The sequence below is a fragment of the Aquarana catesbeiana genome, linkage group LG11 (assembly GCF_042186555.1).
Source record: "Aquarana catesbeiana isolate 2022-GZ linkage group LG11, ASM4218655v1, whole genome shotgun sequence".
NCBI classification, from domain to species: Eukaryota; Metazoa; Chordata; class Amphibia; order Anura; family Ranidae; genus Aquarana; species Aquarana catesbeiana.
Window position 1 is genome coordinate 259797674 of NC_133334.1, and position 72089 is coordinate 259869762.

The 72089-nt window shown below is 43.4% G+C and overlaps 1 protein-coding gene across 1 annotated transcript; it reads left to right on the forward strand.

The window, feature by feature from the left end:
* The first annotated feature begins 924 nt into the window (after nt 1-924).
* On the forward strand, nt 925-32786 carry IRF8 (interferon regulatory factor 8). The gene is made up of 9 exons (XM_073605740.1): nt 925-1010; nt 8158-8331; nt 13568-13751; nt 15068-15132; nt 15895-16003; nt 17082-17135; nt 24461-24844; nt 31629-31744; nt 32544-32786. The coding sequence occupies exons 2-9, from the start codon at nt 8158-8160 to the stop codon at nt 32715-32717; spliced, it is 1260 nt and encodes a 419-aa protein (XP_073461841.1). The 5' UTR covers nt 925-1010; the 3' UTR covers nt 32718-32786.
* Nucleotides 32787-72089: the final 39303 nt, after the last annotated feature.

Consider the following 72089-nt stretch of genomic DNA (forward strand, 5'->3'; position numbering starts at 1 on the left):
GAGTTGGGGGACAGGGTTGGGGCACAGGGTTGGGGCACAGGATTGGGGGACAGGGTTTGGGGCACAGGGTTGGGGGCACAGAGTTGGGGTACAGGGTTGGGGCACAGGATTGGGGGACAGGGTTGGGGGACAGGATTGGGGGACAGGGTTGGGGCACAGGATTGGGGGACAGGGTTGGGGCAGAGGGTTGGGGGACAGGGTTGGGGGACAGGGTTGGGGCACAGGATTGGGGGACAGGGTTGGGGCACAGGATTGGGGGACAGGGTTGGGGGACAGGATTGGGGGACAGGGTTGGGGCACAGGATTGGGGGACAGGGTTGGGGCAGAGAGTTGGGGGACAGGGTTGGGGGACAGGGTTGGGGCACAGGATTGGGGGACAGGGTTGGGGGACAGGGTTGGGGCACAAGATTGGGGGACAGGGTTGGGGCACAGGATTGGGGGACAGGGTTGGGGCAGAGAGTTGGGGGACAGGGTTGGGGCACAGGATTGGGGGACAGGGTTGGGGCACAGGATTGGGGGACAGGGTTGGGGCAGAGGGTTGGGGGACAGGGTTGGGGCACAGGATTGGGGGACAGGGTTGGGGGACAGGGTTGGGGCACAGGGTTGGGGCACAGGATTGGGGGACAGGACTGGGGGACAGGGTTAGGGGACAGGGTTGGGGCACAGGATTGTGGCACAGGGTTGGGGCACGGGGTTGGGCTTGTTGGTGTCAGTGTGGCAGTGCTGGGTTGTCTGTTGCCAGTCAGTGCTGGTCTAATGGTGTCAGTGGGGTTTTCTGCGCTATCTGTCCCGGCAGGTGGGTGGACAGGAATCTCTCCCCCGGTTCATACATTTTTCATTTCTCGGAAAAGCCTTCGCTTATTAGAATCTACTACAGCCCGGCCCCTCCTCCGGAGCTGATTGGAAGGAGGAGTCAATCATGCAGGGGGCGGGACACGGAGTTTATTACATTGTAAAGTGACAGCAGGGTGACAGTGTGTACCGGAGACCGAGCACTGACATACAGAGAGGTAACTATCCTACCGAGAGAGAGAGAGAAATATATATAGATTGAGAGAAAACAGAGAGGAGAGATATAATTAGGAGAGAGAGAGAGAAAGAGAAGAGAGAGAAAGGAGAGGGAGATTTAAATATATATAGAGAGAAGGGGAAAAATAATAGAGAGCTAGAGAGAGATAAAGATAAGAGAGAGATAAAGATAAGAGAGAGGTAAAGATAAGAGAGAAATAAAGAGGAAGAGAGAGAGAGAAGAGAAGAGAGAAAGATAGAATAGAGAGGCTGCTTGGTGTAAATATTAAATAATAGAGTATTATAGTCATTTATACGAATATATGGTGGAGTGGCAGCACAGAGGTAGATCTGACATGTGACATTATAGTTCATTCTAGGACTGTATATTATTATATGGGACAGTCTGCACCCAGCACAGCACACAGGTGGATGTATTACTCTACCATAAAGTAGATCTCCTTATATTACACTGCAAAGTGCCATACATTCTATCCTATTATATGGGCTGCATTGAGAACCATTATATTGCATTGTATGATGTTGTATATCATATTGTTACATAATAATAGTAATAATAATAATAATAATATTGTTATTTCACCATCTTCTCTTATAGATTTGTAAACAATACAAACAAGGCTAATACAAATACTATATACATTGTTTCCAAATAAATGACACATAGCTGTAAACACATAAGGCAATAAGATACAGTTGTAGAGATTTCTGGCAATATAAGCTTACAGTCTACAGAATATTTTATTAGATTGCATGAAAAGATATCCCATTGTAATATATCTCATGGGTTAACCTTACATTGTACTACATTATATTTGGGATATTACCTTGTCTAACATTGAATTCCATTGCATTATATCAAAGGATAATACACTGTGTTATATTACAAAGCATCCCTATATATGACATTGCACTTCATGATATTGTATTGTATTAAATCACATTATATTACATAGCTGTAGAATATATGACTTTGTGTCACCATATATTACTTTTCCCTGCATTATATCACGATATGGTACATTATATTCCATATTTCACCTTGTGTTGTGTTGCTTTATAATATAAAACATTGTCATGTCACACTGTCATATTATATTATATTATATTACTGCATTATGTCACATCCTATCCAAAGATATCAAATTGAATTACATTGCATCACATTGTAATATATTCTACTATCACATAACAAACTCTACTACATTATATCATATTACATTATATCACAATCTGTCATATTATATTCCATTGTTGTTTTTAAATATTAGAAAACATTGTCTTACTGCCTTGTCTGACATTGTATTATATATTGTTTCATTACATTGTGTCACATTAAATGATATGACCTTACACCTCACAATGTGCGATGTATATCGCACACAAGTTTGTAGCAGAGTACAATGCTATGATATAATGCTGTACATGGTCTTAGGGGTAGGTGAACACAATTATTTCTGCCCTGGTATTATTGAAGGAAGTCACTTTATTAGGGTTCTCCGCAATAAGCAGACTCATTCTGGCCCCAGCACACTGGCTCTGGATCTGCACCTCCTGTCCTGCACTTGCCTACATACAGCCTATAGGGTTGATTTACTAAAAATGGAGAGTGCAAAATCAGGTGCAGCTGTGCACGGTAGCCAATCAGCTTCTAACTTCAGCTTGTTCAATTAAGCTTTGAGAATAAAACCTGGAAGCTGATTGGTTTCTACGCAGAGGTGCACCAGATTTTGCACTCTCCAGTTTTAGTAAATCAACCCCAATGCTACATTGTATGGCAAAGTACCACTTATTAATACAGTAGAACCTTTGTGGCAGCACAATCATAAATAAGGAGACTTTGCACAAATGCTATCGCTGCTCAGATAAAGTTAATCAAGGTTAATTTGGGTCATGTCAACCTGGGTCACTGTGTTGTAAATACAGAAATGAATTGAACTTAATAAACTTGCGCAGCCATTGTCAAGTAAGCAGCAGTGAAAAGTCAATGGAGGTTATTTACTAAAACTTGAGAGTGCAAAATCTGGTGCAGCTCTGCATAGAAACCAATCAGCTTCCAGGTTTTATTGTCAAAGCGCAATTGAACAAGCTGAAGTTAGAAGCTGATTGGCTACCATGCACAGGTGCACCAGATTCTGAGTGCACCAGTTTTAGTAAATAAACCCACCATGTATTGAACTATCTTTCCCTATTTAACTCTTTAACCTAAAGCTGCTCAGTAGCTGCATCACAATACTGCTTTACTGCAGCTGCAAACATTATTCAACCAGATGCATGTGCAGCGAACTTGTTGTTAAATTGGGGTTGATTTACTAAAACTGGAGAGTACAAAATCTGGTGCAGCTGTGCATGGTGGCCAATCAGCTTCTAACTTCAGCTTTTTCAATTAAAGCGGAGTTCCACCCAAAAATTGAACTTCCGCTTTAAGAGAAGGTGACCCCCTGACATGCCACATTTGGCTTGTCATTTTTTTTTGGGGGGGGGGCGGATACCCTCTTTTCAGAGGGTCCCAGCTCCCACTTCCTTCTGGCGCACCCTCGGCGCAGGAAGGAAGATCACCTCTCCCCCCTCCCTCTCAGCAATCATCTCGGACATGTCACAGATGATTGCGCGGCCAGTCACGGTGCGCACGCGCAGTGGGTGCCCGCCTGTGAAGCCACAGCCGGGTGCCCACAGTTGCAATCCCGGCGCCACAGAGCGAAGGGGGAGACGAGCGGGGCTTTGTTCCCCCGCATCGCTGGACCCTGGGACAGGTAAGTGTCCGATTATTAAAAGTCAGTAGCGGCAGTATTTGTAGCTGCTGACTTTTAATTTTTTTTTTTTTTTAAGCGGAACTCCGCTTTAAGCTCCAACAAAAAAAACCTGGAAGCTGATTGGTTTCTATGCAGAGCTGCACCAGATTTTGCACTCTCAAGTTTTAGTAAATCAACCTCATTGTGACTTAGTGGTGGCTGGACACTTTGGTTTAAAGGCATCAGAAGATAACAGCCAATCGGATTTAGCCTTTCATGAGTTTAGGCCAGCCAGGTTTATCCTACAGGGATGCTGATTGGTTGCTCTCAGTTGTTGCAGTCTAGGTGGTACTGTGCTCCATATATATATATATATATATATATATATATATACACACACACACACTGTCATAGCTGAAGTTGTATATTTTCCTTTTCTGCAAATGTATTCTAAATTTTACCGCAGAAGGAGCTTTTTTTATTTTTTTTTTTTTAGTTGAAAGAGTTTTGTGGCCGCTTGTATAATAAAGAACTTAAAAATCACAAAAGACATGTAGAGTTTGCAGCGCTGGTACTTCAGCTCTGCGGTGGTAGAGGCTGTGAAGGGGTTCTATATTTAGACGTTCAGGAAATGGTGTGTCTTTGTCACAAGTACTGTATCAGGTAAAGAGAAGCCGCTGTTTTTTGTGTTGAGGATCGCTGCACTGATAGAATGCTGAACTTTGAAGGCCCAATATTGCTAAAAAAAGTTATAGCATTTAAAAAAATATAGCAAAAATAAAAATAGAATTTTTTTATTAATGCATTTTTTTAATTCATTAAAACTAAATTAAAACAGAACTTCAGCCAAAAACCAAGGTAAAAATGAATAAACCTATAAAAGATAAAATAACAAAAAGATAAAATAACAAGAGATTTCCCCTGCAATATTTTTTTCTGCCTCTAGATGTCCTCAGTCTGATGCCTAGCATCATTCAACCCACATTCTTTGAGTTCTCGTATGGTAGACACCCCCCCCCCCCCCCCCCGGCCTGTGACTGGACAGTGAAAGGTGAAGCAGGGCAGTGATGAGTTCATCTCTCTGTCCCTCTGCTCTTTCCTCCTGTCAGCAAGATTATTGACAGCACATGAACTGATCGGCTGTTTGTGCTGCTTCTTCCTTTCACACTCCAGCTCTGCTTTACAGGGACTGCATTAGTCCTTCTTCACATTAAGGCCGGGTTCACACATGTGTGGCCACAGGTCCGTGCCTCAGGGGTCTGGTGTGTTCCTGTACAGCGGTTCAGGTGTCATTCAGGTCTGAGTTTTAGCCTGAATTCGCACCTGAACCGGACCCAAAGATGCACCAGAGCCTTTTTCAATGCAGACCGTGTCCGCCCCGGACAATTGTGAACCGGCTCCATTGAGAGACGGTCATATTTGCCTGTCATGCGAATTGGATGTGGGGAAACTCACATCCAATTCACATATATGTGAACCCAGCCTGAATGCGGCTTTGAAATCGTGCGACTTCATGCGCGACTTGGAAAACATCTGTGCAGCTTCATGCACAGATATCTTTGCAAGTGGCACCTGAAATTCCCCAAAAGTTGTGCAGTCGCTGCGATTTGAACAGTGCCATTGATGACAAAAGGGTGCGGCTTGTCATGCGATCAAATCGCATGACAAGTCGCTCCAGTGTGAACGGGGGGGGGCTAAGGCTGATACCAGGTCACTAATGATGTAAAAATGGTTACAGAGTATCAAAATGCAGCATGCAGGACATTTAAATGCCATAGAGTTCCATAGAATTTAAAGGGATACATTGTTCATGCATTTTTCTTCTGCTTGTTTCTACCCATAAAACGCATCAGAAACAGATCAGTGTGAAAGAGACCTTATTTGTATCAAGCTGATTGCATTCGGGTTAGAAAACAGGCTGGAGCATCACCGTAAAGAGAACCTGTCAAATTGGAAGCCTATTTAGAATTTGTAGGGTTCCCAAAGTCACAAAAAAGAGCACTCCGACATGCAGCAGTTCACAGGTTCCATAAGGGAACACGATTCCAAGATGTGTGGATCGATACGATGTTACACTGAATTCCCCCTAGAAAATGATATTTTGGATACATTTTTTTCAGTTTCCAGGCGCAGAGCTCCCAACTGCAGGCGTTGGTATAGATTTGTGAATTTTAATAGGAATTGCCAAAACAGATGATTTTCCACTGCTGAACGCTCAGCTGGTAGTCAGCACTGGCCCCGACTGCAGTGACAGTAAAAAGGAAACTTATTGTAGACTTTCATTTCAAAGGTCGTTTTTACTCTGACACATCTACAGCTGCCTTTCACCTGGAGGAAATCAGGGTAAATTCTGCAGGAAAGTTTTAATTTTTTTATTTATAATGAGTGTTGAGATGGCAGGCTGCTCCGTGTTTCAGGCTTATTCATAGGCGTGCGCAGGAGGTGTGCCAGGTGTGCCTGGGCACACCCTAATTGCTACGTGGTGCCGATTCCCTCTACTGCCCGGGCCCCCCCCCTCCTTATTGGCCCCCGCGCCCTGCTGGCTTCCCTCCTCTCCTCTCCCCCCGGCCGCTGCAGGGATGTTCCAGGATCGAGAGTGGGGGAAGGGGCTAGTAAATATGTAGTTTACCAGCCCCTTCCTTTTCTAAATGAACATACTTGCTCACTGTGTCCATTCATAACTGAAGCATAGTAACTACTAAGTTACTATGTTTACTATGCTTCAGTTTGTGAATGAACAGGAAGCCACTAAGCACAGAGCACTTCCTAATCATTCACTGTCTTGTGCAGCTGAGGCTTCAGAGAAAGGGATGTGTGTTTGAGCTTTGGGGTGCACAACCTAATGTAATGGGCAGCGCACACCTAAATCTGATTGTTTGTTACATTTCCCTTATACTTCTAATTACTTAACAGAAATCTTCTTGAATCTCCTAACATTTGTGGCACCCAAAGTCAGCTTAGTATTAATTTGCAACCTGACCCCTGCACTCTGCTTCACTTACTCCTGACCCCTGCACAATGCATTACATACTACCGACTGCACTCTGTGCTACTTACTACTGACCTCCACACTCCAGGTAATCTTCTCTTGGCCTTTGCACTCTGCGCTACACACTAGTGATCTGTGTTACTTACTACTGATCCCTGCTTTCTGCATTACATACTAATGACCTCTGAACTTTGCCATACCTACTACTGACCATTGAACTCTGCATTACATACTGCTGACCTCTGCATTCTGCTTTACTAACTCCTGACCTATGCACTCTGCATTACACATTACTGACCCATGGACTCTGTGCTACTTACTCCTGACCTATGCACTTTGCGTTACTTATTTTTAACCTCTGCACTGTGAATTGCATACTGCTAACCCTGAACTATGAATTACTTACTCCTGACCCCACATTCTGCAGTATATACTACTGACCTCTGCACTCCTCATTACTTACCCCTGACTCTTGCAACCTGCATTACATGCTACTGGCCTTTGAACTCTGTGTTACTTATTACTGACCACTGCATTCTGCGCTATATACTACTGATCTCTGAACTATACCTTACTTACTGATGACCCCTAAACGCTGCATTACATACTACTGACCTCTGCATTGTGCTTTACTTAATGCTGACCTATGCACTCTGCATTACACACAACTGAGCCCTAAACTCTGTGTTATTACCTTTTAAACTATGCACTCTGTGTTACTTACTCCTGACCTATGCACTGTGATTTACCTACTACTGACCCCTGAACTATGCATTACTTACTCCTGACCCTACATTCTGCATTACATACTACTGAAATCTGTACTCTGTGTTACTTACTGCTGCATTGACCCCTGCATTCTGCGTTACATATACTACTGACCTCTAAACTTTACTTTACTTACTATTGACTTCTGCACTCTACTTTTCTTAATCCTGACCAATGCACTCTTCTTTACACAGTACTGAGCCCTGAACTCTGTGTTACTTACTCCTGAGCTATGCACTATGAATTACATACTACTGACCCCTGAACTATGCGTTACTTACTCCCGACCCTACATTCTGCATTACATACTACTGACCTCTGCACACTGCATTACTTACTCCTGACTCCCACATTCCACGTTACATACTACTGACCCTTGTGCGCTTCAATCCTTACTTTTAATTGGGGCTTTGCTAGGTTATCTCCTTAAAAAAAACAAATTCCACCCTGGTGATCTTGATTTTAATCTTGATTTCTTCCATGTTGTTCAGGTAGATCTTCACCTACTCCTACTACCTACCCCTACTCCAAACCTTCCCTGCTCCATCCAAAACAATAGAGTCCAGTTCTAAAACATTGAGATATGAGGAAGATATCATGTGAAACTTTCTTACCTCCTTCTGTGTTCTCTTTCATCAGATGTGTGACCGTAACAATGGTCGGAGGCTGCGGCAGTGGCTCATCGAGCAGATCGACAGTGGTCACTACCCTGGGCTTATCTGGGAAAATGACGGGAAAAGTCTCTTCCGTATCCCCTGGAAACACGCCGGGAAGCAGGATTACAATCAGGAAGTGGACGCCTCCATCTTCAAAGTAAATACCACCCCTCTCAGAAACCAGAAATGAGTTTTGAATCCATTTTCCAATAGATGGGAACTGAACTTGGAAATACCAGGAGTATGCTATGTGATGATTAAAATAAAGGGGGTCAGTCAAATGAGAAGATGCCTGGGTGAAATGCGTCAGTGGAAGCTGCCATTTTATGGCTCCTGACTTCGCTCACAATGGAGCAGGTTCACCTTCTCAGGCTTCCACCTGAAGCTTCTCACACAGGATCTCGTGACAAAGTCCCTTGAAAGGGTTTCAATTGTAAAACCGGCCCATTTTGTTTCAGGTGGACTGTGGTGGCAGAAGTTTATATTTATCATTTCAGCCCAGATGTGAAGCATCCAGTAATCTCCTCTCCTTGCTGCCCATGAATATCTGCATCCTGGTCAAGTGGGATAGCAACAGCTGCAAGGCATGCCCTTTGGCAGGACTCCGCCCACCTCCTGGCAGGTTAGGGTGTCAGGTAGGGAGATGATTGGAGGAAATTCTGGAACTAGATCTACACATTGGGGCTGGAGTGGTCAATTATAATCTTACACACAGGTCACATTTATCAACCACCAATCAAAGCAACATTTTAGGGAGGCCCACTTTAAAAGGATCAGGCATCAATGAATTGACAAAGGTTATAGGTGGAGCTCTGATGGGTTGCTTCATCCCTAACTCCTTGGATCTCCCTGGTGCTCCATTGGTTAGAGTCAAGGTCAACCAAACATCTCCTATCCCCCAAAAGATATGACATTGACGCATTTCGGCCACAATGCTCCTATGAATAAGCCCATATTGTGGGTGAAATGTGTATCCTGGAATGCCCGGTATCAATTAATTGATAGCGGTTATAGGTGAAGCTCTGTTGGGTTGCTTCATCCCTAACTCCTTGGATCTCTCGAGAACTCTGTTGGTTAGAGTCAAGGTCAACCGGACATCTCCTTCCCCACAAAATATGGCACAGACACATTTTGGCCACAATATGGGCTCCTTTAAACAAGCCCATATTTTGGGGGCAAAATGTGTATCCTGGAAAGCCCGATATCAATGAATTGACAGGTGGAGCTCTAATGTGTTGCATCAACTCCTTGAATCTCTGAATCTACATTGGTTAGTGTTCTCTCCTGGAAATCCCACCTCTACATTTCATTATATCTAAACAATTTTTTTTTTTTTTGACTCGCAACAAGCTTAGTTGACACCAAAAAGGGTCAACCAGACATCTCCTTCCCCACAAGACATGACACTGATGTGTTTTGGTAACAAGAAGGGTTCCTATAAATAAGCCAATATTGTGGCGAAATGTGTATCCTGGAATGCCCGGTATAAATGAATTGACAGCGGTTAAAGGTAGAGCCCTGATGGGTTGCTTCATCCCAAACTCCTTGGATCTCTCTGGACCTCCATTGGTTATAGTTTTTTTCTGGAGATCCCACCTCTACATTTCATTATATCTAAAAAAAAAAAAAATCGCTGAATCGCAACAAGCTTAAATGACACCAGACAAGGTCAATCAGATATCTCCTTCCCCACAAGATATGATACCAACGCATTTCGGCCACAATATGGGCTCCTATGAATAAGCCAATATTTTGGGTGAAATGTTTATTCTGGAAAGCCCGGTATCAATAAATTGACAGCGGTTATAGGTAGAACTCTGATGGGTTGCATCATCCCTAACTCATTGGATCTCTCTGAGCCTCTAATGGTTAGAGTCCTTTTCTGGAGATCCCACCTCTACATTTCATTATATCTAAACATTTTTTTTTTGCTGACTTGCAACAAGCTTACTTGACACCAGACAAGGTCAACCTTGTTGACCAATATTCAGGAAGAAGAATACACATGATAAAAGGATTTAGACAATATTTTAAAGCGTAGGGGTTCTGGACAGGTTGGGCTCAGGTTAGGGTTCTAGGGATCTTGATGCCATGTCTTGTAGCTCTTTTTCAATGCAGAAACTTTGATCCAAGTAGGTTTTTTTGGTGGTAAAAATGTACTGGAGAGGGTGAATCCCTTAAAATAGACCCAGCAGGCTGGAGGCGGAGCTAGGATCTCAGAGGACAGAGATCTAACCAATAAAGTCTTTGAAAAGTATTTAAAGTCAATAGGTCATCCATTCTCACCAAAACTGATGTGTCAATTCTGGGGTCACACAGGGACATAAATGTGATGGGGGAGATCTCCTATCACAGATCCAGAGAACAGGAGAAGGAATATCGGCTTAGGATTGCATGCCGAGCGCTCAGTCTGGAAGGGGTTAATGAGGAAGAAGCTCACTTACTTCCCTTTTGCAGAACAAATAAAACTTTCTATTCAAATCTCACTGTCCGGGGTCAGAGTAGTCATGATGCACATTGCTGAACACGCACTGTAAATAACACGATGCCATGGAAACTTCTGTTATCAAACACGCTAACTGATAATAACATTTAATAAATGGAGGATGTCATACATGCACCAAGAGGACCGTGTTGTAAGATGGATTGCAACAATGTAGAAACAGCTTCCACTTATAGGCCCCTGCTGGAAAATTAGCAGCTTCTCCATGCAAAAAGCAATACATTAATCATTCCTTTAAACACAGACAGACATTGTAAAAACTCTGATTTCAGTTCAGGGCTGCAAAATAATAATAATAATAATTAAAATATTATTTTAAATAATAAATTATGACGAGTATCATTAAAAATTATACTATATTCATGTTATTATTATTAATTATAATAACAATAATCATTTTAAATAATACATTAGAATAAGTATCATTAAAAACAATATTATGTTCATATTATTATTATTATTATTATTATTATTTTAATAATAATATTACTACTATTACCACTACTACTACTAATAAAAAATAATTGCAAATAATGATCTTCTCCTATTACTACCATTACTACTACTACTAATAAAAAATAATTGCAAATAATGATATTCTCCTTTTTAAATAATACATTATAATGATGATTATTAAAAAAAAATATATATTATTAATATTATTAATTTTAACAATGATAATGTTACTACTAATAATAGAAATATTCTCTTTTCAATCATAAATGCCAGTTATCATCATTGATAATTATACTATTTTCATATTATTTTTCTATTGTTATATTACTACTATTACCGCTGCTACTACTATCACTAATAATAATAAAAATAATATTTCCTTTTTTAAATAATAAACTATGATGAAAACATACTTTTTCTATATGATGATAATGATGGCAATGTTGATGATGATTCTTAATAATAATATTTACCATAATAATAATAATCTCTTTTAAATAATAACTCATGATTATTATTACATTAAAATTATATGATGATAATGATTATTAATATTAATAATAAGAAGAAGAATATTGACTTTTAAGTAACTTATGATTATTATTTTAAAAAAATTATATTTTTATTTTATTATTAATCGTTTAAAAATGTTATTAACATTTAAATAGTAAGAATAATTATCTCTATTATTAAAATATAGCTAAAGGCAAAACCTTTTTGTTTTATTTTGGATAGAGTGGAGAAGGATTAGAACATCTGACATTTTTTATTGCTGTCTGTGCCCCTGTTAGGCAGATTCATCCTCTCTATTTGTCCTGTTTACCATTATCTTTGAAAGTGAAAGTAAAAGAAAATCCCAGATTTTTGGGTTGTCCCCAGAAAAGTAATAGAGGGGAAATCTTTCAACAGAGACACCAGTTCTGGTGATCCCCAAGAATTTCCCTTAATTTGGAGGATTTCCCCCTACTTCCTGTCTGGCTATGGGACTGGAAGTGAAGGTAAATCTCCCCAATGGGACACAGATGGCAAAAATAAACCTTACAGTGTTATAACTAGTGGCGGCCCGTCCATTAGGGGGGCACGGGCACCGCCCCCTCCCCCTATTTATGCATCCAGCCCCCTGATCTACATCCAGGGCGCCGGACTATGGATTCCAATGTGGGGGGGGGGGGGTTGAAATACATAATTTGAGCCAGAAGTTCTAATAGGCTTCAAAAAAGGGTGGTCTCACACCTAGTTGTGTGACGCTAGCGAATGAATATTCGCTATTTTCACGCTGAATCTCCTCCCCGTCAATCAGGACCCATTTCCCGATTGGCCAAATGTCAGGCGATCCTATTGGATACCTAGCGCCTAGAAGGAGGAGAGAGGAGACGCACGGCGACTTGCATGCAGCCCCCCAACCTACCACCTAGATGGGGTCCCCCATGCTCGAGGACACCGGACCCGCCACCTAGATGGGGTCCACCATGCTCGAGGACACCAGACCCGCCACCTAGATGGGGTCCACCATGCTCGAGGACACCGAACCTGCCACCTAGATGGGGTCCGCCATGCTCGAGGACACCGGACCCGCCACCTAGATGGGGTCCACCATGCTCGAGGACATTGGACCCGCCACCTAGATGGGGTCCACTATGCTCGAGGACACCAGACCCGCCACCTAGATGGGCTCCACCATGCTCGAGGACACCGGACCCGCCACCTAGATGGGGTCCGCCATGCTCGAGGACACCAGACCCGCCACCTAGATGGGGTCCACCATGCTCGAGGACACCGGACCCGCCACCTAGATGGGGTCCACTATGCTCGAGGACACCGGACCCGCCAACTAGATGAGGTCCGCCATACTCGAGGACACCGGACCCGCCAACTAGATGGGGTAAGTGCCAGACCGACCGGCAGACAACAGGGGGTGGGTCTGTACCACCGCTTGTGGCCACCCGGGGGGGGGGGGATAATAGTTTTCTGCCCCCCCAAAAAAAGCCCACCAGCCGCCACTGGTTAACTTATAACCCTCCTTTTCTCTATCAAAAATGAGAAGTTTTGCCTATAGTTCTAATTTAAGCAAATGATTCATCTGTGGAAGTATAGATAATCTTCCACAAAGCTGGAAATTCAACCCCTATAAACAAACGCTGTCAGTGAATCTCTGTTTTGCGGCATCTACTGCATCATGGGAGCCGTGCTGTTTTCCTGATTCGGGTCTGCTCCCTTATGATGTAATGAGTGGGCGTGGTCACACACAATATTTTTAAACTTCATTTACATGTTCCTGATTGTTACAGCCTTGCAGACCCCTATAAGCTGTTATTAATTTTTTTTTCTTTACAGAAAAGGTTGTTTTTATATAACCGACTAATGTGTGGGTAATGTTGGTGTAAATAGTGCTTACCAGAGCTGATCCTTACATAACCATTTTTTCTCTTTTTAGGCCTGGGCGGTATTTAAAGGAAAATTTAAAGAGGGCGATAGGGCAGAGCCGGCGACCTGGAAGACACGCCTACGCTGCGCACTCAACAAAAGCCCTGACTTTGAGGAGGTGACAGAGAGATCCCAGCTGGACATTTCAGAGCCGTACAAGGTGTACCGGATCGTCCCGGAGGAAGAGCAGAAATGTGAGTGGTTGGGGCTGAGTCATGTGACTGTGTGTGTGTTGACAGATCTAAAGATTATTTATTACAATATTATTATTAACAATGTAACTTTTTTTGCAATGGGAGAGCAGCTAATGTGTAGACCCAACCTAAATCCACCACATCCATTCACCTTCTGTAATACTTCACACATAGGGAAACTAATGCAGCAGCAGAGTAGGGCAAACTCTCATTGCAATATGGGAAAGGAGTTTTTTTTCCTGTTGTGACTCAAAACTAATCAGCAGTGAAGGTGAAAGGAGCACAAACAAGTTCAAATTCAGTTTCTCAAAAATGATAATTGGTCTAACCGGTGCAGACCAGCTCCACCCTATGTGTCTTGTCACAATTTACGTCATCGGGGGGCATAGTCAGTTGTGACTAAACGCATAGGCTGGAGCTGATGCTTGTGACGTCACCACGCACGCCTGAATGAGGATACTGACAGATTTGATCCTGGGACTGGTATTTTTTATTCAGGCGCTTGATTATGACATTTATCTTGTGAGTGGCCCTCTTTTTATATTTAATACAGTTGTACAATATGCGGGTTCCCCCAGGTTTAGTTCTTTTATATGCTACAATAGTTGTTGCTTGGGAGATTGCAATGGCCATTGATAATGAGGAGGAGAGAGATACACCTGATCCTCTCACCATCCTGGATGATATTGGGACTTTGACACTTTTTTATTTTGATTTTCACACATCAGACACCATATCTGACTTATTTTGGGACTAATCACATAAGTTCATTTTGGTTCACCTTTTCATTATTTCCACGATGATATACTGAATCATATTTTAGCGCGGCAAAGATTTGTGCATTTATTGGTTTACAATCTATTTATTGTTATTTTTTGCCAGCTGCTTCTTTTTGGATCTGCTAGCGTGATATCTGTTTGTTTATTATCCCTGTACACCCATTGTGCCCATTATGAGGGGCTCCCCCCATCCCTGTGCTGAGTTCCTGGGTCTGTACACCCGTTGTGCCCATTATGAGGGGTTCCCACCATGCCTGTGCTGAGTTTCTGGGTCTGTACACCTGCTGTGCCCATTTTGAGGGGTTCCCACCATCCCTGCTGGACTATATATCTAATATTGAAAAAAAAAAAATTAATTGATATGAAGGAACACCCCATGGTGGACAGGAACCCCCAGAAATTCAGGGTGGGGTGGAGTCAGACTCGGGAACTATGGTAAGCAGACCCAGCTCATTAGGACTCCACCTATAACTGAAATGTCTATATGTAGTACTATACTTCATTGTCTACATCTTCAATTTCATTTTGTTTCTGAAGGTAAAATTGCGGGGAGCAACCTGAATGATCTCACAGAGATGGACTGCAGCTCCACAGAAATGGAGGTAAGAAAATAAAACTTTAGCTCCAGGAAATTAGGAAATCCCTCCATTCAGCTAGCTATTCATTTAAAACAGTCACCAAACATGTATTAAAGTGGTTGTTAACCTCAGACATGAAATATGAACAAAGCATATCCCTTTATAGTGTGTACTTGTCTCAATCCAGAGCACTAAGTGTCATTTCTGTCTGCTGCTTCCTTCCTCTGCTATCAGCATGAATCACTTCTGACAAGTTTTCCTGACACCAAGGGAAAAAAGGTGACAGGGGAGCGACCTCCAGCTGATTGACAGCCTTGGCTCGGTTCCTGTGTTGTGTGGAGGGTGTTGTGTCTCTTCCCTCCAATGAGCTCTCAGACCTCTGCTCACTGAGCTCTGCAGAGTGTAACTTCAGCTCTCTGCCCGCTTTTTTTATGAACTCTCAGACAAGCTTTATAAATTCAGCTCTTTGAATGGATGTAGCGAAGACTGCAGATAGACAGGTACAACTTATGTAGGAGGATTTGTTTCATCTCGGTGTATCACCAGAGAATAGTCCCTTCACTGTATATATGTAAGGGTTTACAACCACTTTAAAGTGAACCTGTCATCATATACTGTAAGTACAGTAGCAGCCATTGCTGACTTTTGAATATGTTGCTTGTTCCCTGGCTGAGGTCAGTGACTTAACTGGGTCCAGGCTTGTCCTGGATTAGTGAAGAAGCAGGATGAGCATTAATATGGAGCAATTGTCCTTCCCTGTCTCTGAATTGCACCTTCCTGTTTCAGACATCTGCGGATGACTTCTTGGTGAACATCAAACGCAGCCCATCTCCGGCCAAGGACACCTGCCAGAAGCCAGGGTCACATGACTGGTGGATGTACTCTTCCAGCGCAGGTAATGGCACCTCCTATCATGTACTGTCATTCCCATAGTGATACCCAGGGATGGAGGGGGGCGGCCGCCCTGGGCACTGTGGTATCATATGAGGTGGAGGGGGGGGGGGTGCCACAAGAAGATGGAGAGAAGAAATTTGTGTTGGGAGGGGGATTTTGGGGGGCAGCAAGGGGTAAGAATTGTTATAGGAGGGGAAATTCAGGGGAGGGGTGCTAGGAGTGGTGATTTGGGGGGCATTTGTGTTGGGAGGGGGGATGGGGGAAGAGGAGGGGGTTTTGGGGATTTTTTTTGCTAAAAGTGGTGATATGGTAGAAGGGGGGGAAGGGATTTGTACTAGGAGGGGACATTTTTTTTTACAGGAGGAGATTCGTGCTAGTAGGGATGATTTGGAGGTATTTGTGCTAGGAGGGGAAGTTGGAGGGGGGGGGGATTTGTTCAAGGAGGGGGATTGGGGTGGGGAATTTGTGCTGGTGGGGGGGGGTGAAGTGGGGGGAGATGATGTGTACTCAGAGGTTAAATTTGAGGGATGGAGGATTTGTGGAGAAGTGATTTTTTTTTTTTGGGGGGGGGGGGTGCTGGGGGGATTTGGGGAGAGAGGGGATTTGAGCTGGGAGGGTGGGGGGTGCAAAGATTTGGGCTGGCAGTAGTGATTTTTTTTTTTTGGGGGGGGGTTGTGCTAGGGGGATTTGGGGGGAGAGAGGCTTTGAGCTGGGAGGGGGCTTTTCAGCAGGGGGGGTAGGGTTTTCCTGGGAGGAGGGGGAATTTATGCTTAGGGGACAATCATGAAGATTAGTGCTCAATTTTTTTTGGAAGGGGATTTTTTACTGACACATAAAAGGGGGGGGGGGCAGTTTGGCATGTTCGCTCTGGGCTCTAGATGTCCTTGTCCCGGGACTGATGTACAGCACCCTGCCGGTCCTCCCCACCAGCCATGATCTGCCTGCATTGCATAGAGAAAAAACAGAGAGTCTAAAATTCAGGCATGTAAGGAAAATAAAAGGTTTTACTAAAAAAAAAAAAAAAAAAAAAAAAGAATCTCTGAGAGAACCGAGTTATAAATCTTTTTTGTCTTCTTTAGGAATGCATGGAGTGGAAGGCTATAACATGTATCCCAATGAACCGATCCCTCACGGTAAGACATAGCAAGCTGTCAAGGACAATCTGTTTCTTAGCAATCTAAATGTACAATGTTTTTCAGGTTGCATTCACACCTTTGCGTCACGCATTTTCACGCTACGCACACAGGGAAGGCCATTCATTTGAAAAGGGCTGCCCTATGTGCAACAAATGCGCCAAAGAAGTTCCTGCACCTTCATTGGGAATTGAGCTCCACGTTTCTTTTTACGGCATGTTTTAGTGTTGTAAAAAGACCCCATTCCACTGTCCATTTTCATTATCCGCTATCTCTGTGAATTCATTGCCATTCAAGTCCTGACGAAAGGGGATATTTGGACCCAAAATGCATTGAATGGTTGACTACTTTTCTGGAAAAATAGTCAGCTGAGCCAATCATTTGAAGGAATGTATAACCCCACCTCCTTTCTATAAAAGGGTGGGCTCACGACAACCGTATTGTCATTGTGGGCTGGAACTGTTAGGAAAACTGACAATTCTGTTTAGGGGGGATACTGTTTTTTACATTATTATTAATATTTTTAATGTTGGCTTTGGTACATGTCCTCCATGGCAGTGCCTGGTCTCCGATGCCTTAGGTTTGACAATAATATCAAAATTTCACCTAAACCGTCCTCTTCGCTCCTCCCAAGACCTCCTTCTCTTTAGCTCTCTTGTCTCCTCCTCCCATGCTCATCTCTAGGACTTCTCCATAGCCTCTCCCATCCTCTGGAACTCTCTACCTCAAGCTGTCCGGCTATCTCCTAATCTGGCCACCTTTTAGGAGATCCCTAAAAAGTCTTCTCTTCAAGGAAGCCTATCCCACCTCCACCTAAGAACTGAACTTTTAATTCTTCCATCAGCTCATACCTCCCTTCCATCAGCCCCACCCTATTAGATTGTAAGCTCTTATGAACACTTTTTTATTGTAAAGTGCTGTGCAAACTGCTGGCGTTATAAAAATCCCATATCATAATAATAATAATAATAATAATAATAACATGCTTATTAGCCCTACAAATAGCAAGCATTGATATGCGCCCCCATAGACTTCAATGGAACTCAGACAGATTCGCTCATCCCTAATTGGACGCATTGAAATGCTTTGTATAGAACACGTGAAGCGTTGCGTTTCGGAGTTCTGGGGGAAAATATGAAACCTCCTTTAGTGAGTCCTGTTCAGTCCTAGCTGTTCATTTTAATACAATGAGGTCTGTTATTCCCCACTGTACAGATGAAACCCCAGCTGGGAGGAAGCACCTGTGACCGAAAAGCCCGCCCCCTCACTTGGTGGTCACTGATCAATGGAGCACGACTGTGGAAATTTCCCGCGTAGTAATCGAGCTGATGGGGGAAATTTTCCTTCTGTATACATTAACATAACATTTTTGGGGTTTTCACTGAAACAGAAACAGAACAGGTGCATAGAAACCAGTTGTATAAAAAAAAATTATAATCTGAAGGTGGAACACCCCTTTAATTTTATTTTTAGGGGGAAGTTTAATATGATCTATTTTTACTAGTATCTTCTTGTTTCTGTTAAATAAGATAATATGAACATTTTGTAAAAAATATTTGTTTGGAGGGGAAAGGTAACATGTTTTATTCCGGTAAGCTATTAAAAGATTTTGGGGACTGCTGAAAAAATGCTATTAAGTGAGGATGTTTTTAAAAATAGAATGAAATGGTTCATTTTTATTGATCAATTTACAGCCTACATAGTGCATACAAAGAAAAAAAAATCAAAACCAAATCAATCTGGCGCTCCCTGTTATTGACAAAAATTTTCACAGAGCTTAAGGTCCAATTACAGACATCCCTTGTAATGTTCTTGGCAGCAATATTGAACAATCAGCAGAGCTCAGTTCAGTCCATATACACTGTATCCTCAGTTCAGTCTGTATACATTACAATCTTAGTTCAGTCTATATACATCGCATCCTCAATTTATTACTATGCATTGTATCCTCAAATAAGTCTATAAATATTTAATCCCCAATTCAGTCCATAAACATTGTATCATCTCCTCAATTCATTAATATACATTGTATCCTCAATTCAGTCCATATTCATTATATCCTCAATTAATTTAAATACATTATATCCTCAATTAATTTAAATACATTATATCCTCAATTCATTACTATACATTATATCCTCAATTCATCATTATTATACATTATATCCTCAATTCATTATTGTACATTATATCCTCAATTCATTATTATACATTATATCCTCAATTCATCATTATTATACATTATATCCTCAATTCATTATTGTACATTATATCCTCAATTCATTATTATACATTATATCCTCAATTCATCATTATTATACATTATATCCTCAATTCATTATTGTACATTATATCCTCAATTCATTATTATACATTATATCCTCAATTCATTATTATACATTATATCCTCAATTCATTACTATACATTATATCCTCAATTCATTATTATACATTATATCCTCAATTCATTTCATATGCATTGTATCCTCAATTCATCATTATTATACATTATATCCTCAATTCAGTCCATATACATTATATCCTCAATTAATTTAAATACATTGTTTATTTAATTCATTCCCTATGCATTGTATCCTCAATTCATCATTAATATACATTATATCCTCAATTCAATATTATACATTACATCCTCAAATCAGTCCATATGCATTGTATCCTCAATTCATGGTAATTATACATTATATCCTCAATTCATTAATATACATTGTGTTCTCAATTCAATCCATATACGGTATATTATATCCTCAATTCAGTCCATATACATTAGATCCTCAATTCATTAATATGTATTATATTCTTGATCCATTAATATGCATTGGGGTCAATTCACTAAGAGATACAGTGCCTTGTAAAAGTATTCACACCCCTTGAAATTTTCCACATTTTGTCATGTTACAACCAAAAACGTAAATGTATTTTATTGGGATTTTATGTGATAAACCAACACAACGTGGCACATAATTGTGAAGTGGAAGGAAAATGATAAATGGTTTTCAAAATGTTTTACAAATAAATATGTGAAAAGTGTGGTGTACATTTGTATGGCGCCCCCCGGAGTCAATACTTTGTAGAACCCCCTTTCACTGCAATTACAGCTGCAAGTCTTTTTGGGGATGTCTCTACCAGCTTTGCACATCTAGAGAGGGACATTTTTGCCCATTCTTCTTTGCAAAATGTCTCAAGCTCTGTCAGATTGGATGGAGAGCGTCTGTGAACAGCAATTTTCAAGTCTTGCCACAGATTCTCAATTGGATTTAGGTCTGGACTTTGACTGGACCATTCTAACACATGAATATAGTCCATTGTAGCTCTGGCTGTATGGTTAGGGTCGTTGTCCTGCTGGAAGGTGAACCTCCGCCCCAGTCTCAAGTCTTTTGCAGACTCTAACAGGTTTTCTTCTAAGATTGTCCTGTATTTGTCTCCATCCATCTTCCCATCAACTCTGACCAGCTTCCCTGTCCCTGCTGAAGAAAAGCATCCCCACAACATGATGCTGCCACCGCCATGTTTCACGGTGGGGATGATGTGTTCAGGGTGATGTGCAGTGTTATGCCCTGTACACACGGTCGGATTTTCCGATGGAAAATGTGTGATAGGACCTTGCTGTCGGAAATTCTGACCGTGTGTGGGCTCCATCACACATTTTCCATCGGATTTTCCGACACACAAAGTTTGAGAGCAGGATAGTTTTTCGCCACACATAGAATTTTGCTTTTAGGCCAAAAAAGATGCATTTCGGTCACATCTGACCAGAGCACCTTCTTCTACATGTTTGTTGTGTCCCTCACATGGTTTCTCACAAACTGCAAACAGGACTTCTTATGGCTTTCTTTCAACAATGTCTTTCTTCTTGTCACTCTTCCATAAAGGTCAGATTTGTGGAGAGAACGACTAATAGTTGTCCTGTGGACAGATTCTCCCACCTGAGCTGTGGATCTCTGCAGCTCCTCCAGAGTTACCATGGGCCTCTTGGCTGCTTCTCTGATAAATGTTCTCCTTGCCCGGTCTGTCAGTTTAGGTGGACGGCCATGTCTTGGTAGGTTTGCAGTTGTGCCATACTCTTTCCATTTTCTAATGATGGATTGAACAGAGCTACATGAGATGTTCAAAGCTTGGGATTTTTTTTATAACCTAACCCTGCTTTAAACATCTCCACAACTTTATCCCTGATCTGTCTGGTGTGTTCCTTGTCCTTCATGATGCTGTTTGTTCACTAAGGTTCTCTAACAAACCTCTGAGGTCTTCAGAGAACAGCTGTATTTATACTGAGATTAAATGACACAAAGGTGGACTCTATTTACTAATTAGGTGACTTCTGAAGGCAATTGGTTCCCCTAGATTTTAGTTGGGGGTATCAGAGTAAAGGGGGTTGAATACAAATGCACGCCACACTTTTCAGATATTTATTTGTAAAAAATATTGAAAACCATTTATAATTTTCCTTCCACTTCACAATTATGTGTCACTTTGTGTTGGTCTATCACATAAAATCCCAATAAAATACATTTACGTTTTTGGTTGTAACATGACAAAATGTGGAAAATTTCAAGGGGTATGAATACTTTTTCAAGGCACTGTAAATACAGCATGAATGTTTGAGTCAAAAATAACTCATGTGGTATTTACCTCAATTCACAGTTTTGTTTTTGCAATGTAGGCTACGCCCCCGGTCACACTAATGTGACTTGTCATGCGATTTCAGTTTAAAATGACAAGTCGCACCCTATTGTCCGCAATGGAAGCAGTCAAATCGTCGCGACTCTGACTCCATCGGAGTTGCATCGAATTTGAAAGTAGTTCTTGCACTACTTTTTGCAAGTTCAGGTGCGACTTGCATAGACATCTGTGCATAAAGTTGCACAGGTGTCTTCCAAGTCGCACCTGAAATCGCACGGACATGCGGCTTAGAAGTCGCACAAATTCAAAGCCGCATTCGGAGTGACCGAGTTGTACCACAGCGACAGAAGGCACGCAAGCAAGATTGTGAAACTATGAAACCATTGCAGCGTGCTTTCATTCACAAAACGATCTCCCTCTGATGAAATGTTACAAATGATTTACATTCCTGAGGTCAGAGGGGAACATTTTCACAATGATACATTAAATACTTGGAGTTCCTCTAATTGTTATTTTACACATTTCTAAAATACCGCCAGCAAACACCAGGAAACATCATCTAAAGGAGCCAAAAAAATGTGAACACCAGGAAATAAATAACTTTTGCGATATTTATCTCACTATTTTGACAAATATGCATTATTTACCTAACTTTCGATATTATACTTTGATGAATTGACTCTTTTATTATCTCATACAATATTTCCATAAAATGAGTCACGTGACCTTCATATCGCATGTGGAAACCTTTCGTGAACTGACCCCATAGTGTCCTCAATTTAGTCCATAAACATTGTTTCCTCAGTTTGGTCCATATCCACTTGCAGACCGCCCGTTTGCAATGTACTGCGGCTCTACAGGCTTTGCCTGTGCAGGCAAAGTGAAGTACTGAGCGCCCCCCGCCACACCCGCTGTGATTGTACACAGTGGGAGTATGTCAGCACGTCCTGGCCAATGAATCAGCCGGAACCTGCTGATCGGCTGTGTCCAATCACAGCCTAGAGCTCTGTGTTGACAACCAACACAGGGCTCTGTACAGAGGGAACAATCTCTCTGTTTCTTATGCCTGCAAAGGGATAAGAAACAAAGAGATTTTTTTTTTTTGTACAAATCAGCACACATTACACATTGTCAAGCACACATTTAGCCCCTTGATTACCAAATATGTTAACCCCTTCCCAGCCAGTGTCATTAGTACAGTAACAGAGTATAGCAGGGGGTCTCCAAACTTTCTAAACAAAGGGCCAGTTTACTGTCCTTCAAATTTTAGGGGGCCTGTACTATAAACAGTTGGAGCAGAAAATGCTCCGGTGTTAATGGGAGTAAACAATGCCCCATCATTGGTTTTAGTGGGAGGAACCATGGGGGTTGATTTACTAAAGGCAAATAGGCTGTACACTCTGCAAGTGTAGTTGCTCCAAAGCTTAGTAAATGAGCAGAAGCTCTGCTGATTTCCATCATCCAATCAAGTGCAAGCAAAAATGCATTTTTTTTTCCTTGCATGTGATTGGGTACTCTTTGTAAAGTGAAGCTTTACCTCATTTACTAAGCTCTGGAGCAATTGCACTTGCAAAGTGCACAGTCTGTTTTCCTTTAGTAAATCAACCCCAGTGCCTCACGGTTGTTATGAGTGGGAGGAATAATGCCCCAATGATGGTGTCAGTGGTGTCAATGGTGCCCATTATTGGTGTTGGTTGAAGGAAAAGCATGCCAAGGGCTGGATCAAGGCAACCAAAGGGCCGCATATGACCCCTGGGCCGCAGTTTGGAAACCACTGGTGTATAGTATTAGCACTGATCACTTATTGGTGTCACTGGTGATGTCAGTGGCAGTTAGTCAGTTCCCACTCAGTGTCAGTTAGTGTCAGATTGCCCCTGCACTATGGCAGTCCCATTATAAGTTGCTGATCACTGCCATTACTAGTATAAAAAAATAAAAACAAATTCCAGTATATACCATAGTATGTAGACACTATAGGGTTGATTTACTTTAGGCAAAAAAACTGTGCACTTTGCAAACTGCAGTTGCACGCTGCAAGTGCAGTTGCTACAATAGTAAATGAGCAGAAGCTCTGCTGACTTCCATCATCCAATCACGTGCAAGCAAAAATGCAGTTTTTTTTAATTTTACTTGCATGTGATTGGGTATTCTTTTCAAAGTGAAGCTTTACCTAACTTACAAACCTCTGGAGCAACTGCCCTTGTGGAGTGCAACTGCACTTTGCAAAGTGCACAGTCTATTTGCCTTTAGTAAATTAACCCCTACAACTTTCATACAAACCATTCAATATACACTTAATGCAGTTTTTTTTTTTTTACCAAAGACATGTAACATTTGGCCAAAATAAAAGTAAAAAATATAGTTTTTTTTTTTTTTTGTCTAAATTTTCGAAGGTCTTTTTGTTTATATGATAAAAAATAAAAAACCCAGTAGTGATCAAATACCACCAAAAGAAATCTCTATTTGTGTGAAAAAATGATATAAATTTTGTTTGGGTACAGCGTTGTTAGCGGTTAAAAAATAGCACAGTGCTGAATTGTAAAAAGTGGCCTGGTCATGAATGGGGTAAAGCCTAACAGAGCTGAAGTGGTTAAACATGGTTTCCTATTTTTAACGCGGATATATAATAATAAAAAAAATCACCCAAAGTTAGGCTCCCCTTGAAAATATTTCCTCTGCCTCCACAGGGTTTTCACAGATGGTCATCCAGTTCTACTACGGAGGGAAAGCGGTCAGCCAAGTGACGACGACACGCGTAGAAGGGTGCCGCCTCTCCTTGCGCCAGCCCATCGTCAGTGAAAAGTATTACCCGCCCGAAGGTTTCGAAAACATCCAGTTCCCCTCAGCTGAGTACATCACGAGCGAGCGCCAGCGGCAGATCACCAAGAAGCTGTTCGGACACCTGGAGAGGGGGGTCGTCCTAATCAGCAACCGGAATGGAATCTTCATCAAGAGGCTGTGCCAGGGCCGGGTGTTCTGGAGCGGGAACTGCATGCCGTACAAAGACCGGCCGGCCAAGCTGGAGAGGGACGAGTTCATCAAAATCTTCGACACCAATCAGTACATAAGAGGTGAGTGATGGATCCTATTTATACACTAAAGTCCAACGCTGCAACATTTTGTTTCATTTTGGAAACTTCTGATAATGTTCTAATTGCTGTCTGTGTTTTCCTGTCCCGGTGACAACTACACCTCATGCTCTTTGTGTAGGTGTCACAGGGACAGGAAGTGAGGGGAAGTCTCCCTAGCAGGCTTACAGCTAAAAAAAAAAAGCCTGGTGGTAATTTTACATGACTCTGTCCCTAGATGCATGCTGCGCTTTCTGCTTAGCAGTGCACAGTGACTGTGCTTTACCATTCCTCTTATCACAATAAAATGTCCGTAGGTCATCCTATACCCATAAGATATCACTGAATACTATGCAGTCTTACTATTTTTTCTCAAGGGTTGTTCCAGGGCCATCTTAATGCACGGGCACACCTGGGCACTGCCCAGGGGCCCCAGGTGCATGGAGGCCCCATGATACTCTTGCATTACACCACAATTGCCAACTGTCCCGGATTTGCCAGGACAGTCACGCTTTTTACTAAGCTGTCCCCAGGATGGACATGTCCTGAGTAGCGTCCCAGAATCTGGGCTGTAGGGACAGCAGCGGCCTGTCATTGGGCTAAATCTACAACTGGAATGACATATTACCCTGCTACTTGTTTAAAAATGATTTGATTGAAAGTACTAATAAATATATGTTTAATCCTATTAACTAGTTATACATTCATTCTTGAAAGTAGGTGGGTCAATTGGGGCAGGCCAGTTGGGGCCCCAGGGAATTAATTTGCCCAGGGGCCCATGATTCTATTAAGATGGCCCTGGGTTGTTCAGTGAGCATGCTGGCAATGCGTGTCATAAACCATTGACTTTTCTTTAAATAAAATACTTATTTTTCATCCATTGTTCCATCTCTTTGCTACTGGTCCCCTGCAGCCTCTTTGTAGCCACTCCTGTCTCCTGCGATGGCTGCATACCATTTCTCAGGGCCAGTTACCTGTGTCAGTGGACCATGCTTGCAGAGCTCCCTACTATCCCTGATTTGGAGCAATGTCCCTCTGTCCCTCATTCCTCCTCATTTGTCCCTCATTTTGGTCTGGTCTATATAGTTGTATATAAAATTCACTTTTTATCTTTCAAAAAGTGTTTCACAGTGCTAAACCTTTCATCCAATTTCTAAATTGTTGCATTTGTAAAGTTCAAAAACCAATATAAAGGAATAGTAGTGGTAAAAAAAGCACTTGTGAGTTTAACTATTCTGCCAGGTGTTTTTTTCACCTTAATGCATAGGATGCATTAAGGTGAAAAAACACGAAGGTTTACAACCCCTTTAAAGACCAACCCTGGGTAAAAAAAATGTTTTCATTGCCCCATCTTTGGTGTCATTGGGAGGAATTGTGCCCCATCATTGGTGTCATTGGGCCCCAATGTTGGTGTCATCAGAAGAAATTATGCCCTATCATTGATGTAATTGGAAGGAACTGTGACCCTTCATTGGGGTCAGTGGGGGGATTTAAGCCCCATTGTTGGTATCAGTGGTTGATATAATGCCCCAAGGGCCGGATACAAGCAAGCAAAGCCGGCATCTGCCCTCTGCGCCACAGTTTGGAGACCACCGCTCCAAAGGCTGGAAATCACTGTAGTAGACACTGGTGCTGCACCACTACTACAGTGATCAGCACTAGCTTCTGGGTTCCATGTCAAGCAGCTGGCCTCCTGTATTGTGAACACAGGAGGTCGGCCACTTGGTATAAGCACCATTCAGAGATTGCTCTGCCTTTAAATGAATGCAAAGAGTTCTCTGATTGGACATTGTGCAGGGGTGGAGTGGTGACGTCTCGCTCTCCACTTTGCCCAATCAGAGAATGCTTTCTATTCATAAAGAAAATGCAAAGCATTCTCTAAATGACACCTGTGCTGAGCAGCCGACCTCCTGTGTTCAGTAAGCAGCAGGGCAGCCACTCAGCACAGGACCCAGGAGCTAGTGGTGATCACTGTAGTAACAGTGTAGTGTCTGTACAGTTATTTCCAGCTTCTAGCATAAAGGGGTCTCCAAATTTTCTAAACAAAAAAACAGTTTATTGTCCTCTAGACTTTATGGGAGCCGGACTGTGGCCAGTGGAGGTAGAAATTTTCCTGGCCTCACTGGGAGTAAACAATGCATCTTTGGTATTAGGGGGATGAATAGTGCCCTATCGCTGGTGTCAGTGGGAGAAATAGTGCCCCGTTGTTGGTGTCAGTTTGAGGAATAGTGGCCCATCATTGGCGTCAATGGAAAGAACAGTGCCCAATTGTTGGCGTCAATGGCATAAATAGTGCCCCATCATTTGTGTCAGTGGGAATAATAGTACCCCATTGTTGGTGTCAGTAGAAATAATAGTGCCCCATTGCTGGTGTCAGTAGGAATAATAGTGCCCCATTGCTGATGTCAGTGGAATTAATAGTGCCCCATTACTGATGTCAGTGGAATTAATAGTGCCCCATCATTGGTGTCAGTTTTAGGAATAGCGCCCCATTGTTGGTGTCAATGAGAGAAATATTGCCCCATTGTTGGTGTCAGTGGGAGGAATAGTGTCTTGTATCAAGTTCAGGAAAAGGGACCCATGGGCTGGATAAATGCAAGCAAAGGGCCGTGTCTGGCCCCTGGGTCGAAGTTTGGACCCTGTTCTAGAGGGATCCCACAGGTATGGTATACACATAATTACATTGGGCCAAACTATATATTTTTTCTCTCTTAGCTAGTTTCCTGCAGTCCATTAGCACCTATTTCTCTCCTACTTTTTTTTTTCTTTTTCTTTTGCCATTGACGTTCATTCGAGACTATGCACATACTTTGGGAATATGCCAGTATCGGTCCTCATGATGTTCTAACAATTTGATTTTAAAATCAATTGTTCTCAACATCAACTCCATTGTGTGTATACATATATATACATATTTTTTATTATTTTGTGTATGTTGCTGTAACTATACAATGATTTTTGACTGATGTGTCGAATTTGCTCCGAGTTCAATTGGTGTATCAGATTTTTTCTGGCACTGGATTTGGACCGAACTCTTTACATCAGATTTAAGTACCTTGTATTCTGGCCGGGTTTTCTTTGTAACACCAGCTGAGTACTAATTTTAATTGGTTAGTTCACCTGTAACCTAATGATGACACATTAGAGCAGTAGATAGGCGCTTGTGGTGACTAGTTCCAACAGGTAATGACTAAGCGCTAACATTTGTGCGAAGCCCATCTACCTCTTTGTGCCCTGCTCCATCTGTCAACCATTTGTCATGTGAAGCTTCAATAAGAGGATTTTTGGAAGTGCAGCCGCCCGGAATCATTTCCTTATGTTACACAGCATGCGGGCTGGGGTGGGACCTGACTACTGTGTGTGGGGATTAACCAGAGACTCGCTCGCCTGGTGCGGCTTTACTTGTAACAATTACTATACCTGTAATTCTTCTTTTAGGCTGCATTCACACGTGTGCATTTACAAAACGCGTGGCAAATCACACGGGCATGCATGTTTAGCAGTGCGTTGCAGAAATGCGTTACAAATGCTCTGCACACACACACACACGTGTCATTGATTGTTAACGGCACCCCAGACGCGGTTAGCAAACATGCGTTTTTGTCACACGATAAAAACACGCTACAAATGCACCAAAAACATGCACTGAAAAAAAAAAAACACGCAGCGCTCCATGACCGAAATGGTTCTGAAGCTACTTTGGGGCATTTATAGAAAGTACAGGCCGGCAACTCGACAGCTTCTCCATAGAAAATATTTATTTAAGCATTACAGCAATAACATCATTCAAAAATGTTGACGCGTTTCGGCCTTAGGGCATCATCAAAAGCATAAAAGCTTGATGCTTTTGATGAAAGCCTAAGGCCGAAACATGTCAGTTTTTTGGATGATGTTATTGCTGTAATGCTTAAATAAATAAATAAATAAATATTTTCTATGGAGAAGCTGTCGAGTTGCCGGCCTGTACTTTCTATGGATCTTTTGTGAGCTTAATTAGCCAGAGCACCGACTACTCTACACACCAACTATACTATATAGGGGTAGAGCTTGGGTGAGTTTTTCTCCTGCTACTTTGGGGCATTTGTCGCATGCAGGAAGGCCAATTTAAGTGAACGGGCTGCGTTATGCACACTAACGCAAAAAGAAAACGGGAATGGGGGTTTCCCGCTACGCTCAGGTGTGAATGCAGCCTAAAGGATAGGAAGTCCTTTAAAACTGACAGTTTTATTGTAGTAATGACTTTGTTGGCAGTTCATCACACACCTTAGTGATCGGAAGCGAGCTACAGAGCAATATAGGAATACTGTGTATATATATATATATAAATTTGCATTGTTATCAGGCAGGTGCTGTGATGTTATTTATAGCTCTATGAGGAAACACTTTTGTCTTTATTACTGTTTACTCGGCTACGAGGAACGTTGAGCTCTGCATACAACGCAGGGTGTAACCTTCTATCTACTGTATATTGACCAGAGATTAGAGGTAATCCTGAATTTTCGGAGCTAACGTCTTCCCTACTTCATCTACATTTGGAAATACATTTCTTTGGAGTTTTCACTTTAACGTTTAATAGATGACATGTGTAACCAAAAAAAAAAACAGGTTATAAAGTTTAACTCAGATGTTACTTTGGCTTAGCTAAAATCCTACTCTAGACATTCTATTACAGCCCTTGTCCCGTCACCCTATTGGCTGGATCCTTTTCACAAGCCTTGATTGGAAGGCAGGAAATTGTTGTTTTAGTCTATCTATGTGATCTCTGGGATAAATTAAGTTCATTCTGCTCTTAGATCAAGGTCAAGGTCTTGCTTTTGCCCCATGGCATGATAGGATGCCCTTCGTGAATCAGTTGCAATATGTCCATAAAGTTCTTTAGTGGCTTCGGGATTTTGGTGCCATACTCATATAGTATCCCCTACTATAGTATCATATAGTATCCCCTACTATAGTATCATATAGTATCCCCTACTATAGTATCATATAGTATCCCCTACTATAGTATCATATAGTATCCCCTACTATAGTATCATATAGTATCCCCTACTATAGTATCATACAGTATCCCCTACTATAGTATCATATAGTATCCCCTACTATAGTATCATATAGTATCCCCTACTATCCCCAAACTCATCTCTTCAGGAAAGCCTATCACGTCTCCAACTTATCTTTTACCACTTCCATTAGCTCATTCCCCACAGTTACAACCTTTTGTACCACCTGCCCCACCCTATTAGATTGTAAGCTCTTCTGAGCAGGGCCCTCTTAATCCCATACCTCCCAACATCTTGAGATGGGAATGAGGGATACCTACTTGGGACACCTACACCTACATATTGGCTTTTAAAATGTACAAATGCAGCAATTTAGAATTTGGATGAAAGGTTTAGCACTGGGAAACACTTATTGAAAGATAAAAAGGTGCATTTTATATACAACTATATAGATCAGACCAAAATGAGGGACAAATGAAGGAGGAAGGAGGGACAGAGGGACATTGCTCCAAATCAGGGACAGTGCCTTGAAATCAGGGACAGTTGGGAGCTATGTGTTAATCCTCTTGTATTTGAATGCATTATAACTGTATTGTCTCCCTTTTATATTGTAAAGCGATGCATAAACTGTTAGTGCTATATAAATCCTGTATAATAATAATAATAAAATAGGACTGGTCAGCTCTTCTTAAAGTGTTATTAAAGTCTAGTTTTCACAGCTTGGCCCCGTCCCCTCCCTCTCCTGATTGGCTCACTGGCTGTGATTGACACCCCCCCCCAATACTTTTCTGAGCCCCATCTCGATTCAGCGATGTGCACAAGAGCCTCAGCTATTCGGGTACTCTCACTCCTCATTGGCTGAGGCAGCAGCAGGAGCCAATGAGCAGTGAGAATCCCCAGAGAGCTGAGGCTCTCGAGCACATGGCTGGATCGAGATGGGGCTCAGGTAAGGATTAGGGGGGCTGCTGCTCACAGAAGTTTTTTGACCTTCATGCATAGAATCCATGAAAGTAAAAAAAACTTGAGCCTTTAGAACCATTTTAAGGCTCCATGCACACTGTACTCCAATGGACAACTAGGAGAAAAGCAGCTGGAAAAAGCTGTGTACAAGCCGCTTTTTTTGCATGAACGTTTATGCATGTTCCCATGTATGGTGTCAATGCATTCTATTGGCAAGAATATATATATTTTTTCTGGCCGTTAGAATGTATTAACACGGAAATGCGCATAAAAATGCATTTATGTGCATTTTTTCAGCCCAAATGCTCTTCCGAACACACAAGTGATGTTTTTTTTTCCTGCCTCTAAATACTCCTGTTTCTAGATGCCTCTAAATGCCTATGTGTGCATGGACACATAGGGGGTTATTTACAAAAGGCAAATCCACTTTGCACTACAAGTGCAAACTACAAGTGCAAAGTGCACTTGAAATTGCAGTCGCTGTAAATCTGAGGGGAAGCTCTGAAATGAGGGGAAGCTCTGCTGATTTTATTATATCCAATAATGTGAAAGCTAAAATGCTGTTTTTTATTTTCATTGCATGTCCTCCTCAGATCTACAGTGACTGCACTTCCAAGTGCACTTTCAGTGCAATTTCAAGTGCACTTTGCACTTGTAGTTTGCACTTGTAGTGCAAAGTGGATTTGCCTTTTCTAAATAACCCCCATAGCCTAACATGGAGGAGCATTTAGAGTCAGAGAAAAAAAAATGTCAAGCACCTATAAAAACAGGCATTTTTGAGCTGCATTTTTAATTCTTGAAGTTCATGTGTCTTTTTTTTGTCCCTGCAGAGTTCCAACATTGTTACTCCAATCAGCTGAGACTCCCAGACAGCAAAGTGACGTTGTGCTTTGGGGAGGAGTTTCCCGACGCCACGCCGCTGCATATGAAGCTCATCATCGTGCAGGTAATTAAAGACTTTATAAAAAATGCTGGCGAAAAGTAACACAGACATCACAGCCTAGGTGTCTCTAGGCTCATAAGGTGAAGAACTGAGAATTTTGGTAGACAAGCACCAGCTCCCTGTTTCCAATAACTGGGAATGATGGGAGAGGGGGGCACAAAAACAGGTCCAAGATAACCGAAAGGAGCTTCTCTAACCCTCAGGAGCGATTTTAATCCTATTTTTCACCAGAACCCACCTTAAGTTTACTTTCCCCTCAACTTCAGTGCTTTATGTCTAATAGTGAAATTTTACCAAAATGTTTGCAATTTTGTCCAAATTTTGCACAATTGAACATTTCCAATTTTCCCACCTCTCGTATAGACTTTGGAAATGACAGCATGGTGTATTTTCCATACATCTGTATGGACAACAGTTGGACAACAGTTGTCTGATGGCGCGTACAGACGGTCGGATTTTAGGCCAACAGTCTGTCATCACACAATTCGCGGACGAAAATCCGATCCTGTGTACGAGGCTTAAGACTGGGAGGCCAATAAAGTTCATGTGAGTGTAAAAGCAGGTGTCCCAATACTTTTGACAACATAGTGTAGGTTTAGATGGTATTACACGTCTTTAATGCATCTTCTTTGGTGATGATCGGATCACTCTGAAGTGTGCAGTGAAATCAGTGATTTTAGCCCAGGAGAGGAGCCTGTAAGTGCAAGACTGAAAGGGAAGGGCGAAGGTCGGCATTCAGAAACTCCATTGCTCTGGCTGTGATTTTTATATCTGACTCCAGTATCTTCTTCTGTCTCCGCAGGTCGAACAGTTTGGCTTGAGGCAGCTGCTGGAATCTTCTACCAAAAACTACAACATGGCCGGCTTGCACTTGTTGCCCGACTCTCAAATGGACTCCATCCAGCGTCACCTCCCAGATCCCTGCACCACCCACCAGAGGGCGTTCTACCGGGACACCCCACAGATCACAGTCTGAACCCCACATCCCGCACTCCTCTGCCCGTATTTTTACCTGTACAGTGACAAATAAATTTATATTTTTATAGTTTGTTGGTGATACTTTGTATAGTCAGTGTGAAGGGAATAATTCTGATTCTTCTTGTAAAGGACCAATGGAAAAAAATATATATATATATTTTATGGAAGATATCATGGGGGGGAGTTGAGTATTACGTCAGATAAAACACTGATAATAGATTAGGCGCCATGTACATACAAAGTGTTCTCAACGCCTGCCTATTTCTAGACCAATGCCCCGGTACACATTAGCGCCCCGCGGGAGGGAAAAAAAACAATCATTCTATAATAAAAATGCAAAGTGAAAAGCTATTTTCCTGTCTGACTGTTTTTGTTAATTATATGGATAAAAAAATAGCTTTGCACAATACAGGATCATAGTGACAAACGGCTTCCTGAACCTGTGGGTTCTGGATACAAACTGACCATCGCACACAATGCACACCGCGCGCGTCCCTTAAGAAGTATTAAAGGGGTTGTAAACCTTTGTGTTTTTTCGCCTTAATCCATCCCGGGGTTCTTGGCTCTTGATTGGATAGATTGATAGCAGCGCAGCCATTGGCTCCCGCTGCTGTCAATCAAATTCAATGACGCGGGCGGCAGTGGGCAGGGCCAAGTCCTGAATTCGGGCCTCTATGGATGCCGAATGCTGGATTTGGGAGCGCACCCGCAAGGTAACCCCCTCAGAAGAGCGCATCTCCTAGGGGGTTGTCTGATGTGGGGAGGAGCCGCCGGGGGACTCCAGAAGACGAGGATCGGGGGCCACTCTGTGCAAAACGAGCTGCACAGTGGAAGTAAGTATGATATGTTTGTCATTAAAAAAAAAAAAACCTTTATGCCGCGTACACACGATCGGACTTCTCGTTGGAAAAAGATATGACGGCTTTTCCGACGGGATTCCGCTCAAGTTTGCCTCGCATACACGCGGTCATGCAAAAGTTCGCTGAACTTACGACCGTCAAGAACGCGGTGACGTACAACACTACGACGAGCCAAGAAAATGAAGTTCAATTGTTTCCGAGCATGCGTAGGAATTTTGCGCGTCAGAATTGCATACAGACGATCGCATTTTAGGATAGGAACTTTTTCCGACCGAAAAATTGAAAACCTGCTCTCAATCTTTTGCTGGCTGGAATTCGGCCAGCAAAAGTCAGATGGAGAAATACACACGGTCGCATTTTCCGAGGAAAAACTTTCATCGGTCTTTTGCGGGCCGAAATTTCTGATCGTGTGTACGCGGCATTAGTGTCACTTTAAACCAAAAAGCGAACATTTATTATATTGCAGCTTACCAATTCCATATCACACAACTGTCCCTGATTTGGAGGGACTGTCCCTGATGTGTAACAAAGTCCCTCTGTCCCTCATTCTCCCTCATTTGATCCTTATTTTGGTCTGATCTATATAGTTGTATATAAAATGCACTTTTTATATTTCAAAAAGTGTTTCCAGCGCTAAACCTTTCATCTGATTTCTAAATTGCTGCATTTGTAAATTTTAAAAGCCAATATAAAGGAATAGTAGTGGTCAAAAAAAGCACTTGTGGGTTTAACTAATCTTTTTTTTTTGTATAATTTTCCTTTAAGAGGGCGTGGCAGGGGGTGTGTCCTACGTCTACATACTTTTACTGATAGGTGTCCCTCATTCCAATCTCAAAAAGTTGGGAGGTATGGCACTGTCACTGTACTAATGACACTGGCAGGGAAGGTGTTAACATCAGGGGTGATCAAACGGTTAAATGGTCAAACGGTGTTCTTAGGGAGTGATTACTAACTGTGTGGGGGAGGGGCTTTTATTGTGAGAAGGCAGAGATCGGTGTTCCTGCTTAGCAGAAACACAGGATCACAGCCTTCCCTTCTCACAGAACGGCGATCTGCCTTGTTTACATCGGCACACTGCCGTTCTGTCTCTCTTGGGACCGATTGGTGGGTCCTGGCGGACATCAGGTCTATCGGACCCCGCTGATTGGCTCCCGCTGTGTCCAATCACAGCAGGAGCGGGTCTGCACGCCCCAGACCCAGAAGTGCAGAGTCACGTACAGGTGCGTGATTCTGCACAGGAGAGATGCTTTGCTCCGTCTATATACAGTATGCGATCGGCAAGTGGTTAGGAAACAGAAGTTGAATTCTTTACATTATTCCTTGCAGGCATTGCTGCAGCTTTTAAAAGAGAAAAACAGGAAGTGCACAAGCCTGACATTGCATTCTGTGTAATAAGACAAAAAAAATGTTGTTTTTTTCACTTTGCCAAATTCTGTCGCAATGACTTCCATGAATACTGTATGAAGTCTCCACTGATCATTTGATATTTTACCTTTACACATCCTGTGGCCGGTCTGGACGCCATGTTGTGCCGAAGAAACAAAATATGATCTTTTTATTTAAGGGATGAGTATATCAAATTGAGGGGGATTCTTGAAATCAAACAACAGCCATAAAAAGCGTGCCGACTGTGATTTTTTATTTTTATTTGACCATTGGTATAGTACCAAGGATATACAGAAGCCTCGGTATAAAATGAACACTTCTTCCATATTTGCAGGTGACTTTCCTACAAAGCACCATCCTGAATTTTGCCGAATGGCTCCGGATAAAAAATAAACTCAAAATGAACAAGCTGCATGTCGTGTGACTCCCATGCCAGCTCAATGTTTTCCTCGGCCCGATTTACTTCTGCCTATATACTGCAGCGCTTCTCTGCCACGTCCATTTCTCTTCGCAGTTGTGAGAAAGAGACAAAAGATGCTCTCCTGTCACTCTGCTACCCAGCCAAGTTCTTCCTGTGTTAGCGCCTGCACAGTGCAAACTCCAGGAGCCGTGCCCCCATTCTTCCCTCCAGGATCTGCAGAGATCCCCGCTGTACCCCAGGCTCTCCCCATTCACACATGAGCGCCACAATTTTTGGGGGCATTTGTATGCATGTTTTTGAGCTTTGGTGTTTTTTTTTTATTGGCCAATAGAGAAAAATATCATCTGTATCATTTTTTGTTGCTATGTTTTTCAGCTTTTTCATTCGCTTTTATCTATTATTTTATTTATTTTATTTTATTTTTTACTTTTTTTGTAAGGGGTTAAAGGTTATGGTTATGATTTATTTAGCTAAATTATTTTATTTATTATTATTAATTTATTTATTTTGTTAGTTTAAAGCGGAGGTCCGCTGAAAAAAAAAATATTAAAAGCCAGCAGCTACAAATACTGCAGCTGCTGACTTTTAATACATGGACACTTACCTGTCCAGGGAGCCCGCGATGTCGGCAGCCGAAGCCGATCCGTCCTTCGGCTCTCGGCTGCTACCATCCTCGGCAAGGGAGTAAGGAAGTGAAGCCGTGCGGCTTCACTTCCTGGTTCCCTACTGCGCATGCACGATTCGCGCTGCGCGTCCTCTCAGGTCCCTGCTGTGTTCTGAGTCTCACAGAATACAGGGGGGGAGGACGGGGTAGGCGCTGGAAGTGGCATAGGTCACCGCAAGCGCCACGGTGATCTATGCCAGGAAGTGGGAGCAAATACCTTTATCAGACAGGTATCTGCTCCCTCCTCTCCCCTGAAAAGTGCCAAATGTGACACCGGAGGGGGGAGGAATCCAAAAAGTGGAAGTTCCATTTTTGGGTGGAACTCCACTTTAAAGTGATTGTAAAGGCTCATTTAAAAAAAAAACCAAACAAACCTGTTATACTTACCTCCTCAGTGCAGTTGGTTTTGCACAGAGCAGCCTCGATCCTCCTCTTCTCGGGTCCCTCTTTGCTGCTCCTGGCCCCTCCCCCTTTGAGTGCCCCTCAGCCAGCAGCTTGCTACAGGGGGCACCCAAGCCGAGTTGGAGCTCCGTGTATCCATTCAGACATGGAGCCCCGACCTCGCCCGCCCCCCTTTACCCTGATTGGCTGACTGACTTTGGTTGACAGCCGTGGGAGCCAATGGTGCCGCTGCTCTGTCTCAGCCAATCAGGAGGAGTGTCCTGGATGACTGAGGTGATCGTGGACATCGCTGGAGAGAGAGGGGGTTCAGGTAGGTAATTAGGGGGGTGCTGGGGGGCTGCTATACACTGAAGGTTTTTATTATCTTAATGCATAGAATGCATTAAGATAAAAAATCTTCTGCGTTTACAACTCCTTTAAGGGTTAGGATTAGGGTTAGGAGTTAATATTAGGGTTAGGGATTAGGGTTTAGGTTAGTGGTTAATATTAGTATTAGGGGTTAGGATTGGATTAGGGTTTAGGGGTTGGGGTTAGGATTAGGGGTTAACATTAAAGTTAGGGTTTAGGATTAGGATTAGTGGTTAATATTAGGGTTAGGGGATCAGGGTTAGAGTTATTTTATTTTTTAATTCATTTATTTGTATACATTTTTTTATTTTAATCATTATTTATGTATTTTATTTATTATTATTATTCATGTATTTATTTTGTTAGGTTATGGGTTAGGATTAAGGGTTAATATTAGGGTTAGGGATTAGGGTTAAGGTTAGTGGTTAATATTAGTGTTAGACTTAGCGGTTAGGATTGGGTTAGGGTTTAGGGGTTGGGGTAAGGTGTTAGGATTAGGGGTTAATAATAGTGTTAGGGTTTAGGATTAGGATTAGTGGTTAATCATAGGGTTAGGGGTTAAGGTTATTTTATTTTTGAATTTAATTTATTTTTATAATTTTTTTTATTTGAATTATTATATATTTATTTTATTTATTTATTATTTATGTATTTTATTCATTATTTTTTTTATAAATTATTATTAAACACTTAACACTTAAAAATGCGCCAAAAAACTTAAAAAAACACACCAATCTGCCTGATTCGCACTACAAAAAAAGCTCCTGAACTTTTTTGAGCTTCAAGCGACTTGGAGTGGCGCTGTGAACCACCTCTGGCGTTTTGGCGCTTCAAGCTTCAAGCTACAAAACGCTGAGGTGTGAAGTGGGCCTAAGGTGTATGGAAGGTTCCTCTAAGGTGTATAGAAGGTTCCTCTAAGGTGTATGGGGAGTTCCTCCAATGCGTATCAAAGGTTCCTCTAAGGTGTATGGAAGGTTCCTGTAGCAGGGGTCCTCAAACTACGGCCCTCCAGCTGTTGCAGAACTACACATCCCATTGAGGCATTGTAAAACTCTGACATTCACAGACATGACTAGGCATGATGGGAATTGTAGTTCTTGAACACCTGGAGGGCCGCAGTTTGAAGGCCCCTGCTGTAAGGTGTATGGAAGGTTCCTGTAAGGTGTATGGAAGGTTCCTGTAAGGTGTATGGAAGGTTCGTCTAAGGTGTATAGAAGGTTCCTGTAAGGTGTATGGAAGGTTCCTGTAAGGTGTATGGAGGGTTCCTCTAAGGTGTATAGAAGGTTCCTCTAAGGTGTATGGAAGGTTCCTCTAAGGTGTATAGTAGGTTCCTCTAAGGTGTATGGAAGGTTCCTGTAAGGTGTATAGAAGGTTCCTCTAAAGTGTATAGAAGGTTCCTCTAAGGTGTATGGAAGGTTCCTGTAAGGTGTATGGAGGGTTCCTCTAAGGTGTATAGAAGGTTCCTCTAAGGTGTATAGAAGGTTCCTCTAAGGTGTATAGAAGGTTCCTCTAAGGTGTATGGGGAGTTCCTCCAATGCGTATCAAAGGTTCCTCTAAGGTGCATAAAGGGTTCCTCTATGATGTACAGTATGGAGGGTTTCTAAAAGGTGCATGAAGGGTTTGGTTCCTCTAAGGTTTGTTAAAGTGGAAGTAAAGTCTATTTTCTATTTGTACCTACAGGTACTGTAAGCCTGTAATGAGACTCACCTGTAGGTACAGTGACTTTCTCCTAAACTTGCACTGTTTAGGAGATATTCACACTGCATGCACCCGGTGATGTCATCGGCGCAGAAGGTCCCTTCAGAGCTCCGTGCTGCGGCCGTGACTCCTGCGCGCATGCGTGGGTGTGACATCATCGCGGCTCAGCCAGTCAGATGGCCAGGGCACATAAACCGGGAAGGAAGACCAGGTGAAGATGGATCCATGTCTGCGGTGACAGGGTGCCGCTGGTGGGCTTCATTCTAAGGTAAGCATTTCATAGTGTGCTGGTATGCGATGCAGTGCTCCACCTTTACTGATCTGATTGCACTATACATACATACAATACATCTGATTTCTACAGTTGGCTCCTTGTTGATGCACTGAATGAGGCCCATTGGGGCAATTGGCCAACTCCGCAGATTTTAACTTTTTCGTTTGGCCGCATCTGAAATGGGGGAAGAGGGGGAGGGGGTGAAAAATACAGAAATAAAGAACTTACCAAACATCTGCTTCCTCCTGGCTCTGTAACCCCCAGACTCAGCGTGTGAATTTCGTCTGTTACAAAACAGCCACTTCTGATCTCTGACTAGCGGTTTTCCAACCATGTGTTGCCCAATTTGTGGTATTGGGGTGAGCGCAGCAAAGACACCGAAATTAAATCAGTGTCAGACTCCAGGGCTCATCAGGAAGATTATTATTTTTTGTCTCTTTGTGTAAAAATCTATCATTTTCTTCTAACATAATTTAGCTATTTTTAGTGCACTGTATGTATGGAGTCCGCACAGTACTACTTCTCTTGTCCTTGGCGGGGTGTCCATAAAGTGCGCAGGAGCGCCGCCCCCTCTCTCCTGTCACCTCTCTCTCACAATAGATAGATTCATGCATTGCATGAATCTATCTATAGTCGCCGCTGCCGCCCCCTATTCAGGTGTCCGGCCCCTTGTCGGGCGCCGGGCGTCTGAAATACAGCGGCGTGTTTTTTTTGGAAGCGCCTGATTAAAGCCGTGGGCTCTAATAGGTGTCCTGATTATAGCCGCAGGCTCTAATAGGCTTCCAAAATGGTAAACAGCAATTCAGGTGCTCGGGCCTGGTTACCTGTCACCTGATTGGCTGAAACAACAGGCGCTGTGATTGGACGCCTGATAGAGAGGACTGGAGACATCGAGAAGCATGGATGTGGAGGACGCCACCGTGACCCGTTGCGAAACAGGTAAGTCCCGACCCCCGGGCCATACACACTGGCAGCATTTAATGGGGCACAGCAGCAGCAATTGATGGGCACACTGGCAGCAATTGATGGGGCACAGTAGCGGCAATTGATAGGAACACTGGCAGCAATCGATGGGGCACACTGGCAGCAATTGATGGGGCACAATAGCGGGAATTGATAGGCACAGTGGCAGCAATTGATGGGTACATTAGCTGCATTTGATGGGCACAGTGGCAGCAATTGATGGGCACACTGGCAGCAATTTTTTTTTTTCAGTTTGTTTGTGCCCACCCAAAAATTTTGAGCACCAGCTGCCACTGGTCTTGTCCTGTATGCTGGGTGTAATTCTCAGTATCTGTTCTTATTCTGTATATATGGACTCTGCATAGTACCACTTCTCTTGTCCTGTATGCTGGGTGTAATTCTCAGTATCTGTACCTTGCACAGTATGGCAAATCCCTCATATATTATTTGTGTTGGTGATAGGTGTCAGGAAATGACGCAGTATAATATTACAAACATATTGATGTATTAAATATCACGCTGATGTTTCACACTCGGATAACTCTCAGTATTTACTCCTCTCCTCTCTCTCTGTAATGTAAAGTATACACAAGTCCAGCCAGCTTAATGCAAATTTGCATGCTCCATTTTTCCATGGTGGCGGCGGTGTTCTCCACCACATAGACAAGCTGGTATATCAGAGATGATTAGCACTGCTGAGATGAAGTCATGACTTTACTGAATGCCCATAGGAACCCTCAAAATAAATGTCAAAATAAATATCAGGTCTTGGGGAACTCCTCTGCTAAAAATAAAGGATGGAAGGTGGCAAAAATACCCTTTACATTGGAAAGTCCTCATTACAATAGTGGCAGCAATGACAATACAGGCTAGATGCAATAATGAAACTTGTATTTTATATAGTCACAGGACTTCTCTAGAACATCTCCCATCCTCTGGAACTCATCACCCTAATCTGTTCATCTATCTCCTACTTTGTCCATCTTTGGGTGATACTGAAAACTCATCTCTTTTGGGAAGCCCATCTCCTCTCCACCTAAATTTCACATTCTCTACCTGGAATTTTACATTCTCCATCAGCTTTCGGATATTACCTTTTGTATCACTTGACCCTTCCTTTAGGTTTTAAGCTCTTAGCAGCTGGGCCCTCTTAACTAGGGATGAGTCAAGAGTTCAGGTTAAGCCCAGTTTGGCATAAACCTGCAGGAAACGGTTACATGATAGCAGGCCAATGGCCCAATCATCTGCAGAGGGACAAGGTCATCTGGAGCCCATGGCAAACATACCACACTGCGACCAACCAAGATGTATGAGCATTTTGTGTCAGCAAAAATCCCCCTTCCTTGAAATTCTCCCTTCCAGCACAAATTTTTGCCCCCCTCCCAGCTCAGATCCTCTCTCTCCCCCCTCAAAAAAACAAAAAAAAAACAAAAAAAAAAACAATACCCCCCTCCTAGCACAAATCCTTTACACCCCAAATTTCCCCTCCTAGCACAAATCCCCCCCACCTCCCCCCACAAAAAAAAATCCACTTCTAGCACAAATTCCCTCCCCCTTCTACCATATCAGCTCTACAAGCACAACCCCCCTTGAGTTTAATACCACTTTAATCCTGTATTTACAAAAAAAAATATTTAAAAACATATTAATTTTGTTTTAACATTAAAAAAATAAAAATAATAATAATAATTTACCTGCTTCAGATCCGCGCTATAGCCGAATGACGGCTACAGCGTGAATCTGCTTTGCCGGGAGGACGTCTATTGAAGGGCACGAGTTAATGAGACTCAGGTGATCACAGATCCGAGTTCCTTACCACGTGATCAGCAGTCAGCCAATGACAGCTGATCACGTGATGTAAACAGAGGATCGGTAATCCTTTTTTCTTTCTTCTCACGCTGACAGCGTGAGGAAAAAAAAAGCCGATCACCATCTTCTGTTGAGGGGACATCGATCCCGAAGAGGAAGAGCCTCATGTGCCCACCAGTACCGCCTGCCAGTGCCACCTGCCAGTGCCACCAATCAGTGCCCACAGTGCCCACCAATCAGTGCCCACAGTGCCCACAGTACCTAAGTGCCAGCAATTAGTGCCACCTATAAGTGCCCACAAGTGCAACCTATCAATGCCCACCAGTGGTGCCAATCAGTGCCTCATCAGTGTCGCCTAGCAGTGCTGCCTATCAGTGTCACCTACCTGTGCCGATCGGTGCCCATCATTGCCACCCATCAGCGCCCATCACTGTCACCCGTCAGTGCCAGCTATCAGCTCCACCTATCAATGCCCATCAGTGCCACCCATCAGTGCCACCTCTCAGTGCCCACCAGTGCCGCCTTATCAGTGCCCAACAGTGTCACCTTATCAGTGCCCATCAATGCAGCCTATCGGTGCCCATCAGTGCAGCCTATCAGTGTCCATCAGTGTAGCCTCATCAGCGTACATCAATGAAGGAGAAAAACTACCCGTTTGCAAAATTTATTAACAAAATATAAAACGGTTTTGTATTTTTTTTTTAAAAATCGGTCTTTTTTCATTTTTTTAACAAAAAATAAAAAACCCAGAGGTGATCAAATACCACCAAAATAAAGCTCTATTTGTGGGGAAAAAAATGATAAACATTTCATTTGGGTACAGTGTAGCATGACCGCGCAATTGTCATTCAAAGAGTGACAGCACTAAAAGCTGAAAATTGGCCTGGGCAGGAGGGGGGTTTGGGTGCCCAGTAAGCAAGTGGTTTAAACTGCTAATGCATTTTTGATCACCAGGGCCTTTTCCAAATCTGAATCAGACTCGGTGGATGAAAACACATAACCGGAATATAGTGCAATGTCATTGGCACCGACTTTGCCGATTTGCGTGCTGGTCATTGAGTCAGAAAATACCGGAGCCAGAGGCAGCCAGGAAAATAGCATTTCTTTAGCAAGGATGATAGGGGACCATTTTGATCAAATGCCAGGTATTGTCACCCTTGTATGACATCGTATTTAGAAAATGAATAAACACATATTGAAAAAAAAAAAAAAAAAAAGTAAAACATTCCCAAGAAATTCCGAGGTTTTCCCGAAGCTGTATGATGGGGGAGGGGCAGCGCTCACGCCGTGTCACAAGCGCTGTTGGCTCTGCACTTTGTCTTACAGGATTGTGCAATGATCACACAAGTGTTTCTCGGGGTCACGGCTGTTTTTGTGTCTGAATACAGAGGAAGTATCTATTCCACCTAAAAACAGTCAGGAAATTGCGTTTTTCTGTTGAGGCCGAGTGTCAGTTTTTTGTTTTCAATGTACGCGAGTCAAACAGAACATTTAAACGGATTTGGAGGACGGCACCTGCCTGCCGACGTGCTTTGTCCAGCTGGCTCTCCTATTAGCTGAATCCCTCCGTTTGCCGGAATTCTTATTTTCTGAACAGCCATGACAATACAGCCAATCAGGAAATGAACAAGAGCGAGGATAAGCGTTATGGCGCCTGCATTGCGGGTTGTGCATAGGTGTGCGCAGGGGGTGTGCCAGGTGTGCCTGGGCACGCCCTAATCACTATGTGCATTGCAGATTCCCTCTACTGCCTGGGCATCCTCCCCCTCTTGCTGCAGTGCTGCAGACTTCCCTCCTCTCCTCTCCCTTCGGCTGCTGCAGGGGATGTTTCAGGATGCAGAGCGGGGGGAAGGGGCAAGTAAATATGTAATTTACCAGCCCCTTCCTTTTCTAAATGAACACACTCGCTCACTGTGTCCATTCATAACCAAAGCATAGTAAACAATGTTTACTATGCTTCAGTTTGTGAATGAACCAGAAGCCGCTCAGCACAGAGCACTTCCCATATATTCAGCTGAGGCTGCAGAGAAATGTTTTGTGGGGTTCCCAAGACCAATTTTTGGAAAGTCATGTGTGTTTGAGCTTTGGGGTGCTCACCCTAATCCAATAGGCTGCGCCCACCTTTGGGGTCATGATCCCTATTCGTGCACTGATTGTCAATGTGCAGCCCTTCGGCGTGCGCAGGTTGTGTGCCGGGTGTGCGTGGGCACACCCTAATCCATACCTCCCAACATTTTGAGATGGGAATGAGGGACACCTACTAGCAAACGTATGTAGGCATAGGACACGCCCCCTGCCACACCCCCTTAAAGGAGAATTAACCAAAACAAAAGGTTAATTAAATCCCCAAGAGCTTTTTTTTAATCACTACTATTCCTTTATATTGGCTTTTAAAATTTACAAATGCAGCAATTTAGAAATCAGATGAAATGTTTAGAACTGGGAAACACTTTTTGAAAGATAAAAAGTGCATTTTATATACAACTATATAGATCAGACCAAAATGAGGGACAAATGAGAAGGAAAGAGGAACAGAGGGACATTGCTCCAAATCAGGGACAGTCCCTCGAAATCAGGGACAGTTGGGAGCTATGCCTAATCACCCCACTTCATAATACAGGGGTCAGTGTCACCCCCCCCCTCCATAATATAGGGGGCCCTCATAGAGACCCCCAGTAGATCAGATTCACCCTATATCAGTGCTCCCCTTAGAAGCCCCCCAAAAAAATAAAATTTAAAAAATTGCAGCACAACCTCCTCCTATAATTATAATTATATTAATTCATATGTGAAAAAATGATTGTGAATGATGGTGGAAACCTTCAAGGGTAATCCAAGTATTAATACACTCCAGTCTTATTCAAACACCCACACTATATTGTCGGGACATGTGTCCGCTTTCCTCCTTCCCCTCTATCCGGCGGCACACGCTATGTCAGTCCCGAGCCCGCAGATGGGCAAGCAGAGCCCGGGATACATCTTGTGGGGCACTCCCGGAGAGCGTTTTTACTGGGGGGGGGGGGGGGTGGAAGCAATCGGGTGGCAGCCTAGCCACCGAATGCTTCCATCTTACAGGCAGGAGTCTGCTTTACACACAATCATCTGACACAATGTGCGTAAAACGCCCCGCTGTCAGGCCCCTACGACATACGGACCTGGAAGCGGAAGGGTTAAAGTGTATTTTTTCCTGAAAACCTTTTTTCCTGATACAATGCTGCGCAAATATTGTGTGACATAAAAAATTGCAACAACAATTTTATTCTCCAGGGTCTCTGCTTAAAAAAAAAAATGTATGGGGGTTTCAAGTAATTTTCTAGCAAAAAAATGCAGATTTTTACATGTATGAGAGAAATGTCAGAATTGGCCAGGGCTGGAGGTGGTTAACCACTTGCCTACTGGGTACTTTTACCCCCTTCCTGCCCAGGCCAACTTTCAGCTCTCAGCGCTGTCACACTTTGAATGACAATTGCGCAGTCATGCAACACTGTACACATAAGAATTTAAATTTTTTTTCACACAAATAGACCTTTCTGTCGGTGGTATTTAATAACCACTGTTTTTTATTTTTTGCCAAACAAATGAAATAAGATGAAGAAAATTAAAAAAAAAAACAAAAAAAAACAAAAAACTTTTTCTTAGTTTCTGTTATCTTGCAAATGAGTAATTTTTCTCCTTCACTGATGTGCACTGATGGGATTGCACTGGTGGGCACTGATGAGGCGGTACTGATGCGCACTGATAGGTGGCACTGATGGTCACTGATAGGTGGCAACAATGGTCACTGATGAAGCTGCACTGATAGGTGGCACTGATAGGTGGCTCTTATAGGTGACACTTTTAGGCACTGGTAGGCGGCACCGATACCAGTGCTCATTATACTCATCATAGATGACACTGATGATGAGGCACTGATGGGCACTGGTAGGCGGCACTGATAGGTGACACTGATGATGAGACACTGAGGGGAACTGATAGGCTGCACTGAAGGGCACTGATTGGCAGCATTGATTAGCACTTATAGGCAGCACTGATAGGTGACACTGATAATGAGGCACTGATATACAGCACTGATGGGCACTGATTGGATTGCACTGATAATTAGGACACTGATAACCTGGACTGTCCGGGTCAAAACCGGACAGGTGGCAACCCTACTCACAGGCTGTGATTGACAGCAGCAGGAGCAAATGGCTCCCCCTGCTGCCTCCATGTCCAGAGAGGAGGGAGAGATCAGAGAGAGCCGCTGCTCTCATGCACAGCACTGGATTGAGATCGGGCTCAGGTAAGTAAAAGTGGGCTGGGGGGGAGCTCAACGCAGAAGGTTTTTTACCTACATCATAGAATGCATTAAAGAGAACGACCGTCCACCTTTAGAACCACTTTAATGCTTTAGTGACACCTTAAATTCAGCCTTAATTCTTTCCCTGTGTACAAAGCAAAATTTGCATAGCTGTTTGTCAATGCAAACTGCATATAAACTCATTCTTTGCAAATCAGGCAAAATCGAATGTTCTCAGGCTATATTCTCTACAGGATAGATTAGATAGATTAGATAGAATAGATAGAATAGATAGAATAGATAGACCTGAGGTGGATACCTATTTTCTATGATACTCAGCGCCATCTTGTGGTCATAATGCAGTATTTTCTCCATTCACACATTTGATCTACAAAGAATATAGTCTGTAAACATTATATTTTGCTCCATTCACAAAAAACAATTTACTTACAGTTTGGCGAATGAACAGCTTGTATATATTTTTTTCAAATACAGTGGAACCTCGTTTTACAAGCATAATCCGTTCCAAGAGAATGCTCGTAATCCAAAGTACTCGCGTATCAAAGCGAGTTCCCCCATTGAAGTCAATGGAAACGAAAATAATTCATTCCGCATTGACTTCAATGGCATGCAATACTGCATACGGCCAGAGGTGGGAGGGCACCAGAGAGCCTCGGAAATGGCCGGAAAGGCCCAAGGACACCTCGGAAAGAGTCCGTTCCCGAGGTTTGTCGAGGTGTCCTCGTGCATTTCCGAATGGCGCAGATCGGCTGCGGCGCCCCCCCACCTCAGTCCAAAGGTGGTACTGCACCTGCTTTGGCCTGAATCGTGCTCGTTTTGCGAGACAACACTCGCAAACCGAGTTACGATTTTTAAAAATACAGTGCTCGCATTGCGAAACGCTCGTTAACCGCGTTACTCGCAATCCGAGGTTCCACTGTACATTGTTAAAAGTCCAAATTTTTATAATATTGGTAATGGTTCATAACAAGACAACATAGAATAGTCATCACGATTTGGGTCCTCTTTATTCGTTTTAATGCATAAGCCCTGAGGAAGGGAGAGATCCCCTGAAATGTGTTGGCTGTTCTGTGTTGCCTTGTTATAACCCATTAGCAATATTAAAATAGTTCTAAGAGCCTTTGCGGGGCATTTTCTTTTGATTTTGTACTTGTGGTTAATCCATTTTCATTGACAGAAGCCACCGCACCTATCGTTATCAGATTGGCTTGCTGATAATTCCTGTGTGCTCCGGATTAACTCTTTCCCTGCTCATGATACTGATCTCAACAATTAGTGGTCGCTCCCCAGTACATTGCTGAAAGCTGGAGGACTTTCTTATCAGCCCATAGTGAATAATTATTTCCCCTGTGTGGTGGCGCTAGTTCCTGCTCACTCATTGGCTAGCAGAGTCTGGTGACTCCTATAGCTGCTTAGCTACATTTCAGCCAAAGTCTACTTGAAGTGAGTGCTGGGCTCAGACCCAAGGCTCTGAGAAAAGGGGAAGGAGCTGAAACTAGACGTGGAAGTCAGTTCCTGTGTGGCGCCCGTGGTGAAGCTGTTGGTCTAGGCACTCGCCCCCTCTCAGACTGTGCCGAGACCCTGAGGGTTTTGCTTTTTGCTGTGTGTGTAAGTCAACCACAATGCAGATTGCAACACCGAAGCACGACAGATGTCAGAGAATCACAGCTTCTCAGGATTCTCAGTTAGAAAAAGACTGGGCCCAGCCAAAGGGGGAAACAGTAGGGGGAAAGCCTCAGCCAGGGGGGGACAGTAGGGGAGGAAGCTTTAGCTGTGAGGAGACAGTAGGGGGGAAGCCTCAGCCGAGAGGAGACAGTAAGGGGGAAGCCTCAGCCGAGAGGAGACAGTAGGGGAGAAGCCTTATGTGAGGGCAGAAAGTAGGGGAGAAGACTCAGCTGAGAGGAGACAGTAGGGGAGAAGCTTCAGCTGAGGGGAGACAGTAGAGGTAAAACTGCAGCCAATGGGAGACAGTAGGGGAGAAGCCTCAGCCAAGGGGAGACAGTAGAGGAGAAGCTTTAGCCAAGGGCAGACAGTAGGGAAGAAGCCTCAGCCGAGAAGAGACAGTAGGGGTGAAGTCTCAGCCTAGGGGAGACAGTAAGGGGTGAAGCCTCAGCTAATAGCAGTCAGTAGTGGCGAAGCCACAGCTGAGGGCAGACAGTAGAGGTGAAGCCTCAGCCGAGAGGTAACAGTAAGGAAGAAGCCTAAGGTGAAGGGAGACAGTAGAGAAGAAGCCTCAGGTGAGGGGAGATGGTAGGTAAGAAGTCTCAGCCAAGGGAAGACAGTAGGGAAGAAGCCTCAGGTGAGGGAAGATGGTAGGTAAGAAGTCTCAGCCAAGGGAAGACAGTAGGGAAGAAGCCTCGGCCAAGGGGAGACAGTAGAGGAGAAGCTTTAGCCGAGGGGAGACATTAGGGAAGAAGCCTTAGCCGAGAAGAGACAGTAGGGGAAGTTTCAGCTGATAACAGACAGTAGTGGCTAAGCCTCAGCCAAGGGGAGACAGTAGGGGTGAAGCCTCAGCCAAGCAAGGACAGTAGGGGTGAAGCCTCAGCCAAGTGAGGACAGTAGGGGTGAAGCCTCAGCCTAGGGGAGACAGTAAGGGCTGAAGCCTCAGCTAATGGCAGACAGTAGTGGCGAAGCCACAGCTGAGGGCAGACAGTAGAGATGAAGCCTCAGCCAAGAGGTAACAGTAAGGAAGAAGCCTAAGGTGAAGGGAGACAGTAGAGAAGAAGCCTCAGGTGAGGGGAGATGGTAGGTAAGAAGTCTCAGCCAAGGGAAGACAGTAGGGAAGAAGCCTCAGGTGAGGGGAGATGGTAGGTAAGAAGTCTCAGCCAAGGGAAGACAGTAGGGAAGAAGCCTCAGGCGAGGGAAGACAGTAGAGGAAAGACTGAGCCAAGGGCAGACATTTAGGGGCGAAGCCTCAGCTGTGGGGGGACAGTGGGGAGAAGCTTCAGGTGAGGGGTTTATGTAAGCACAAACTTTTTTTTGCTATTTCCCAGTCCAATTACCCTCTTGGGGGTAAAAGGCCTTGCTCTATGATATACCCCTTGTAACTAGTCTTCACTATGTGATATCCCCCCTGTAACCAGGCCTTGTTGTGCAATATCCCCCCTGTAACCAGTCTTCACTGTGTGATATCCCCCCCCACCCCATTAACCAGATCTCGCTGTGTGATATCTCCCCTGCAACCAGGCCTCTTTGTATGATATCCCCCCTGTAAATAGGTCTTGCTGTGTAATACCCCCTGTAATCAAGCCTTGCTGTGTGATATCTCCCCTGCAACCAGGCCTCTCTGTGTTATATCCCCCCCCCCCAACCATGCCTTGTTGTGCACTATCCCCTCTGTAACCAGCCCTTTCTGTGTGATATCCCCCTGTAATCAGAACTCGCTGTGAAATATCCCCTCTGTAACCAGATCTCGCTTTTGTGATATCTCACTTGTAACCAGGCCCAGTGTTGCCAACCTAACAGATTGAAATTTACTGACACGACACCCAAAATTTACTGGCAGAGCCACGTTTTTGCTGGCATTTCCAAAAGTTACAAAATTACAGTTTTAAGTACAAATTTCACCATTTAGGCTACAAACAAGTACAATATGTAATTAGCAATGTGATTTAAGGTATCAGATAATAAGGCAAAAAACATATTACTTATTTTATTTTCGATATAGTAAGTAAGTAGCTCAGGGACGGGACTCAGGAGGGCAAGAAATTAGAATGGGGAGGCGCACACACATGAAATTGACTCTCACGGAGATACTGACAGCAGTGTGCAGCAGTACAGATTACCGACACGACACGTTACACGTCCCCTCCTGAGTCACAGTGACAGTCTCTCTCCAAGCCAGGTGGTCCCTCCAGTCCAAACAGCACTGATGGTCCCGGTCCCAGCCTGCCTTGCTCCATATCTCCCAACTGTCCCTGATTTCGAGGGACTGTCCCAGATTTGGAGCAATGTCCCTCTGTCCCTCTTTCCTCCTCATTTGTCCCTCATTTTGGTCTGATCTATATAGCTGTATATAAAATGCACTTTTTATCTTTCAAAAAGTGTTTCCCAGTGCTAAACCTTTCATCTGATTTCTAAATTGCTGCATTTGCAAATTCCGAAAGCCAATATAAAGGAATAGTAGTGGTAAAAAAGCACTTGTGGGTTTAACCAATCTTGTTGTTTTGTACAATTCTCCTTTAAGGGGGCGTGGCAAGGGTGTGTGTCCTATGCCTGCATACTTTTGCTGATAGGTGTCCCTCATTCCCATCTCAAAAAGTTGGGAGGTATGCTCGCTCCCATCCCGCAGACCCACACACAAGGCTCTGGACGCTCTGCTTGGCTCCCTTGCACCATGACATCATAGCACATGCTCAGGCACCGCCTCCACCAGAGCTGCCCGAGCACACTGTAGCAGGCACTCGTATGGTCTCAGCTGGCTCCGGGCCGAGCGTCACAGCCATATTTTTTACTGGAAACCTTTTCTTTTTTACTGGCATTTACTGGCAGGAGAAAATTGCCTGTTTTTTACTGGCTGCCAGTAAAAATACTGACGGTTGGCAACACTGACCAGGCCTTGCTGTGTGATGACCCCCCTGTAACTAGGACTCGCTGTGTGATACCCCCTGTAATCAAGCCTTGCTGTGTAATATTCCCCCTGTATCCAGGCTCTTTTCTGCAATTCAAGTGTTACTTATTTAGTTTTTTTATCAGCCATGACTATGGCCTGATGTCCGAAACACGTAGGCTGTTTTATAGCATTGTACATGTTTACTTAATAAAGAAATACTATTTTGGATGTCATCCTGAGTGCTGACCATCCCTGGCCTTAATAAATAAACACCCTAAAACAAAATAAATAAATAAATACAATATTATTATTATTATTATTATTATTAATAATATTTTTAGGGTTTTGATGATTATTATTATTTTATTATTATTATTATAATAATAATTATTAATAATAATATTAATAACTTAATATTTTTTAAGGTTAGGGGTTTATTATTATTTATTCACGGTACATATTATTGCATATTATTAATTAATTTTATTTATTTATGATGATTTTTAGTTATTTATTTGTGTATTTATTTTAAATTCATTTATTCATATATGATTAATATTTAAAAAAAAATCATTTGAGCAGAAAATTGCTCAAAAACGCGTGACAAAACGCGCATATGCACACCAAAATGCGTGAATGACGCATTTCCATTCATTTCTTTGGGAATAAAAACGTGCCAAAAACACTCAAATCTGCCCGATTTGAGCTACAGAAAAAGATCCAGAACTTTTTTGAGCTTCAGGCGGCTTGGAATGGATATGTGAACCCCATTCACGTGTGAATGGGGTCTCACTGTGCCAGATTCACTTTGGAGTTTTTTTCTCTTTTTTCTCATACACTGTAAACTGCAATAAATGTAAAATTTTCAAACTTGCAATATTTCCACTTTAAAATCCTAGAAGACCATTTCCAGCTGTGCTGCACTGATACAATCTTTTCCTGTTTCAGCATTTCATAAACCTGTGTGGGCGTGTTTCTTCACACCACTGAGTCACATCGCTTTTCTGTTGCAACCGACAATATAGAAATAATGTGATTTTTTTTTTCTGTTGTTCTCGTGGGTAACACACTTGCAACAGATGCGATCATGTATGATGGATGCCCTGTGAGAGAAAATTCCCTATGCATGCTACCTTATCGTTTGTAAAGTACCCAAATTCTGGCTACAATAATATCGCAGAAAGTCCCTTATTCCAAGATACATTGTGTACAATACATCACAAGTCTTAGAAGATTGGGAGACTCTGTAAGGCCTTCGTTCACATAAGGTGATTTAAAATAGCGGCATTTGGGTGACATTATTCTTAACGGCACCCCAAACGTGGTGCGATTCTGACGGAATTGTCACACAACAGAATTGCACCACAACTGCAGCAAAACGCGCAGCTAAAAAGATTGTTGCCTAGAAAGGCACAGGAGCTTCTTTTGAGTGAAAAATAGCTTACAGGGCAGCCCATCGTCTTTGGGAAATTGACGTATGAGTGCTGCCAGCATTGCTGCAGAGGTTGAAGGGGTGGGGGGTCAGCCTGTCAGTGCTCAGACCATACGCCGCACACTGCATCAAATTGGTCTGCATGGCTGTCATCCCAGAAGGAAGCCTCTACTAAAGGTGATGCACAAGAAAGCCCGCAAACAGTTTGCTGAAGACAAGCAGACTAAGGAGATGGATTACTGGAACCATGTCCTGTGGTCTGATGAGACCAAGATAAACTTATTTGGTTCAGATGGTGACAAGCGTGTGTGGCGGCAACCAGGTGAGGAGGACAAAGACAAGTGTGTCTTGCCTACAGTCAAGTATAGTGGTGGGAGTGTCATGGTCTGGAGCTGCATGAGTGCTGCCGGCACTGGGGAGCTACAGTTCATTGAGGGAACCATGAATGCCAACATGTACTGTGACATACTGAAGCAGAGCATGATCCCCTCCCTTCAGAGACTGGGCCGCAGGGCAGTATTCCAACATGATAACGACCCCAAACACACCTCCAAGACGACCACTGCCTTGCTAAAGAAGCTGAGGATAAAGGTGATGGACTGGCCAAGCATGTCTCCAGACCTAAACCCTATTGAGCATCTGTGGGACATCCTCAAATGAAAGGTGGAGGAGCGCAAGGTCTCTAACATCCACCAGCTCTGTGATGTCGTCATGGAGGAGTGGAAGAGGACTCCAGTGGCAACCTGTGAAGCTCTGGTGAACTCCATGCCCAAGAGGGTTAAGGCAGTGCTGGAAAATAATGGTGGCCACACAAAATATTGACACTTTGGGCCCAATTTGGACATTTTCACTTAGGGGTGTACTCACTTTTGTTGCCAGTGATTTAGACATTAATGGCTGTGTGTTGTTATTTTGAGGGGACAGCAAATTTACACTGTTATACAAGCTGTACACTCACTACTTTACATTGTAGCAAAGTGTCATTTCTTCAGTGTTGTCACATGAAAAGATAGAAGAAAATATTTTAAAAAATGTGAGGGGTGTACTCACTTTTGTGAGATACTGTATACCAGAATTTGTATTTTTTTTTTTTCATATACTAGTAATGGCGGCGATCAGCGGCTTATAGCGGGACTGTGATATTGTGGCGGACAGTCTGACAGTAACTGACACTTTGTGGGAACCAGTGACACTAATCGCGTGACAGAATCGCGCAGCAATTGTGGCAAAACACACAGTTAGAAATTGCGCTAAACTTGTCGCCCAAAAAAGGCGCAGGAGCTTCTTTTGGGTGAAAAGTGCACATAGGGCAGCCCACTGAAGTGAATGAGCTGCCCTATGCGTGACATCTTTTTCTGCATGCAAAATGCACTTTAAAAATCGAATTTTCAATCTCATCCCAAATCGCCTGATTGGGGCCCTAACCAGCTTTGTCAGACCCTTGATAGGGGAACCCTTAAAAAAGCTCTCAGGTCTCGGGAACTCCTGCTAATAGTTACTACAATGCAATAATAATGATCTACAATTCACAGGACATTAGCCAAAGGAGTTAGCCCCTGTTCACAATGGTGCGACTTGTCATGCGATTTGACAGGTTCAGATTGCATGGCAAGTCTCACCTTATTGTCGGCAATGGAACTGTTCAAATAAGTGCGGCTACGACTTAGCGGTTCAGCAGCGATTTGAAAAAAAAAGGTTCCTGCACTATTTTTTGCGATTTCAGGTGTGACTTGCATAGACATCTGTGCATGAAGCCGCATACATGTCAAGTCAAGTCAAGGACATGTCAAGTCGCACCTGAAGCCGCACTGACCTGTGGCTTTGAAATAGTGTGACTTCACTTTCAAAGTCAGATTCAGTGTGAAGGGGGGCTAAAGGAGTTTCCACACTGATGTGGTGTGGTTTTCCCGCACCGCAGGTGCAGCGCAGTGTACCCATGGGTTACCTGAGCTTTGCCATAGACTTTTATTGCATTGGGTGGTTTAAGTGCATTTTCTGAAAGCGCACCAAAATTCCGGCATGCAGGACTTATGGTGCACTTTCAGAAATGCACCAAAACTGCCCAATGTCATTGAAGTCTATGGCAAAGCGCAGGTAACCGAAGCCCGCAGCTGCACTGTGCCACAAATTTGACCCCCAGGGCTGCTCTATATGACAAAATTATTTTCAGTAACTATAATTAAATGACATTATTATTGTTATTAACCACTTGCTGGTCAACAGCTCTCATGATTGGCTGGCAACCATTCAAGAAATTTGCAAAAGGGAAATGCCCCAGGGATTGTAAAGGCATGGGAAGTGAAACCAGATCATACACAAAAGTATAAAAGAGTACAGAATGTATTGGAAATGCACATAAAGCATAGATTTAATATACAAAAGATAGAAATACCTATATAAACAGTAGTACATGCAGGGGCGGACTGACAACTCATGGGGCCCCTGGGCAATAGGAGATTATGGGGCCCCCAGGCAATAGATTATGGGGCCACACAGTATACACACACACACACAAATACAGTATGCACACACAGACACACAATATACGCACACAGTATACACACACACACATACAGTATACACACACAGACACACAATATACACACACAGTATACACACACAGAATACACATACACACATTGAAAAGGTACTGGAGAAACGGGGCAGCTATAATCTTGGGATTTTTAAAACAACACAGATTTTTACATACTGTCCCTAGTTTTATTGAGGCTGGCAACCTTGATGGGGCCCCTTAGTGGCATGGGGCCCTCGGGCAGTGCCCGAGTGCCCAAATGGTCAGTCCGCCCCTGAGTACATGACACAAAAGATGAACAGAGAAAAGTTAACTAACATACACATGAGGTCTAGACCTGTGGTCTTTTTTTTTCGCCGTTTCATAAGCATGGCACAACATCAACAATTGCATGGAGTACTAAGTACTTTAGTACTCCATGCAATTGTTGATGTTGTGCCATGCTTATGAAACGGCGAAAAAACGGCCACTGTAACTATATATATTATTACATTTACTATGAATTTTGTATTATTATGTTTTTTCTTTTGTTAATAGAACAAAACAGCATACCCCAGTTCAGCCCCTGAAGAAGGAAATTAATACTATACCATCTTTCCGAAACGTGTTGGGTACAAAGCCAACACATTTTGGTCGACCACAGGTCTAGACCTTATGTGTATGTTAGTTAACTTTTCGCTGTTCATCTTTTGTGTCATGTACTACTGTTTTTATAGGTATTTCTATCTTTTGTATATCAAGTCTATGCTTATGTGCATTTCCAATAAATTTTGTACTCTTTTATACTTTTGTGTATGTAGCGCCCACCACCTTTAGGTGGGTGCTAGTTAGTCAGTTAGGATTAGTGCTAGGTAAAATTGCCAGTGTTTTACCCTGTTGGTGTAAGCTGGTTGGTTAATGTGGTTGGGAGATTCGTTAGAATAGAGGAAGGTGAGGCCACCTACACTCTGCCCTGTAAGATTTCCATCACTTTCTCTGAAATGTTCTGGAAAGTGGGTGGACTGAAGGAGAAGAGTGACAGGTAGTTTTTGGAGACCCCTCTGAACCAATCGACCCCTCTGAACCGTTTTGCTTGGGCAGAGGCGGGACTGTTATAAAAACTAAGGTCACATGTTTCCCGGGTTGGTTGGAGATGGGAATTTGATCCAGAGAGCAGCAAGAATGGGACCCTCAGGGGTCCAGGCTTGAAGGCCTGGGGGTGTTATGTTTTCAGTGCTGGATAGCACAAGATCTTGAACCTGAAGGCCTGAGGGTTCAGAGACCTCAGCGCTGGATGGTCCATTCACCAAAGTCACTTAAAGAATCTCCAGGAGTCATGGATCAGACGTCACCGGCTGGGATGGTTCTGGACATGCGGAGCAGGAAGCGGCTGCTAAGAGGATGCAGTAGATCGGGGTGCGCCCGGACTTTTCCTGAACTGACCAGGGAGGATTGCAGGGGTCAAGATAGGCAGGTGAGGCCTGGTACTTCTAACATCTGAATTCCAAGGTGTTTTTCAGAGAGGCACCTGTCGGTTCATTAAGGGAAAAGGATAGAATTACTTTTAAAGGAACCAAAGATTTAACGGCAGCTCATACTTCCTGAAGATACATACTGTACATATTGCACATTCTTTTCTATCATGCTTAAAGGAAGAGAATAAAGTTAAATGTTTCATTGTTCTGGACTGTCTGCTGATGTTATTCGTGCGGGGGAGGAGAACAGAGCTACACTAACAGAAAGGAATGAACTACCAGCAGCTCCCAAGGGAGTAGTGTGCTACATGTATATCAAGTCTATGCTTATGTGCATTTCCAATAAAATTTGTACTCTTTTATACTTTTGTGTATGATCTGGTTTCACTTCCCATGCCCCTACAATCCCTGGGGCATTTCCATTTTGCAAATTTCCAGTTCTGATTCTCAATAGAGGTTTCTCTTAAACTATTTTTTTCGGCAACCATCCAAGGGTATACCCTTTATTGCAGGGATAGAGAGGGTAAAAAAGGGGGGAGGGGGGCTATGCCTGTATATCAAGAATAATGTACAAGTGAATGTGAGAGATGACATCACTAAGGGAGCTAGGGAGGAGGTGGAATCCCTATGGGTAGAGCTCCAAAGGGATGAAGCTAAGGGGAAAATAATACTGGGAGTATGCTATAGGACCCCTAACCTGCGGGAGGAGGGGGAGACGGACCTCCTATCACAATTGGGATTAGCATCAAGGCTGGGAAGTGTTATCATAATGGGGAATTTTTATTATCCAGACATAGACGGAATGGAGGGAACCGCACATTCGTCTAAGGTTCGCAAGTTCCTAAATGTCTTGCAGGGCAATTTCATGGGTTAGATGGTAGACGCACCAACTAGAAATAAAGCATTTCTGGATCTACTGATTGCCAACAATACAGACCTGATCACAGATGTGGAAATACGGGGCAATTTAGGAAACAGCGATCACAGGTCAATTGTCTTCAGTATAAATCACACAAATAGGAAACATAAGGGGAATACAAAGACACTGAAGAGCCAACTTCCCTTAACTACGAACCTTGCTAGAAGGCATAAATTGGGATAAAATCTTAGGAATAAAGAACACGGAGGAGAGATGGGTTTGCTTTAAGAACATATTAAATAAGGGCATTAGCCAATGCATCCCATTGGGTAATAAATTTAAAAGAGCGAACAAAAGTCCTGGAACGGCTTAAATCCAATGTAAAAATGCATATAAAAGCAAAGGAGAAGGCCTTCAAGAAATATAAGGTTGAGGGATCAGCATTCAGACTTTATAAAGAATGCAATAAGAAATGTAAGGGTGCAATTAGGGCAGCTAAGATAGAACACAAAAGACAAATAGCGGAGGAGAGCAAAAAAATCCCAAGAAATTCTTTATGTTTATAAACAGTAAAAAAGGGAGGACAGACCACATTGGCCCCATAAAGAATGAGGAAGGACATCTGGTTACAAAGGATGGGGAGATGGAGAAGGTATTGAATTTATTCTTCTCCTCAGTCTTGGTGAGTGAATTGGGGGGCTTCAGTAACCAAAACTGCAGTGTTTATCCTCATGACACAACACAGGAAGCACCGCCATGGTTAACAGAGGACAGAATTAAAATTAGACTTGGAAAACTTAACATTAATAAATCACTGGGACCGGATGGCTTGCACCCGAGGGTACTTAGGGAACTCAGTCAAGTAATTGCCAGACCATTGTTCCTAATTTTTACTGACAGTCTACTGACTGGAATGGTACCAGGTGATTGGAGAAAAGCCAATGTAGCACCAATATTTAAAAAGGGTCCAAAATACATCCCTGGGAATTACAGACCAGTTAGCCTAACATCAATCATATGCAAGCTCTTGGAGGGGATGATAAGGGACTATATACAAGATTTTAGTAATGAGAGCGGTATCATTAGCAGTAATCAGCCTGGATTCATGAAGAATCGTTCTTGCCAAACCAATCTATTAACCTTCTATGAGGAAGTGAGTTGCCATCTAGATAAAGGAAGGCCCGTAGACGTGGTGTATCTGGATTTTGCAAAAGCATTTGATGACACAGTTCCCCATAAACGTTTACTGTACAAAATAAGGTCCGTTGGCATGGACCATAGGGTGAGTACATGGATTGAAAACTGGCTACAAGGGCGAGTTCAGAGGGTGGTGATAAATGGGGAGTACTCAGAATGGTCAGGGGTGGGTAGTGGGGTTCCCCAGGGTTCTGTGCTGGGACCAATCCTGTTTAATTTGTTCATAAACGACCTGGAGGATGGGGTAAGCAGTTCAATCTCTGTATTTGCAGACGATACTAAGCTAAGCAGGGCAATAACTTCTCCGCAGGATGTGGAAACCTTGCAAAAAGATCTGAACAAATTAATGGGGTGGGCAACTACATGGCTAATAAGTTTTAATGTAGTAAAATGTAAAATAATGCATTTGGGTGGCAAAATTATGAATGCAATCTATACACTGGGAGGAGAACCTCTGTGGGAATCTAGGATGGAAAAGGACCTGAGGGTCCTAGTAGATGATAGGCTCAGCAATAGCATGCAATGCCAAGCTGCTGTTAACAAAACAAACAGAATATTGGCATGTATTACAAAGGGGATCAACTCCAGAGATAAAATGATAATTCTCCTGCTCTACAAGACTCTGGTCCGGCCGCACCTAGAGTATGCTGTCCAGTTCTGGGCACCAGTCCTCAGGAAGGATGTACTGGAAATGGAGCAAGTACAAAGAAGGGCAACCAAGCTAATAAAGGGTCTGGAGGATATTAGTTATGAGGAAAGGTTGTGAGCACTGAACTTATTCTCTCTGGAGAAGAGACGCTTGAGAGGGGATATGATTTCAATTTACAAATACCATACTGGTGACCCCACAATAGGGATAAAACTTTTTTGTGGAAGGGAGTTTACCAAGACACATGGCCACTCATTTAAATTAGAAGAAAAGAGGTTTAACCTTAAACTGCATAGAGGGTTCTTTACTGTAAGAGCGGCAAGGATGTGGAATTCCCTTCCACAGGCGGTGGTCTCAGCGGGGGGCATTGATAGTTTCAAGAAACTATTAGATAATCACCTGAACGACCACAACATACAGGGATATACAATGTAATACTGACATATAATCACACACATAGGTTGGACTCGATGAACTTGTGTCTTTTTTCAACCTCACCTACTATTTAACTATGAAACTTGCCTACCGGGCACTTTCACCCCCTTCCTGCCCAGGCCAATTTTCAGCTTTCAACACTCTTACACTTTGAATGACAATTGCGCGGTCATGCAACACTACACCTATATGAAATTTATATAATTGTTTTTCACACAAATAGAGCTTTCTTTTAGTGGTATTTAACCAGTTAAAGACTGTCTACCGCAAATATACAGGGCGGCTCCATTAAGTGAAATGACGTAAATGACGTACCTGTACGTCATTTTGTGCAATAAACACTGGGGGGGGGCATGCGTGCACCAATTGGACAGAGAGGGAGCCAATCAGCGGGTCCCGATGTCCGCCGGTCACCCGTGATCGCTCCCCAGAGAGGCAAAGCAGCGATCTGCCTATGTAAACAAGGCAGATCGCCGTTCTGACAGGGATGAAGATAGAGATCTTGTGTTCCTGCTCTTCATCCAGTCAGACCATCCCCCACACAGTTCGCAAGCACCTCCTAGGAACAAATTTGATTTTTTACATTTTTTATAGGATATATTTGATAGCTGAAAGTAAAAAATATTGTTTTTTTTTTTTTTTTTCAAAATTGTTGCTATTTTTTTGTTTATAGCGCAAAAAATAAAAACCGCAGAGGTGATCAAATACCCAAAAAAAAGCTCTATTTGTGGTAAAAAAGGACATCAATTTTATTTGGGTACAGCGCCGCGCGACCGCGTAATTGTCATTAAAAACTTCGCAGTGCCGTATCGCAAAAAATGGCCTGATCGTTAAGGGGGTAAAACCTTCTGGGGCTGAAGTGGTTAAAAAATTGGGGGAAAAAATGTTTTTCATAGTTTGTTATAAAATTTTGCAAACAGGTAATTTTTCTCCTTCACTGATGTGCGCTGATAAGGCTGCACTAGTGGGCACTGATGAGGGGGCACTAATAGGTGGCACTGATGGGCACGGATAGGCGGCAATGAAGGGCACTGATAGGGGGCATTGAAGGGCACTGATAGGGGCATTGAAGGGCACCGATAGGGGGCATTGAAGGGCACTGATAGGGGGCACTGAAGGGCACTGATAGGGGGCATTGAAGGGCACTGATAGGGGGCATCAGTGTTGCCAACCGTCAGTATTTTTACTGGCAGCCAGTAAAAAACAGGCAATTTTCTCCTGCCAGTAAATGCCAGTAAAAAGAAAAGGTTGCCAGTAAAAAATATAGCTGAGACCATACAAGTGCCTGCTTCAGTGTGTTCAGGCAGCTCTGGTGGAGGCGGTGCCTGAGCATGTTCTCTGATGTCATAGTGCAAGGGAGCCAAGCAGAGCGGCCAGAGCCTTGTGTCTGGGTCTGCGGGATGGGAGCAAGGCAGGCCAGGAACAGGACCATCAGTGCTGTTTGGACTGGAGGGACCACCTGGCTTGGAGTGAGACTGTCACTGTGACTCTGGAGGGGACGTGTTGTGTCGGTAATCTGTACTGCTGCACACTGCTGTAAGTATCACTGTGAGAGTCAATTTCATGTGTGTGCTACTCATTCTAATTTCTTGCCCTCCTGAGTCCTGTCATAAAATAAGAAATATGTTTTTTTCCCTTATTATCTACCTTAAATCACATTGCTAATTACATATTGTACTCGTTTGTAGCCTAAATAGTGAAATTTGTACTTAAAACTGTAATTTTGTAACTTTTGGAAATGCCAGTAAAAACGTGGCTGTGCCAGTAAATTTTGGGTGTTGTGTCAGTAAATTTCAATCTGTTAGGTTGGCAACACTGGGGGGCATTGAAGGGCACTGATAGGGGGCATTGAAGGGCACTGATAGGGGGCATTGAAGGGCACTGATAGGGGACACTGAAGGGCACTGGACAAACTAAAAAAGGACAATGGATGAACTTAACCCCTATTCACCTACTCATATTAGTACAATTATGGTTGATTCTTGTATTTCTTATAACTCTACCATAATTGTACTATATATGAGTAGGTGAATAGGGGTTAAGTTCATCCATTGTCCTTTTTAGTTTGTCTAGTAGTATGTCAGTTTGTGGAGGACTCCCCCTACTGGTAATAGCTAATAGTGCATAAATCTTGAATGACTCAATAAAGTGTGTTTTCATACTGGGAACTGGTAGGCGACACTGATAGGTGACACTGATGAGGAGGCACTAAGGGAGCTCTGATTGGCAGCACTGGTGGGCACTGATTGGCAGCACTGGTGGGCACTGTTGGGACTACACTGATAATCAGTGCCCTGATTATCAGTGTAGATGTCCCTTTGACACAAGACGGTTAGCGGCTCTCCTCTCTTCATGCTGTCAGCACGAGGAAAGGAATGCTGATAATAGGCTTGTAATTACATTGTGATCATCTGTGATTGGACACAGCTGATTGTGTAGTAAAGGGCCGCTGTGATCCTAAGGACACAGCAATCACAGAGTGCACACTGCGGCAGGCGTGATCACAGGAGTACATCATATGACGCCCTCCCAGAACTGGACGACCACGCTGTAGCCGTCATTTGGCTATAGCACGGCCGGAAGTGGTTAATTAACTTTTAGACTTGGATAGGCTGTAAAGCACATGTTTCCCATTGATTGTGGGAGTGTCCTATTGGAACATAGTTGATATGATAAAATCTTCATTGCAGTGCATACTAATACACTATGACCTAAGCCTACACCGGGACCATTTTTTAAAATAAAGGAATAGACTTTACTACCACTTTAAAATTCACACATTATATGAATCAGTGGAGCACATCCGTTTTATTAGATCACAATATTATTTGTAGTGAACGGTCACACTATTCATCTATGAATGGATTAAAACTGCTAATTCGGAGCTGTCGGTCAGCACATACAGCCTTGACATAGATCACAGGGTCTCTGGCTACCAGGAACATCATCAGTGTTCCACATCATAAGAAACTGCACTATTGTCTTCAATCAGACAGACCCTGTCTAGCAGACCTGCATTAGAATGAGAAGAGGATCAGCAAGGAAATTTGTTGTGTAGCATTTCAGAGCAGTAAGCAGAGACTGCACATGTAATGAGCAAATACATTAAAGTGGTTGTAAACCTCAGACATAAAATAAGAACAAAGCATATCTCTCTATAGTGAGTACTCTCAATCCAGAGCACTAAGTGTCACTTCTGTCTGCTGCTCCATTCATCTGCTATCAGCATGAGTCACTTCTGACAAGTTTTCCTGACACCAAAAGAAAAATGGTGACGGGGAGGGACCTCCAGCTGGTTGACAGCCTCAGCTCAGTGGGCTGCGTGAAGGGGGGGGGGGGGGTGTCCCTTCCCTCCAATCAGCTCTCAGAGCTCTCCTCACTGCAGAGTGTAACTTCAGTTCTCCACCTCCTTTTTTTTCTGACAGCTCAGACAAGCTTTATAAATTCCAGATGTAGAGAAGACAAAGATGTGAACACCCTCTGGTTCTCTTGGAACAGACTCATTACAGAGCTGCTGTAAAATAGGAAACAACCTACAGTAACTGCTTTGAATAGATTTGGTCTGCCATTCCAGGTCAACAAGAAAGAAATAATCTATAAAGAAGACCAAGGATACTTTTGTACATTTTCTTCAGGGATCATTAAAATGAAAGATGCCATTTTTTTAAAATCAGATTATTGGCAGAGTGAGCGTAAAAAAAATAAAGATTCATTCAATTACTAAAAGTTTCACAATGTAGTCAGATGACCTGGATTTAGAGTCAACTGAAATCTGTTTCTCTGAAATCAAATGATAAAGGTTATTTGTGGGTTTTAATCATTTGCAACATCTTTAATATTTTAACTTCCTTAAAAAAATAAAATCTGTAAATCAAGTGACATCTATGGAATCCACAAAGAGAATGTAATAACTATAAACTATTCTATATAATGTGAGTCAACTCTGCAAGATGTGTCAGCATGGATCTGTCATGGAGGAGATGGGATGGAGCAATGCTCTGCAGATCTCTAGAGAGGTCAATGATGGAGTAATCTGCAGAAAATATCAATATGTATCTGTCAGGACAGAGATGGGAATGCTCTGCAGATCTTTAGAGAAATGGAATAATCTGCAGAATATATCAATATAGATCTATCAGGGGGAGATGGGATGGAGCAATGTTCTGCAGATCTCTAGAGGAGTCAGTAATGGAGTAATCTGCAAAATATGTCAGTATGGATCTGTCAGGGGGGAGATGGGATGGAGCAATGTTCTGCGTATCTCTAGAGAGGTCGGTGATGGAATAATCTGCAGAATATATCAATATGTATCTGCAGGAGGGAGATGGAATGGAGCAATGCTCTGCAGATCTCTAGAGGGGTTAGTGATGGAATAATCTGCAGAATATATCAATATGTATCTGCAGGAGGGAGATGGAATGGAGCAATGTTCTGCAGATCTCTAGAGAGGTCTGGGATGGAATAATCTGCAGAATACATCGATATATATCTGCAGGAGGGAGGTGGGATGGAGCAATGCTCTGCAGAAGGCCAGTAATGGAATTATCTGCAGAATATATCAATATGTATCTGCAGGAGGGAGATGGGATGGAGCAATGTTCTGCAAATCTCTAGAGAGGTCAATAATGGAATAATCTGCAGAACATATCAATATGGATCTGTCAGGGATGGAGCAATGCTCTGCAGATCTCTAGAGAGGTCAGTGATGGAATAATCTGCAGAATATATAAATATCTGTCAGCAGGGAGATGGGATGGAGCAATGTTCTGCCTCTAGAGAGTTTGGTGATGGAATAATCTGCAGAATATATCAATATGTATCAGTCAATGGGAAATGCATGGAAGGGTGGAGGTGATTCTAGGTAAGTGCCTTTCTGCAAACTTTGGCACATGATTTTTTATCACTGTTATAATAACATGTTGAGTTCTTGCGCCCCCATGTGGTTGTAATTATAATTGCTTGTTTCTAGCAGAGTTTTTCCTTTTCCTGATCCTTACAGTGGAGATTTCAGTAATTTTGGCACCTGGAAGTGCTGTCAGAATAAGCAAGACCAGGCCTGATATTTTGGGCTGCAACCTGTCCGACAAGTGCAATCCCCGAAGCGAAGGGAAGCGCTGCGATAACACTAAGCAGGCCTCCCTTGTTCTGGACAGTTTTGTTCTTGTTCTGAAAAAAAAAAAGAGAAAAAGTCACCTACAAAAATACCGCCTGAATCCTGCATGATAAATCCCAAAACCGTGAGAACGTCGCTCCGAGTGCTGCCTAATAACTCAAATCTCTGGCCTGCAAGGAATCAAGATTACTGGCGGGATCCTGACGTGTTACACAGAACATGTTTTATAAGTAATAACTATGATCAAAAGAAAAAATCCTGATAATGTATATAGAAGTACTGGGGACACGTCTCTGACTGTCTCAGTGTTCTCTGTACTGCGCTATGGAAAATGTCAGAGCTATATCAATGTATAATCATAGTGTGTGACTGTGGAGGGACATTAGAGTGTAAGCTCCTCTGGTACAGAGACTGATGTGACTGGCTCTGTGTTCTTTGTACAGCACTGTGGTATATGTCAGAGCTATAAAATGTATTATAATAATAATAACATTAATGGTGGGTTACTGTGGGGGGGACATACGAGTGTAAGCTCTTCTGGTTCAGAGACTGATGTGACTGGCTGAATATTCTCTATACAGCACTGCAGTATATGCCAGAGCTATATAAATTAATAATAATAATAGTGTGTGACTGTGTATGTGTGGGGAATGGAGTGTACATTTTCGTTTATTAAAAAATCATACAAACATAAAAACATATTTGCAAAAAGATAAACAAAAATAAGCGTGCTTACATCAGCAAGTAAAGAAAACCGTTTCCTGACAAGATAACATACCGTAGAAAGAAACATATTTTAATAACAACAAAAAAGAGACTACAAACCCCGAACCCCAACTTAAACACAATCCAGGCTAAGAAACATTTTGAAATTTAATCGCCATCAGGATGCGATTCCAAATCCCCCCCATTAACCCCTCCCCCCACATCATTTACCCCGACTTCAACATCATTCACCTTGCATTCTGCACCAGCCACCCTCATTCCCTTCCCTCCTCCCCCTCCACCATCATCCAATCCATCCCTCGCCCCACCCTTCAGTGTCTGCCGACCTCCAGCCGTACTTCTGCCATGCTGAGGAAGAGGGGTTGGCACCACCATACATTCTGGTCCAGCACCCTCCACTGCCTTCACTACACTAGGAGAAACAATAGGTGCAGACACAGACTTGACAACCACACTTTCTGACACTAACTGGGGAACCACAGACTGGGGGGACACTGACACCACAGAGGGCCTCACAGACACAGATTCTGATGGGACAGAGACACTAGGATTCCCTGGTACAACCTCCTCCAACCCAGACTCCTCTTTATCCAGACGGAAGAATTCCCCCACTAGCTCTGGCTTATCGTGCAAAGCCTCAGGGCACCGGCTATAAGGGTGACCAACCTTATCACATAGGTTACATTTAATGATATTATAGTCCCTTGCTAGATGCCCCAGTTCCTGGCACAAAGAGCACTTCTGTTCTGGACATTTAGAGGAGAAATGTCCCTTGACTCCACATTTATGGCACAGCTTAGGTTGTCCAGGGTAGAAGACAGTAATCCTATCTCTACCAATAAAGGCAGAAGAGGACAAATGCTGGACCACATTCCCACACACACTCAACCTCATTGACACCGACCACCCACCCGTCCAGATTCCTCTATCATCCACAATCTTTTTTAGGGGACACAACGTTTCACCAAACCTCCTCAAGCAGACCCATAAATCCTCGGGGGGGTATAGACTCATTCCTTGTCAGGATAGTCACATTTTTTATCAAGGGCTGTTATGAGACAACTTTGGGGACAAGCCCCTTCCAGTCCGGCTGGTCCCTATATACACGCTCAAACCGCTCCCAAAACAGATCCAGCGATTTAGGAAGCACAAATCATATTCATAGGAACCAGCCGGACTGATAAGCGCATAAATATCCTCCGCCTTAAATCCCATGGCTAGGATCTTATCCACAACCACCCACCTCATAGGTGGAATATCTTCTCCCTCCCACCTGAGCTGTACCACATTCCTGCATTTAATGGAAGAAGGTGTGTTAGTTGAAAGTCACACAACTGCAGCAGCAGCATGACTTTGTCCCAACACAGCCTTAGCATAATTCCTAACTGGGACAGATGACACATTAACTGGTTGCATAGGAACCTCTGAAATCTGGTTTGGTAAATTACCCACCACTTGATCCTCCCTCCTCCCCTCCAGCACAACAGTCCCACTCACCATAGTCCCGGAAGTACCACAGACACCAGCAGTCCCGTCATCAAGTAAAGTCTTTTGTTTATAAAAAACATCAGCTGTTTCAGCTTTCATACGGCCCTCCTGCTCTGCAGTTTCAATGTTGATGCAACATTCCTGCTCTGCACTGTTAGTGTCCATGTGGGACTCCTCGCAGCCAGCTCCTCCTGCATTCCCTGCTGATTGCAAGGATCGGTTGGCAGGTTTAATCTCAGGAAAGTCCTCCACAGATTGAGAGAGATTTTCAGCAAGCACTCCTTTATCATGAGCCTCATCAGATGAGTCGGTGCCGCTCAAGGGAGATTCCATTTCTGTTATGGCCTGCAGCAATCCACCATTTCCCTTAACCTCGTCCTGAGATAACCCAGGCTGCTGGGGAGGGAGGGGGGTAGATACTGACTCAGACATGACAGATCCTGAGACAGGGGTAGTACTGGGGCCACCATGTGAAGCCACTTTCTTACCCCCATCCATACTGTCGCCGTTGCTCTGGTATCCACCTTCTGGCTGGTATTGGCGCAGGCACTTTCCTTCATCTGTTGCAATCTCTCCTCATTCTCACACTTTTCTCTGAACACACCAGTGCTCTCCTTCAGAGAGGTGACCAACTTCTCCTGCTTTTTCAATGCCTCCTCCAGAGACTTCAGCTTGGAGACTTCCCTCTTACTGTTTCCAGACTTACTGTGCAGGGATTTATTTTTCCTGAGATCTTCTTTCATGACAGCAAGTTTCTGTTCCTCCTTAGAAGTCTGTTCACCACTCTATCCTGGAACACTGGTAAGGATTCCTCTTGCATAGGGACAGGTCCAGGATCCATTGCAGCTTGAGCACATGAAGTAGGCCTCAGTGCCTCTGGAGAGCCTCCACCTTCGCTTTCCTGGGAAAAGCCTGCAGAACAGGCCCCAAGATTGCTACATCTCTCAGCTGAGATCCCAGCAGAGTGAGCCAACAGCACCTTGCAAAACAGCACCACCTGGTGGAGAAGACTGATCTGACTGGCTCGGTGCTCTTTGTACAGCACTGAGGTATATGCCAGAGCTATAAAAATGTATTATAATAATAATACAATAATAGTGGGTGACTGTGGGGTGACATAAGAGTGTAAGCTCTTCTTACATAGTTACATAGTTACATAATAGGTGAGGTTGAAAAAAGACACAAGTCCATCAAGTCCAACCTATGTGTGTGATTATGTGTCAGTATTGCATTGTATATCCCTGTATGTTGTGGTCATTCAGGTGCTTATCTAATAGTTTCTTGAAGCTATCAATGCTCCCCGCTGAGACCACCGCCTGTGGAAGGGAATTCCACATCCTTGCCGCTCTTACAGTAAAGAACCCTCTACGTAGTTTAAGATTAAACCTCTTTTCTTCTAATTTTAATGAGTGGCCACGAGTCTTGGTAAACTCTCTTCTGCGAAAAAGTTTTATCCCTATTGAGGGGTCACCAGTCCGGTATTTGTAAATTGAAATCATATCCCCTCTCAAGCGTCTCTTCTCCAGAGAGAATAAGTTCAGTGCTCGCAACCTTTCCTCATAACTAAGATCCTCCAGACCCTTTATTAGCTTTGTTGCCCTTCTTTGAACTCGCTCCATTTCCAGTACATCCTTCCTGAGGACTGGTGCCCAGAACTGGACCGCATACTCTTCTGGTTCAGAGACTTGAATATTCTCTACACAGCAATGCCGTATATGCCAGAGCTATATAAATTAATAATAATAATAATAATAGTGTGTAACTGTGTGTGTGTGTGTGTGTGTGTGTGTGTGTGGGGGATAGAGCCCAAGCTCTTCTGGTGCAGAGACTGATGTGACTGGCTCAGTGTTCTATGTACATCACTGTGGTATATGTCAGAGCTATATAAACTAATAATAATAGTGTGTGACTGTGGGGGGAGCAATAGAGTTTAAGCTCTTATGGTGCAGAGACTGATGTGACTAGCTCAGTGTTCTCTGTACAGCACCACGGTATATGTCAGAGCTATATAAATGTATAATAATAACAGTGTGTGTGTGTACGTGTGTGTGTGTGTGTGGGGGGGGGGGGGGGGCAACAGAGTGTAAGCTTTTCTGGTGCAGAGACTGATGCAACTGGCTCAGTGTTCTCTGAACATCACTGTGGTATATGTCAGAGCTATAAAAATGTATAATAATAATAATAATAATAATACTGTGTGACTGTGGGGAGACATTAGAGTGTAAGCTCCTCTGGTTCAGAGACTGATGGTACTGGCTCAGTGTTCTCTGTACAGCACTATGGAATTTGTCAGTGCTATATAATTGACTGAAGTATACAAAATAAAGATATCTTGGGGGGTTTAAGGTCCTTCCCACTGAATTATTAGTCTGAATACTATGACATATAGGACACCCCCTCCCCCCCAGTCTGTAGGACAGTGGTTGGGGTCTCATCCTCCTCTGCCTGGTGGGTCTGTAATGTGAAGAGATTAGTGGAATCTGGAAGCTGACCCATTCTGGTGTTTGGGATCACCCATGACTCACTGAGCTGGAAAACCACTTCATATATAAATATCAGATGCATTAACAAGACGCCTACAACTCCATAACCTGCAAAATATTTACTCGGCGGAAGATAAATATCCATCTTGGCGCAGTGAGCGATTGGAGGGCCTTCCATGACTGTGCGTGTCTGCGATACGTGGCATTTACGACATGTGTGCACCAAACCTCGGTCATCATTAATCGGACACTTGTACACCGCCTCTGATGTGTCAGCCCCGGAACTCATGTTAAAACTGGGGGCGGTTTTAAAAAGCCTATTAAATCAAATGGATTTTATGAAGACACTGTGAAGGTGCTTTGACTGTTCTGTAGAAATAAATTATTATATTTATTAATTTGCAATAGTGCTTAAAGTGGAGTATGCCTGAATACATTCCTAAATTGTCCCAATATACAGCATATACTTTTCAGAAAAGCTCCACCAATTATCATTAAAAAGCCGTCCTTGAGCAGTACTCAATGACTTTGCCTAGGCTGAGCAGGGCCGTCTTTAATATTGATTGGACCCTGGGCAAACATTTTCTTGGGCCCTCCCGAATCGACTTATCAACTATTTGCGGGAAGTGTGGGCTCAAAGGGCAGCTGCTCTGGGCCCCGCAACAATGACTGGGCCAGGGGCAGCTGCCCCTTTTGCCCTGCGTTAAAGATGGCCCTGAGGCTGAGATGATGTCTTCAGCCTGCTGCAGGCAGGAAGAAGCCTTTCCTCAGTCTCCCCTCCTTCAGCGATCAGACGGTACGTTGTAACTTTGGAGCACAGTGAGACACTGCAGCAGGGGCTTATCTGTATCAGACATTTATGAACACAGCAAAGAACTACACAGGCACCAGGATTTACAAGATTGTGTCATCTCTAAGCCAGTATCTCAGTGCGGGAAGTAGACGGTAACCTTAGATGATGCCTGAACAAAGATGGTGCCACAGTACTTTTTTTCTGCCACTAGATGAGCTCAGTCTGCTGGCCAGCATCATTAAACCCACTTACTCTGAGCCGGTGGTGGTGATGGGCACAGTGGCTGTGTTTGATGGTACAGTGGCGGCAATTGATGGGCACAGTGGCTGCGTTTGATGGTACAGTGGCTGTGTTTGATGGTAAGGTGGTGGCAATTGATTGGCACAGTGGCTGCGTTTGATGGCACAGTGGCTGTGTTTGATGGTACAGTGGTGGCAATTGATTGGCACAGTGGCTGTGTTTGATGGTACAGTGGCGGCAATTGATGGGTACAGTGGCTACGTTTGATGGCAAAGTGGCTGTGTTTGATGGTACAGTGGCTGCATTTGATGGCACAGTGGCGGCAATTGATGGGCACAGTGGCTGCGTTTGATGGTATAGTGGCTGTGTTTGATGGTACAGTGGTGGCAAATGATGGGCACAGTGGCTCCGTTTGATGGTACAGTGAGGCTGCAATTGATGTTTTTTTTTTCAGAATTTTTCAGTTTGTTTGCGCCTCCCAAAAAATTTTGAGCACCAGCTGCCACTGCTCTGAGTCCCAGTTGTCCTGTAGCCGCCCCCAGCCTCTGACTGGACAGTGAAAGGAGAAGCAGTCCAATGATAAGCTCATCCCTATTTGCTCTCTCCTATCAGCATGCTCCTAGTCAGCTTATTAAATGATTGGATCCTTGTGCTGCTCCCCCCTCCCCCAGCCTCAGCTCTGCTGTATAGGAGCTGATACTACCGTACACACAGTCGGATTTTCCGATGGAAAATGTCCGATCGGAGCGTGTTGTCGGAAATTCCGACCGTGTGTGGGCTCCATCGGACATTTTCCATCGGATTTTCCGACACACAAAGTTGGAGAGCAGGAGATAAAATTTTCCGACAACAAAATCCGTTGTTGGAAATTCCGATCGTGTGTACACAAATCCGACGGACAAAGTGCCAGGCATGCTCAGAATAAATAAAGAGATGAAAGCTATTGGCCACTGCCCCGTTTATAGCCCCGACGTATGTGTTTTACATCACCGCGTTCAGAACGATCGGATTTTCCGACAACTTTGTGTGACCGTGTGTATGCAAGACAAGTTTGAGCCAACATCCGTCGGAAAAAATCCTAGGATTTTGTTGTCGGAATGTCCGAACAAAGTCCGACCGTGTGTACGGGGCATTACACTTGCATTTGAATAAATGCATTTATTGATAGTCATATCTATAATGGAGCTGCATTAATGAGTGTCTTTTAAATCTGTCTGGGGATCAACTTAACCACTTGCCTACCGGGCACTTTCACCCCCTTCCTGCCCAGGCCAATTTTCAGCTTTCAGAGCTGTCACACTTTGAATGACAATTGCCCGGTCTTGCAACACTGTACCCAAATGGCATTTTTATCATTTTTTTCACACAAATAGATCTTTCTTTTAGTGGTATTTAATCACCACTGGGGTTTTTTATTTTTTGCTAAACAAACGAAAAAAGGCCACAAGTTTTGAAAAAAAAAATTTTTTTTCTTAGTTTCTGTTAGAAAAATTTAGCAAACAGGTAATTTTTCTCCTTCACTGACGTGTGCTGATGAGGCACAACTGATGGGCACTAATAGGCAGTACTGATAGGCAGCACTAATGAACACTGATGAAGCTGCACCGATAAGGTGGCATTGGTGGGCACTGATAGGCAGCACTGATGGGCACTGATGAGGCTACACTGATAGGACGCACTGATCGGCACTAAAAGGCAGCACTGATGGGCACTGATAGGCGGCACTGATGAGGAGGTAGTCATGGGCAATGATTGGTGGCACTGATTGGTATCACTGATGGCCACAGACGGCCACTGATTGGCGGCACCGTTGGGGCTGCACTGATTATCACGACACTGATGATTAGTGCCCTAATTATCCATGCAGTGCAGATGTCCCCTTTCACACTAGCTGGTTACTGGCTCTCTTCTCTCCTCATTCTGTGACAGTGTGAGGAAAGGAATGCTGAGAACTGGCAAGTGTGTTTACATCGTGATCAGCTGTGATTGGACACAGCTGATCATGTGATTAAGAGCTGCTGTGATTGGCTCTTTACCCTGATCTGTGATCTGCTGTTTCCAAAGGACACATCTATCACAGAGCGCGCCAATAGACCCCCTCCCAGAACTGGACGACAGCGCTGTAGCCGTCATTCGGCTATAGCTTGGTCGGCAAATGGTTAAATGTTTTTTGGGTACTTTAGACCACTTTTTACCCTTTTGCGGTGCAGGAAACCACATGTGACTCAGACAGGAATCGCACAGCGTTCCCGTTCAAATCATATGCGATTCTTCACAGTTCGATTTGAGAC

What these genes read in the sequence shown, in the direction of transcription:
- IRF8 (XM_073605740.1), top strand. Translation starts at nt 8,158, where the DNA reads ATGTGTGACCGTAACAATGGTCGGAGGCTGCGGCAGTGGCTCATCGAG. An exon ending in GATGTACTCTTCCAGCGCAG is followed by an intron (nt 16,004 to 17,081) that starts GTAATGGCACCT and finishes TGTCTTCTTTAG; the next exon opens with GAATGCATGGAGTGGAAGGC. An exon ending in TGAAGCTCATCATCGTGCAG is followed by an intron (nt 31,745 to 32,543) that starts GTAATTAAAGAC and finishes CTGTCTCCGCAG; the next exon opens with GTCGAACAGTTTGGCTTGAG.